Source organism: Pinus tabuliformis, chromosome 9 (genome assembly GCF_031772625.1).
Source record: "Pinus tabuliformis cultivar Carrire ecotype Pingquan chromosome 9, CPIR1, whole genome shotgun sequence".
Classification (NCBI taxonomy): domain Eukaryota; kingdom Viridiplantae; phylum Streptophyta; class Pinopsida; order Pinales; family Pinaceae; genus Pinus; species Pinus tabuliformis.
The window spans coordinates 1,562,180,004-1,562,252,092 of record NC_142307.1 but is presented as its reverse complement, the minus strand read 5'-3'; the positions used below and the strand labels follow the sequence as shown (position 1 = coordinate 1,562,252,092).

The 72,089-nt window shown below is 39.7% G+C and overlaps 1 non-coding gene and 1 pseudogene across 1 annotated transcript; one reads left to right on the top strand and one right to left on the bottom strand.

Moving 5' to 3' along the window:
* Window positions 1-11,264: 11,264 nt before the first annotated feature.
* LOC149154589 (U6 spliceosomal RNA) lies at window positions 11,265-11,365 on the top strand. Its single transcript, XR_016263856.1, has one exon. It is a non-coding gene; the product is annotated as a U6 spliceosomal RNA (small nuclear RNA).
* A 15,109-nt stretch (window positions 11,366-26,474) lies between these two features.
* On the bottom strand, window positions 26,475-63,999 carry LOC149154588 (galactinol synthase 1-like; annotated as a pseudogene).
* Between the last annotated feature and the right edge of the window lie 8,090 nt (window positions 64,000-72,089).

Genomic DNA, 72,089 nt, shown 5'->3' with positions numbered 1-72,089 from the left:
ATCATCTTGTGTACTTTCTTTTTCGAGAAGGTTCCCACACTCCGCCCCAGGGTAGCAGTTTCCATCAACACCCCACGCGATCCACGTATGGGCCGGTGGGCTGATTTGATGAAACGTCTGGGGGGTGGGGAGGTCCCAAGGACTTCCTTTGACGATGACTTCTTCACCTGGTGAGATCAGCAGATCATCGCCGTGGATGACTACCCCTATGATGGGCTGGATTTCCGAGGAGATCCTGATCTAGTGTTACCACCGAATGCAGCATGGGGCAAGATCGGTAAGATTTTTTGATTTTTTGGATTTTTCAAGTATAATGATGAATTTTGAAAAATATTTTTGATGAGATTCAAATGACTGATATGATGATCATGTTCCAGACATCGGGCCGGTACGACCAGATGGATTCTCGCAGCATGGACGGCGCGGCCGAGGAGCCGCAGAGGCGGCTGCTGATACAGAACGGACTCTAAACAACGTTCAGCGACACTTAGTGAGATTGAGCTGCCGAGTATCGATGGCCGTCATAGAGGACCTTGCTGAGGATATGCAGCGTCATGTGGTTGGCATGCCACGTGACTGGGTTCGCATTTTCCGGCGTGTGGCCAATGCTATAGTGACATACTTAGACGCTCATCTTGAGCCGAGGCATTAGATATGTCGGACATGATTATGGGCATTTGAGTCCCAATTTTTTATATTTTTTGGACACACATATGTACACTCGAGACGTTTTACGATATATATATATACAGTTTGACTCTTTGATGCTTGATTTTATTATGATGAATGATTGATGTGCCAGTCTAATGCTTGATTAGTGATAGAATCAGCTAACCAATTATGAGATCTTGGAATGTGCAAATAATTAATATAAATAAATGATCTTTGCAACAACCTCACCCTTAAATACTGGCGATATAAAGATGGATCCCGTACCCGATAAATGTTATTTAGCTGAGACACTATCAATTGAGAATCAAGATATACTACCAACGAGTCAATCCCATGAGAGATTGCCTCGGATAACAAATTAATAACAGCAGTATACTTGGCCATATTGTTTGAAGCAGGACCGATGCACACGCCTCTTGATGCCATCAATTGACCAGTTGGATAATAGAGTACCCAAGCTGCGGAAGCAAGATTCCGAGTGTGCCGACTAGCACCATCGGCGAACCCAAAATAGACTAAATCATCCATCAACACCTGCCACAGCAGACCAAAAAGTGCTGATATCAGAAAACTCTCGATGAAATATGTACAAATATACATAAAGTACAAAGAAGCCATTGCCTGACCAAAACTAAGCAAAGTATTTCTTTAGGTAGAGCCCGTTTCGGGGCTCCGCCAGCTTGTTTCCCTCAAAGTCGATTAACTCATATGACCCTTTTTCTAAAACGCGTTTAATAATGAAAGGACCGTACCACATAGGCTTAAATTTGCCTGCCCCCAAGGCGTCTTTATCTTGGTCATAGACCAAGACAAGGTCGCCTTCAGAAAAGACTCGAGGATGGACAGACTTATCATACTGGGTTTTAACCCTTTTCTTATGGGCCTCATTCATCGTGGCGGCATCTCGACGCTGCTCATCGAGATGTTCCAAGTGAACTAGGCGCTCTTCGAGACTCGAAGTCTCAGGAAGAAGCTCAACAACCAACTTAAGAGATGGAATTTCACATTCAACCGGAAAGATAGATTCCATCCCATAAACCAACTGAAAAGGAGTAAAACCAGTAGCCGTTTTGACGGAGGTTCGGTATGCCCAAAGAGCCGAATACAACATAATGTGCCAATTGGACCGATTTTTATCGATTGTCCATTGGAGTATCGTCTTAAGAGTTTTATTGATTGCCTCGACCTGTCCATTGGCCTGAGGATAATAAGGGGACGAATGCTCCCGGCGGAAACCTAATTTAAGAGTCAATTCGGACATTAGTTGATTCTGGAAATGACTTCCATGGTCAGTGACAATCTCTCTTGGGATACTGAATCTTGAGATAACCTGATTGAAAAGAAACAAAGCTGCCGTGTCACTATCGTTCTTATAAGTAGGCATGGCCTCAGCCCACTTCGTAAAGTAGTCTACAGCCACAATAATGTACTTGTGATTTGCCGCTGAAGGCGGATTACAAGTTGTAAAATCAATACCCCACTTAGTAAAGGGACCGACGGTGACAACGGGAAAAAGAGGAGCTGGATGCGCGCGCATCTTCCGAGTAAAAATTTGACACGGGTGACAGCGTTTGACCGCTTCCACACAGTCCTTAAAGAGTGAAGGCCAAAAATAGCCGGCACATAAGATGCGCTGGGCTGTAGCAAGCCCTGATAGATGGCCACCACAAGCTCCACTGTGGCAGTCATTGAGCACTGACTCTACTTCCTCTAAGGTTAAACAACGCCGAAGGATTGAATCAACCCCTCGACGGTATAATGTGTCACCAATGATAACATAGTTTTTAGCCAGGTGACGTAATTTTCGACGTTCATCCTTGGAGAAAGTAGAGGGAAACTTCGAAGTCTGGAGATAGACAATGATATCTCCATACCAAGGGTCGAGTGAAGAGATGAGGAATAAATGTTCATCGGGAAAACTTTCCTCATAAACAGTATCCTCTCCACAAGGAAGCTCAGAAATTAGCTCCGCGAAAACCATGGATTTCTTAGACTTGGCAGACAAGAACTCGAGATCGAATTCTTGCAAATTGACTATCCATCTATTATATTTGCCCCCAATCACTCACCTACTGAGGACAAATTGAAATGGATTGACCGCCGCTAAGACAAAAGTTTTGCGTAGCAAGATATAATAACGGAGCCTCTGGACAGTGTGAACAACTGCCAAGGACAACTTCTCAACCGGAGAATAGCGAAGTTCAGGACCTATTAAGCCTCGGCTCAAATAATAAATCACGTGCTCGGCAAGAGCATCGTCTTCCTGAACGAGAACCATACCAATGGTTGATTCTGCTACAGCGAGATATAAAAGGAAGTCACTACCATAATCCGGTGGACTCAAAAGCGGGGCAGAGACTAATGCCTTTTTCAAAGCATCAAACGACTGTTGCGCAAAGTCATCCCACACAAATGGAACTCCTTTTCGTAGCAAACGCATAAACCCTTTAGTGATCTCGGCATAGTTTGCTATAAACCGTCTTAAGAAATTAGCCTTCCCTTGAAGACTTTGAAGTTGTCGAATTGAGGACGGGGGAGGCAACTGAACTATTGCCTCAACCTTGAAGGGATCAACCCGAATCCCTTCATTGGACACGATGAACCCTAACAACCGACCGGACGTAACCGCGAAAATGCACTTTTTGGGATTCAACCGGATTTTATAAAAACGACATAGTTCAAAAACCAATCGAAGATGACTAGGATGATCAGTTCTCTTTTGAGAACGAGCAGTGAGATCATCCAAGTATGCCTCGATGACATGTTTGATGTCGTGGAAAGCATATGACATGGCCCGCTGAAAAGTGGCTCCAACATTTTTAAGACCAAAAGGCATCTTTCTATATGCAAAGGTACCCCAGGGACATATAAAAGCTGTCTTATGTTGATCTTCAGGACGGATAGAAATTTGATTATAACCCGAAAAACCATCCATGAAGGAAAAAATTTCATTACCCGCACACTAGTTGATAATCTGATCAATGAATGGCGTGGGGTAATTATCTTTCAAACAAGCCTTGTTTAGGTCCCTAAAATCGATGCATACGCGGATTGTTCCTTGATTTTTGTCCACAGGGACTGGATTAGAAACCCAATCAGTAAGAGGAATAGGGTATATAAAACCCGCCCTTAGCAGCTTCTCAACCTCAGCTTTGATAGCTGCTGCTTTCCTAGGGTTAATCGGTTGAAGCCTTTGACGAACTGGTTTCATGTTTTCATACGTCTTGATCTCATGTTGAACTATAGAAGGATCAATTCCAGGCATTTCTTCATAAGACCAAGCAAATACATCACGATATTCCTTGAAAAGGTCGGTGTAGATTTGAATTTCTTCAGGGGAACACTCAATTCCGATGAATATATTCTCGATGACGTTAGGGTCCCTAGAGATGTTTATAGGTATCGTTTTTGAAATTACCGACATATTACCTTCGGCACGAATGTGTGCTGGAGCCAAAGGGTTTGACACCGTACAAACATCACTAGTGAGGAGCTCGGAGAATCTAGATTCTACTTCCTGCAATGGAGGAAGAAAGTATGAACGATGGTGTAAGTCTTCCCAAGGTCGATCTATACCCATCATTACTTCGAGGATTGCTTCTTCAGAAGGTAAAACCGAATCTAAGCAGTCCAAGGCAGAGGTAGAATCAAGGCTCCAAGCCGGGGCCACATGACCATCTAACTCCTCTTCGGAAAAAGGAGTAGAATGGTTGTCTGCAGAGTCTACGATAGACTGATATCTAAGCTCAGCTGCAGATATAGGGAATGGAATTCCATTTACTTGTCCTTCAACTAATGTGGTCGTAGGTGAAGGCAAGGTCCAAGGGTCTGAAAAATAACGAGTTCGAAAGAACTCTTCTCGAAGAGACTCCTTAGATGATGAAATAGCGTGGATTTTAGCGAAAGGAGAGGGAAGATCAAATGTACCCATCAATGAGGAATACATCCCTACTCCTAAATTCTCAGTCGGCGGGCGAGGGTTATCCACTAAAGGGACAGTAGAGTCAGAGATTGCTTGAGGATCGACTGGACAATAGTCCAATTGATCAACCTTAACGATTTTCCCCTCATGAGGAAAGCAAATGACACGAAACAGAGTCAAAACAACGACATCCATCTCGTATACCCAGTTCCTTCCTAATAGGAGATTATAGTCTAGGTTAGCGTCTACGACCTCTACTTATGAGAATGACCATCAAATGCGGTCAAGATGGTGGGTGAAGGAACAGCCGAAGGTGATCCAATAGCCTTCCAGCATGACATCGACATGACGCATGTGGAAGCTCCTTCATCTATCACGGTGCGAAAAATATTGATTTTTCGGTATGTAGACTTTATTTGGAAAGCCATATGATGAGGGAGTCGTTTTTTGACATTTAACATGTCAAAAGTGAGCACTAAAGAGTTAGCTGGATCAACTGCTCCAATTGCGGAGAGTAAAGCAATTCTCTGAGCCGGACACGGCTGTAGAACCTCTAAAGCGGACATGGCGCACGGACTCTGAGCCAGATCCTCCACAATGGAGTAATTCTGGGCGGCCCTAGCATTAGGATTAATCGTCGCACGTTTAGTGGAACCTTTCGATATCCGTGGTATAGTCTCGATAGGGGGTCGCTCAATATGAAGGTCAGTACTTCCGGGAACAGTCTTGTCCTTGGAAGTTTCGGCTTCACCATAGTCACGTGACTGAGTAGCCACATGGACGTTAGAACCCATCATGAAAACATTTGACGATTTTTCTCCTTCCTGGTTGCCCCCAGCGAAGGTTCCAGGGTTTGTATTCGCGCCAGCAAGAAGTTGCTGCCCTTGGGGAAACGGGTTGGTTAACACAGCTTGAGAACTAGAAGTCCCTTACTGTCCTAACAAGCGCTGAGCGTCTTCAATCTTGGGGCAGAGATGCGTTAGATGGTCTCCACTGCACAATTTGCATGGAAACTTGACTTTCTTTCTTGACTCATTTCTACCACCACCAGCGTTGTTGCTGGATTTATTTGCATCAGGCTTCCCATCCTGGTTCTTTTTCTTACCTCGTCCTTTATTTTTCCCATTGGAATTTTGATTTCCTTTGGGGTTATCAGATTGGACGACATTTATTGAAGAAGTTCGGGAAGCGGGGGGATTAGACGATGTGACTTGGTTGTTAGAAGCAGCTTGCAAGGACAACTGCTGCAATTGATTCAACAAGTTCACTGTAGTTGTGTCTACTGACCCAACGATACCATCTGCGTGCAATCCTGGCTTCGACTTAGCTACGTCAACCGTAGATCCAATAGCATCTGGCAAGTATTTTTGTAGGATCCCAGACTGAGAGTAGATCAATTCTAATTGTTGGGCCCTAAAAATGGCTTGCTCCTCAGAATAGACCCCAGACATGGAGACATCCTTGGAGATCTCGGGTTGTAACAACTTCAAAAACCACTCGAGACAGTACTCCGGAGTGATTTTGGCTTTAATGAGCCTCTTTCTCCGTCTCCATTCCTGAATATGGTCAGAAATGTGGGTTGCCTTATCCTGACGAAAGGTGGCCAGAAGTTCAGTTCCGGCATCATAGCGGACAGGCAACTGGAAATGATTTAAGAAAATATTGGCTAAGTCAGCGAACGATGTAAAGCTGCCCCCTGGCAGCTCTATATACCATTTGGCCGCATTACCAGTCAAGGTGCGCTGAAAGAGTCTCAACCTAATCGAGTCATCGATAAGGGAGTTAGATGAGCACCACAAATGGAATGTGGTTACATGGTCACCTGGGTCCTCACCACTCTTCCCTTCGAATTTTGGAATGTCCGAAGGGAGTTTGGTTGGGACCGGAGGCCAAGCCGGATTGTACTTGATTGGGTCATTTGTTAACTTAGTGAGATCTGGCAAGTTTAACGTTACCAGAAACGGAAGCCTAGGAGGACCTTGGGGATTCCACCCAGACTGGGCAGAACTCCCAAAGTTCTGAAAAGATTGTCGTGGAATTTGGGAGGCACCAGGCTGCCCGAAGTAACAAGTAGAACCGACTGAACCAAAGGGCAAGCCTTGTGGTCCAGCAAAATTCGGAGTTTGACCAACTCCGGCCGTATAGCATCCATAACCAGCAAAGTTTCCTCCTAAAGGATTGTAAGGAGTTGATAACCCCTGATATGGATTCCAAGCCGAAGCTAGGGGAGGAATACTTTGGAACGAACTAACCGTGGAGTACGGCCTATTCCCTTGTTGGCCGATAAACGGATTCTCGGTTCCAACGCTACTAACCCCAGGGTTATTCCAACCTTGGAAAGGATTGCTGCTTTGTCCTACAGAAGAAAAAGGCATGGATCCTACTGTCGGGTTGGAATGTGGTATATGACCACTTCCGAAAGGAAAACCCTGGAATGAAGCCGATCTGCCCATCATGGACGTAGCGGCACTAAACGGAACCGATGGAATACCCTGTGAGTGGGTGCCAAATGGGAAGAATCCCGTACCAAAAGCATTGGTTTGGGTATTTCCACTCGTGGACAGAATGGAGGTAGACCCAACTAAAGATGTGCTAGAAAAAGATCCAAACAAGGAAGCAGAGGAGATGGAAATGGTTCCCCCCCCCTTGCACCGATGTTGGGGTTTGCATAGTCGTAGCACTTGTAGAAGCCATGCTTCCAGTAGTGGTCGTCGATGGTAAGCGCGTAGCGTAACCTGGACTTGACGATCTATGCGTCGGAGTCCCAACGTATTGCAGTACGTCTAGATGACTAGATGGTGGTGGAGAATTTGGAGCCGCTAACGACTCTGAAAGTTCTTCTACCTCTATGTTATTCTCCGCTTGAAAGAGAACTCGAGAAAGGACTGGAGTGTCCCTCTCTTGTTCAGAAGTTCCAGGCCTTGCTTGGCCGCTAATGCCCCCAAAAGGAGGATCAATCCCCGATGCGTTAACCGGCGTGGGACGGAACCCACCGGTAGTATTGCCTCTGCGCCTTCCAGGAGAAGGTTCTAAACTTGGTGGCGAAAGACCACGAAGTCTTCGAGACCATCTAGGAGATCGGTCAGCCACTTTGAATTTTTTGTTATGATCTAACTAAAGACTCAAAAAATGGAAAGCTAGACCAACTAGGAGCACAGAGCACACACTATAAAGTCCCTAAAGATACAGCCAGTCAAACAACTTCCAAGTATTTCCGCTCCGGGTGATTAAGACCGGACACCAAAATACGAGAAAGTGAAATAAGGGGCCTTCCGAAGATAGTCTGGGATGATGAGGGCCCAGTCCTATCAGCGAAGGTATCAGAGGAAGTTACGCTGACCTCCTAACAACAGCCTGCGTCGGTGCAAGCCCCCAAGCTTCGCAAGGGTGCCCTCCAGTAGTACTGTCGAGAGTGATGCAATGTCAACCTCAGGTGCCACGGGATTCCCCTCCGCAGCCACCTGTGTAGTTCCCTAGGAGCAGCAACTATGGATACCAACTCGTCGCAGAAGCCAGGCAGAACAGTCGTGAGGTGAGTTCGGACAAGTAGGAGAGGGGGTATCTCTCTTCCCTGTCTTCATAGACCCTCGTGCTTAACTCCCAGATCCGGAGCTTTCCTGGTCTTCCTAATGCTATTGGATTTTCTCTCGTTATTCAGACTCCTACGTTTGACGTTTATATGACCTTGGAGAGTTAAATCTCCACTCGCCTAAACCAAGGCCCTAAAATCCTAATCTTGTTGGTGTAACTGACTAAAACAAAAAGTTCTAGTGAATTTTAGTTAGCACTTGATTTTATTAGGCTGTTCTTTAAGTCACAAGGTAACGGAAGTGAAACTAGTGGTGTTTTTTTGACACAAAAGAAATTAATAAAAACTTAACTACATGCACATGCACTTTTTCGTTTTTCGATGAAGAGCAATTTCTATAGGGTTCAGAGGTACTTCTAATAAAACAAATTTTTCTTTTCTTTTCGTTAATAGACACTTCACACTCACAAAAGCTAACAAAGCTATGTATGCCTAAAAAGGGGATGCAAATCTATCCTAATGCAACAACTATATGTGGATGCAAGATTCAAAACTACTCTAAAAACAAAAAATGAAAGTTGCTTGCTTATCAATCTTTATCTTGCCACTTAAAATGCCTAGATGGAATATGAAATGTTACCATTCATTTCGTCTAAACACTAAAAACAAGTTCTAAGACAAACATAAAGCACTTTCACTTACTAAAAGGAAACCAAATGAAAAGCAAGTTCAAGAAAGCAAAACTAAGATTTTCAAAAGATTTTCTTCAAAGCAACAAACAAAAAAAAAGTCTTTTCAAAAAATGCTCTCAACAACACTGAAACTTGTGATTGAAGAATAGGCAATTAAACACTTTTGTGAATTGACACCACACAATGGATGAAGGCTCAACAAAAATAAATGTGTTTGAAATCGCTCTTAATAATCAAAAGTAGCAATGAAAGCTTTGGCAATGAAAACCAAAAGATCAAAAAGATAAATTCCAAGAAAGTGTCAATCAACAACTTTCATGAAACAAAGAAGTGGATGGTCACAAAGCGGTTTTGTCAAGCCAAAAAGTCACCCAAAAGCAAGATTAACACAAAGATTGAATTCAATCTTCCTACCTTGATGAAACAGAGCAGCCAAGATTCCTAGCAAGAAATCTTGCGTGCTTTAGCAAAAACCGATGACGCTTGCAATCAACAAAAAACAAGACCAATACTCCTTATAATCAGAGAGAATTTGGAACGAGATGCTTGCTTTAAAACAAATAACTGATACTGGAAAATGATTGTTTCAGACTGACTCAAACCACTAGACAAACCTTCAGAGACTAAAAATATTTATAGATCTTGAAAATTTCAATATATACGCGATTGTACGTATGTACAGATTGCGTGTATACGCGACTGTGTTTGAGGAAACCTGCGTATACGCGGGTTCACTCAAAGAAACAAGTGTATATACGCTTCTGTACCTAAGAAAAATAGCGTATATGAAAAGCTTCAAGAAAAATAAAAGAGACAAACTGAAAAAACTGGCAAAACTTAAAGTTCAAAAACAGACCAGACAATAACAGCAAGCAGACAAGGCAGCTGAGCCCTTATTGGCTTGAAAAACACCCAAACTAGGAACAACAAGAATGTTGTCCCCAGTGGAGTCGCCAATTCTGGTAGAGGGAAATGTTCCCTTAGGGCTTTTTGGGTTGAAACCCTAGCAGACTGAAAATTATCTATTCAAAGAAACAAACATTCATACAGCCATTATGCTATTATAAGAAAATTCTATGATAAGGGTACGTACCTTTGGTCCTACGTTTGAGAAGGCCTTTAGGGTCCAAACCCTTCTTGGAGTTCCCTTCTTCTCTTTTGTCCTGCAAAACAACCAATTCAAAGAATACAACAGTACATGGAAAAAAACTTATAAAGAAACCATCTTCATGTTATAAAGAAAGGTAGTTAGTTATGAAATCCAAACAACCATTTACATATGAATTCTAAACATGAATATCATTAACATAAAGAAGATTCATTTCGGGAACCAAGACATGTGTTTCTTTTATTATAGACAAATAAAGTACATAAAAAGGAATATTTTCACCTGAGTCACCTTCAGCAGGCTCCAAGCAAAGCTTCCTTCCGGATCCGTTCCAGCCTCAAGCCTCTAACAAAACTCCTTCCATGACTCTCTCCATGATGTCAATAATGGTGGATGAACATCAACACACAAGGAAACAAAGGTTTCCTATACAAAATGGGGGAAGTGCAGAAGGCACAAGGGACTTCAGACCTGGTCAAGGAAAAAATCTCAGCATAATAACCTTTCTCTCTCTTCTCTCCCCCTTTAGGCCTTCCCTTTGAGGTCTTTTTATACCATCTCCAAAGTAGTTTTTTAGTTAGGAGTTGGTTGGGAACAGTTGGGCCACGGGCACTAACAGGTGATCAACAGGTAAAACCCGCGATCTCCGCCTGAAAATAAGGAGTTTTATATTTTTCTAAGTGTTTTAATACATACACGTGGGTTGGCTATACACATACCCGTGTATACACGCGTTTAACTCAGGGCAATGTCACGTATAAGGGATAAAACACTGTTTTTTAAATTTTTAGGACCAGGTCTGGAAGGAGGGGTTGCCCTAGGCCATAAGTACAGCATCACAAACCATAAGAGTGAGATTTGGAGCTATAACACTTCTAAAAAAATTAAAGGAGATCCATTGATAAGAACAACAAAATTAGTTGAAGATATACACCCCATTATCTAGTCTCTTACCTCAAGGCCCAAACCAATTTGTAAAAGTACAAGTCTCAAGAATCTGCAATCCACTCTATCATAGGATTTGACTAGGTCCACTTCTAGAACTAAAGCTTCTAGGTTTTTAACTTTGACTGAATGTATACATTCTCGTACAACTTCCACAACATCCAAAATTTGACGATTCTCCAGAAAACCAAATTGTTCCTTTTTCATGCACTCAACTAGCTTACTTTTTATTCAATTAGCAATCACTTTGGCAATGCTTTTTTAGACCAGATTACAAAAATAAATTGGTCTAAACCATTGAAAGAGGAGGGATTAGAGCATTTAGTTATTAGTACAATAAAATTTGTATTAATGGCACCAGATAGTTTCCCAAGAATTCTAGTGTCCTCCACAACATCAAACAGTTATGAACCTGATAAAATGGGAATAATAAGCAGAAGATTACCATGGCTTGCGTAAGGATGACACACACAAATAAAGAAATGGTCCAAATATTTTGGCTCAATTATCCTCACTTTCCATTTAATCCCCTTGGTAAATGAAGCAAAGAATAATTTGATCGGGTTCAATAGGAAGTGAGTAATAGCCATGAAAACTCTACTAGGTTTTAGGGCTCCATCTGTGGGTTCATTATGGAGGAATATCGGTTTTGTGTTGCCAGTAACATTTCTATGTAATATTTTTCAAACTTTTCTTTTGGACGGGGTTCAATGGTGGATAGGGAAGCTCATACATGAGAATAAGAGGATGAGGTTTGGGCATGAGCATATTTGGTTTGTGGCTCTCGAGGTATTGGTATTGGAAGCATGTCCTTACTTTCCCTATGTAAATTTTTGGTTCATGAGCTGGCAAATACTCTTATTACATAATTAATGTGTTGATAAAGGTAGGTTCAGTTGTGACATCATCTTCAACATAAAAGCTAGTGGCTTCCTCCCCTGAAGAGAAGGTTCCTAGCTCATGAGCGCAAAGCACAAAAGACATATTCAGCGAAGGAAAATCAGCTCTCATTAATGTTGGGGAAGGATGTCAGTATGGATAGGGTCGAGAGCTTGTCCTCTAGAGCGCTTAAAGACTAGCTCGATTTCAAGTTTATGAATTAGGTAGAATGGTAGAATAGATATGTGTGCATTGGAAACCCATTATAGGTTATAGCCCTAGGATTAACCTGTTGGTCAACCATTGATTATGCTTCCAGTTCCTAGATATGGAATACTTGGAAAATATCATGTCTAGGCCTTGGATTTTTTATCATAGCTCTCTCATTCTATGCAAGTGGCACCCTAACTTTAATCCTCTAAAGGAAGAGAGATTTGTGTGTCACTTATGGCTCTCACTTCTGTGGTTCCCTTTAGAACTAAGGTCTCAATTTTTTTTTTGGATATCTCTAACAAGGTGACTAATTTTTTGTATTTCGATGAGAAAAGTATCTTGTCAGCAATCAAAAGAATGGTATGGGTGTTAGTAGAGTTTGACATGGCCTGATTTTCTTAGTGAACTATATATTTGTTGGGGTGATAGATTTTTTACTCAACATTCGGATTACTAGAGAATCCCCTTTCACTCCATGTGGTGTCAAACCACGGGTCATTTGAAGGATCATTTTTATAATGTTTCGAGGTGACCATTAAGGAATTCTCCTAAGATTCCTCGAAAACCCTCCCATGTTATTTTTGTGAAGCCTCCATACATTTTTTCTTTTTAAGATGAGGATTTTGATGTTTAGAAAGAGGGAAAGATTATCACTTCCTTGTATCAACATCAAGAGATGAAAAATCCTCCTATTAAGCAAAGACATGAAGATACTTTCATGGGTAAGTTAAAATTTCTATTCCCAAATTACGAAATTTTTATTTTACGAAGAAATAAAGTTCCTTGTAGATGTTGAAGAAAAATCTATTTTGGGTCTATCAGAGAAGGTTTTTTTTAGCAAGGGACGAATAATGAGTCTTGAGTTTTAGAAAAGGAAAACTTTGCATCTCTCAGTGATAATGTGGGGTCTAACGTTAGGGCTTCTAATTTTACCCCTATGTTGTCACCTACTCTTTTGGGTCTGTTTCCTCTCAACAAATTAGGGTTAAGCTTTGTCGATGATCAAACAAATTTTGCTCATTTAAAGGAGAATGTAAAGGTTGGTTCATGTCATGACAAATTCCTCTTGAAACCTATATTCCCTCCTCTAGATTTGGGTTCCCCATATTCCCAGTGAAGGTGTTGTGTTTTCAAACTCACTTTATGTAGTGGATTCTTTATTAATGATCTGAGATTATGAAGTGAAATAAATGACATACAAATTTATAACCAAAACGCAGTGATACAATGAAACTTGACTTCTATTAATAAATGGAAAATTTTGAAGCTGTATAATCAAAAAATAAAAATGAACTAGCTGGAATGGTGGTAGCTTATCTCTGAGAAGAGATGTAACAGCCCCATGCCTTCGCTAAATTATGTTACAATGAGGCTTGGAGGTACTTTTATCATAAACAAACAACAAGAAACCAAAAACATCCAAAAACATCCAAAAACCTAACCCTATGGGATGAAGCGCCAAAGGCTTTTGGGCCCCAATGGGATAAGTTGGAATGTCAACTTCCCAAGGTCGTAATTTTGGTATACAATCTTTGTTTGGCATGAATAATTTCATGTTGGAAATTTCTACTTGAAAAGTACATTTTTTTACTGTTGATGGAAGACATAAACTGTCATTGCGCTGTTACTCCAAAAAACTTTGTTTAGGGCCTCAAAACGGCTCTGGAAGTTCAAGACCTAGAAAATATAGAAATAACTACCAAAATAGAAAATTGTGTTATGAGACAATGGAATAGGTAGGTGGCCACTGATATCTAGAAATGTTCTCCATTATGTTTAGTGCATCCATGAGATGGCGAAACTTTTGTTGAACTTGGCCCCTAGTGAGCCACTTGCCTTGTTGCAGGATTTGGCTTGCTTTGACAACCCAATATAGTTGGATCTTTTGTTGGCGAGTGTTCTTAATATGTGTGTCCATGATCTGATCAATTATGGCATGTTCAATGCAATCTAGGTTGAGCTCTATCAAATTCAACTACTTTGTAATTTCTTATGTGTCCAACAATGGTTGAAAGTATGGAGAGTTTTTGCACACATATAATTGGATGGTGTCAATTAGTGGTATTGGAACATAAAGCATTGTAAGCACAAAAGGGATAATCCTTAAAGTAAAGAAGCATAATCCATTAATTTGTGCTTGCTTAGTAGTAAACAACAACAAAAAAACCAACTCAAAGTCCTAATTATTCTTGATATTTTTTAAGTGGTTTCTTCTTAGAAGGTTACACCCAAGAATATGCCATATAATTAAACCTAAGCAAAGATTGCAATGAACAAATACATTTTCACAAAGGATTTGGGTTGGTGAAATTAGTTGGTTGTAAGTCCCTTGTTTATAAATCAGTTTCAAATCCATCTTGATTGATTTAATAGTAGTTGAATGTTTATTTTATGTGTGAAGGTTAACTATCTTCTTCTTCTTCTTTTTTGTAAGTTTGGCAATGGTGAGGCTACATCATGGTCATGTCCAAGAATAACACCCGAATAGGGCAGGTGATTGAACCAATGACTTAACATCTAGAAATGTGTTGAAAGCACACCCGATCATTGTCTGTCCAATACCCCGTGGATGGGTGAAGGTTAACTATCACTCCTAATGAAATAATATAATCATTTACAAATACCTCACTAAAATAGTTTCATTTGAATATGATAAAATGGTTCCTATGATTATTCGTTAGGATTTAGTTTAGTGATAATTTGGAGATATTGTTGCTTATGGCTATTAACATTATGGATATAATTGTCAAGCATATTATTGTAGTGATGTTAACCTAATATGAATTTTTTTTTCCTAAGTTTACCATTTATAAAGAGTGAATTCCCCATTTGAAAAACAAAGATTAAACTTTTGTTAATATTTCCAAATTAGAAGAAAAGAAAAAAAATGATAAGATTTTTTAAAATTTGGGAAAAAAATAATAATCAACTACTTTGCTGTAAGGATAAACCCTCCTCAACAAGAGGTTAATCTACTACTAAGTGTGATATTTCATCTTAGATATGAGATTATGGTTAGATACTATTTCGGAGCACGTGATTTTATTAGAGGTAGCTTTAGTGATGACCACAAGAAATATTGGCTTTTTTGCAAGTACTATTAAGTTGAAATTGCCTTTTGGTTTTATAGGACCTAAAACTTTATCCAATTTGCTAGATACTTATCTTCCTTGAATGTAAAGAAAGAGACCAACAAACTAAAACCTAAATAACATGTAACAAAAGTAGAAGTCCACCACTTATCAACCACCAATATATTATTTTAAATAACATAATTTCTTTAAATATAAATAATATTCAATAATCATTAACTTAGAAGATTAGCTCAAATTGTCAAGTCCTCGTTGTTAAAACACTTTTGCTATTGAAAAGTTACAAGTTCAATTCTCTTGACACCCTCAATATTAAGCTTCATAGTTGAGCTATTAAAATTAATCTCTTAATATATATATATATATATATATAATATAAATATAAACAAAAACAAATATATTTTTCATTGAAAAAATAATATAAACAAAAACAAATATATTTAAAAAACACCAAATTGCAACAAAAATGTAACCCCATATCGTGTGAAGTGGTAAGCGAAGTTGAGCTGATGGGAGAAGAGGGAACTCGCAGCTAGTAATGTGAGCCCACATACATGTGAATTTCAAAGTGAATTCAATAATGCTATGTGGTTTTGGTCACCCACGAAGAAATATCGGAGGTAGCCTTAATGATGATCACAAGAAATATTGGCTTTTTTGCAAGTGCTATTAAGTTGAAATTGCTTTTTGGTTTTATAGGACCTAAAACTTTGTCCAATTTACTAAATACTTATCTTCCTTGAATGTAAAGAAAAAGACAAACAAACTAAAACCTAAATAACATCTAACAAAAGTAAAAGTCTACCACTTATCAACCACCAATAATTATTCTAAATAACATAATTTTTTAAAATAATAATAATAATAATAATAAATAATAAATCAATTATGCATTTATAAATAATATTCAATAATCATTAACTCAAAAAATTAGCTCAAATAAAAGACTCCTCGTTATTAAAACATCTTTGCTATTGAAAAATCACAAATTTAATTCAGTGAACACCCTCAATTTTAAACTTTATACTTGAGCTAGCAGCAACAAATAATCTCTCGAATCTATAAACGATATAATTAAATTAAATTAGATTAAAAAACACGAATCTAAAAAAACAATATATTTAAAAAACACCAAATTAACCACATATCGTGTGAAGTGGTAAGCGAAGTCGAGACTATGGGAGAAGAGGGCAGTGGCAGCTAGTAGTGTGAGCCCACATACATGTGAATTGCAAAGGAAATTCAATAATTTTTTGGTCACCCACGAAGAAGAAGAACATTACAACACTCGCCTTGAAGCGACTCGTGGCGGGTTTCAGTTGGGTGAAGCCACCGACCGTAACTTATGTCGATGGATTTCAACGCTATTTTTTTCTCTGTGATACGTAAAGCATTATATAAAATCATATAATTAAAAATAACTATTATTTTATGTATTTTGGAAAAAGAGCCATCTCTTCAATGGTTGCGTGAAGTTTGAGGTTGTAAATCATTTAAAAATTGTTAGGAGAGAAAAGTGTCTTCTCCATGTATAGTTTAAAGGTTAGCTTCTATCTCGATGTTATGTTTTTATGGATATAGAAACATGAAGCGGTGGATAAACGAAGTATTGGAATCCTTATTTATATAAATTTATCCTGTTTCAATGGTGTTATGTTAATATTTTTATAAGGTTAACATAATTAATATTTTATTTAAAAGTATAGAGTTGATTTTTTATAATAATAATAATAATAATTGAGTTGTTTTTAGTGTAATTTTTTGGAATTTTTTTGGTGGTTTTTTTGAGTTTAATTTTTCTAAAATTTCACAAGAATTTATTGAAATCACAAGTTTGATTGGTAACGCCTACACAATCGAAGTGTTCTAGGGATTTTTGAGGGTGTTGAATCCATATATATGGTCAAAAACCCAGTTTAAATAACACAAATCAAGATTTCACCTCAATTTTTTCCACTGGATTTTGGCACCGGAAAGTCCAAAAAGTCGCACTAAAGACAACTCCAATAATAATAATCTAATTTTTAGATAATTGTTTTTTTTTTATAATAATGGTCTAATGGCTAAGTAAGAGTCAAGACACCTTGTATTCACCACAAACAGAGTGGAAACTCCTTGGAGCCGCCTACTCCTTGAGCCTAATCAATACAAGCTAAGCATATCATTTCAGGGAATCGAACACGTGTGGTGAGGGGGTTAACAATCCACCTCAACCACTCAATCTACCCTTACTTGACAATTTTTAGGTAACAATTAAGGTATACACTAAATTGGTGTATGAGACTCCCTTGTCTCTGAGACAATAGTTCCACCCTTGTGCAATGCTTTGACTACTAAAATCTAATAGAGGTGTATACATTTTATACGTGTTGGGTGTGTGTTTATTATAAACTTCATTTTATACACTAAGTTATTTATAATTTTGACTCCTATCAAGACCCATCTCATGGTATGAGGTGGGAGAATTTATGTCCTTGGTAGATGAAATTCCTTCATCATTCTAAGTTTTTTTTCCTAAGACATGCTTTGGATAATAACCTCATGTTGGCTTGAGGGGGCCTGACCTAGGTTCAACATTAGTAGCCAAACAAATCCCTACACTATTGGCCCTTTCGGCATCAGCTCGCGGAGTGCGGACTGAATTCTCACCCGAACCAGTATGGGGGGATGCTGGAATCAAGTTTCCGCACCCTTGAGATGGATGTGATGTCGGTTTATTTCAACTAGACCTGCCTTCGCGCAGGTCGCTTAACCCTTTGCTCCACCCTTCAATACCTTCGCGAGAGGATACAATCGGCTTCTGTGCAGCCTTAACCAGGGGCTGAAGTCCTTTTGCGCTGCTAGGGCAACGAACTAAGATATCTCCCAACTAGGCTAAGTGTCTTTCTTATCTTATGAACAGATCTTAGTTAGCTTCATGTAAACAGATGTTCTTACTTGCATTCACTTAACCAATACATTTACATACATTCGCACATCATATAAGCATTATTAGTGAAATTCATACCCAATATAACAAATGCATAAACAGGAAATAAGATGTAGAAATTATGGAATACTTCTCTTTATTGATAATTCCAGATGATTACAAACTCGACCCACTCTGCTCACTCAGCTGTAGGGGTCCACGCACTCAGCTTCAAACTTCTAGGCCTTTGCACACTCAGCTGTAGAGCCTCTACCTATGCTACGACCCAAACTTAGACTTCTGCTCTACCGCTATGACTCAATCTTTCATGATTTTTTATTTTTACTTTTAAATTACTTAGAGCTTAGCTCTATTTATACAATCCCATGGTCCGTGGACCATGGGTATATCCTTTACAACTGACATTACATTTCCAAAATAAGGGCGGACAACCCTATGACTCTTTAACATCTACGCACTCCGCGACCACAAAATGTGAAGTCTTTACACTTGGATTACAAAATTGGACCAAAATATGGGCTTTTAGCCCCAAAACTTCCCTTGGGGGATCCCGCGCCCAACAGGCCCCCAACAAAAACATTGTGACTCACCCTCGAGTCACTCTGCAGGTGCAGAAATCTTAGCGTGAAGACCTCCCAACTCCGTTTGGATCACCGCAACTTTGACAGTGCATTGAGCAACCACCTGCTGGACTTCTTCCACTTGCTACTCGGTGACTACCGCTGAACTGTTGCCCTGAATCTTCTATTGAGCTTCCTACAATTGTGCTAGCTTTCCTTCAATGGAGGTTGTGATCGCATAAGCCACGTCTATCCATGGCTGTATGCATGCTTTTAAGACCACTTATTTATGTCGAGCGGCATCCACCTGTTCCTTGAGAGACTTTCCCTCCTGCATTCGTGCGAGCCTCTGTGTGAGGGTGACTATCTCCGCAGTCACTTTGACCTCGTCATACTTTTTTTGTAGCTCGCGTTCCTCTGTCTCCAAGCGCTCTACATTCGGGTCCTTCTACAGGGTGGTTAGGATCTCGCTACATGCTGTCTACCACTACAGTGTTGACCTACATGCAGTCTACCCCTACACTGTTGATCACCACTATTGCTGTTGTAACAGCAGTGGCACGTTGTTCCTTGAATTTCGGCAGAGTTGAAGGCTGAGCCCTCAACTGCAATTCTATGATCTGTAGTTTTAGCTCTAGCAGAACCCTAACCATCTCTGCTCGAGTGTCGCGCACCTGTATGGCCAACTCGCAGATGCATGCCTCAACTGGTTCTTCTGCTTGAATGTCCAACTCTAGGACCATTCGGCAGGCTTCCTCCACTACCTGCATTATTTTCTTATTCTGCTCCACTGCCTCATTGTGTTGCAGGCCCAACTGCTCGATGTTGATGCACTGCTCGCTCATCACTTGTAGAGCACGACCCTCCCAGGCTCAAAGTTCTGCGGTGACTCCATCCTGTAAGAGGTAGAGCGTCTCCCAAGGAAGCACAACCATGTTCAATCCTACCCCTTTGAGACTGCTGACCGTGGGCCTGTCGGCCTCATTCTCTGTAGTAAGTGCCCCATCTGGTAGCATTATCATGTTGGTCACCCTTGTGCGCATCGACAACTGAAGTGTTGATCGTGAGGCTGGTGGACATTGTGCTCGTCTATGGAGTGTGAACCTGCAACTCCTGCAGCTCTGTTGGGAGAGCCCCCAATACCAACTGTTGCTGCTCTTCGAACTGTTGGAGGGCCTCGGTGGTGACATCCCTCACTGTTTCTCTGATGTCATGCAAATCCCCCTCAGTGAGGGTGATTGGATCGAAGGATGTCTTTGATGCTTGGTTTTATTTCGTGGCATTGCCTTCTCTCGCAGTCGCGGACGCTTGAGTTGTGTGGACGTCATTTGTGGGTCTGCACCACCTTGTTATGTCTATGTTTCTGCCTCAGTCCCGGGCGAAGGTGACTTATGTCCTTCACGCTCTTCTCCCCCTATATTTTGTTGTTCGGTCAATTTTGCAGCATTGTGCGCTGCCTGGGCCTTAGCCTCTCCTTCCTCCTTTCGGCGTTTCTCAGCCAGCTGCACCATTCAAAGCTTTGTTTCTTCTTTCTTGCGTTATGCGACGGACTTATCCGTTTCCACTACGGAGCTAGATGGAGCACGCCACTCCGATGGCCAAGACTCGAGGGCTACACAAATTACATTGTTAATCACCAGATATGGTTGGTTATGCCATGTCTTCGTAGGGTCCTTCCATGCCCTGATAAAGACATAGTGGAAATCCGCTTTGAACTCTACAAAGCTCTGCAAACTACTGTATACTATGGGCGACAACCGCGGAATGCGATGGATCCCCATCCTGATACTCATCTCCATTAAGACCCAAAAGATCTTGCTTTCTTTTATACGTTGCGCGTCCTTGGTCGCCCATAATGAAGCATACTTCACTGCCTTTGGAAGGTCTGGCGCGACCAAGGGAATTGGTTGTCTTCAGGAAAATCCCATGCCGCTAGTATGATCGACAGCAGGAGACACGCGTAATGAAATGTCTTGCCCTGCTTCTGTGCCTCATGACAATTCACAAGGAACTCGTCACATAGATGCTTCACCCAGTTGAACTAGACTCCTTCAGCGCATTGGGCTGCCAGTGCAATCATAGGTGCGGGCACCTCATCTGTGCGGCACTTCCGCATCACTTTCCCTGCTAGAATTTGTGTTGCGACCTTGACTGCAGGGTTGTTAATGTTGGAGATGACATATCCTCGCTTCTTCTTCTCCAACTTGAACTTCTTCTTCATAGCTTCCGTGAGGGCCAACTCGCCACATTTTCCCTCTGATATATTGGCTGAATCCTCCCCTGAGTAAGGCAACCGTGTAATCTGATGGATCAAGTGGTTTGTGATGGGAATGGGCTCCTCTAGCCACAAACACCCATCATGCACCAAGCAAAGCAGCCGCCTGATGACGAAGATGGTCACTAGGGCGCGGTGGTAATGCAGAACCCAGAGCAAGTTAACCAACCTAGCTTTTTCTACACCCTTGAGCCATGTCCGCAGTTCCAATTCAATTGTTCCAGCAATCGCGTCCATCCATTGGTGAATTCGCTACTCAATCGCTAAATGCGAGAATTTCTCATGATTTGCGAGGTCCCAATCTTCGAATTTCATTATAGGAACCCGCCCTAAGTGCGGCCCCTTAAAAACAAGGTCATCTGGGAGCAACGGAGTTTGCAAGGAGCTCTTGCTCTCATTTATGTCCTTCAGCACCTGGGCTTTACCCTTACGTGGAGGAACATATTCAGGTAATCGGGTAATAGGGTTTGCACCTTGGATTTCAACTTCCATTTCTACGTCCTCCTCATCCACCAGGATTTCTTCAGATTCCTCCTCGTCGGCCTCTAGATTAATGGCCTTCCCCTTTTCCTGCAAGGTGAGCTTGGTCCTCTGTGGGTTTTTGGGTTTCTTGGTGAGACGCTCAATGGGATCATAGCCTGCTTATCCTTCATAGGTCTCGGTGTTCCGGGTGATTTAGGGACCTCAACTATTACTCTGGCACTCTCTATGGCTTCTACTAGTGTAATTTCCTACGCGGCTTCCTCTGGTGTCGACATCATTCTAGTTAGGAGGTCCTGTGTCTCCTTCGGCAATCTCTCAAACACTAAAATTGCTCTCAAAGCCTCAAAATTTGAAAGGTCCATACACAGTTGATAGCGCAACAACTGAATTTTTAAAATGCCAAGTTTTTTTTGTTGGACAACCACTTGTAATTTATAGGGCTTTTTGAATTCAAATATGATCGTTCCCCCCACATTCAACCCATTAATGCTATATTGGCAGTAGATTTTCAAGAATCTAACCCATAAATTTTCCTTAAATGCCTATCGCCCGCTCCATTTGGCCTCAAACCAACCATCAAATGGTGAATAGTGACTTTAACGGTAACTTTCCGGTAGACCTACACGCTAGCGTAGCTGTCTTTGCGCTGTTGCAGACCCTGTGACACTTCGCTGCTTCGTGCAGTCCTAACATCGCGCAGCTCCCCAACCTGAGAAATGTAGTTTATAGTCTTGCACCTCCTTTCAGCTGCCTGGAGTGCTAAGACTGTGCTTTTGTCGCATAGTCAGATGGTCGGGCTACCTGTGTATGACTTCAATCGACTGCCATTCACCTTTCCTGGGAAGGGATCTCCATTCAACTTAACCAACTGGACCGCACCACTATCAGTAATATCCTTAATAACATATGGCCCTAACCAGTGCATCCTAAATTTTATGGGGAATTTATCAAACTTACTATCATACAAAAAAACCAGATCGTTTACCTTGAAGGTGTGCAACTTAATATGTCAGTCATGCCATGATTTTTCACGCTGCTTTTGGACCTGCTGGTGAAATCCAACCAAAAATCTCTCTTCTTCGAGATCGTCCAACTGCGCGAGCCTCTCTTCCAGGGCTCTGCAATCTGTCATACCCATGAGCGCTGCTATGTGTAGACTAGGCATGATGTATTCCATAGGCATCACCGCTTCAACCTCGTATACCAGCCTCAAGGGTGTCTGTCTCGTTAGCTGTCTAATAAGCCCATAAAACTGCAAGTATGTGTACGTCCCAATCACTTCATTGAGCATTGTATACCTTGGTCAACATGTTTTCAAGCACTTTGTTGAATGCCTCCACTGTCCCCTTAGCCTATGGGTGATAAGGTGTGCTCTTTTGGTGATACAACTGAAATTTCTCTATTAGTGCGTTGATCATCTCATTTAGGAAGTGCGTGCCCCGATCGCTCATCAAAATATTTGGACATCCAAATCATGTCAATACATGCTCAAATAGAAACTTCGCGGTAGTCGCGCCCGTGCAATCCTTCATGGCTGCGCTTTTGCCCAACGAGTCAAGTACTTCATCATAGTGATAATGTACCTCGTGCCTGTCTTTCCTTGAGGCTGAATGGGTCCTACAAAATCTATTGCCCACTTTTTGAAGGGTTACAACATCATTTGTGGATTCAAAGGCATTTCATCCCTCCACAATGGCCTTCCTATTCTTTTACATACATCACACGCCTTGCAATATGCTTTTAAATTCTAATGAAGGGTTGGCCACCACAACCCTACGTGTAGAATCTTCTGTGCAGTTGCTCTCCCTGCATAATTTCCTCTCGCAAAACCCCCATGAGCGTCTGTGAGGATGCTGCTTCATTCAAACTCAGGTACATACCTTCGCAGTATTTCATCATTCCCCATCTTGTATAGATGCCCAGCAATGACAGAGAAGTTTGTTGCGTGCACCATTAATTCCTTCTTTTGCTGGACAGAGTATCCTTTCGGCGTAGTTCCAGTTGTTAGAAAGTGTATTATATCCTCGAAATGTCCATCCGCGATGCGCACAGCAAAGAGTTGTACGTCAGGTAATCCTTCCTCCAAATTAGTAGGTTCCTCCCCTGTTTCGATGCGCAATAGATGGTATGGTCCCGCATTCAATCGCCTAGGCTTCACAACAACTTCAAAATCGTACTCTTGGAACAATAAGAGCCATCTGCAAATTCGCCCCCCCCTAACATAGGCTTATTGACTAGGTACTTTAACATGGAGTGATCCGTATACATCCTAAAGTGACCTCCTAGCAAGTAGTGTTGATACTTCTGGAGCGCATACACCATAGCTAGCCCCTTGCATTCAATGGTAGAATAGTTCTTCTTTGCTTTGGATAATTTGTGGCTTGCAAACGCGATAGGGTGGTCCAAGCCTTCTCTTCCATCCTGTGTTAGTACTGCCCCCAATGCTATACACGACGCGTTGACATGTACATGAAACTCTTTCTTCTAGTTTGGGAAGACTAGAATCGGCGTGGTAACCATCTTTTCTTTCAATATATCCAAGATTTTCTTACAGTGATTGTTCTAGTAGAACATGACATCCTTCTTCAACAATTTTTCCATTAGTGCGGTGATTTGGGCATAGCCTTTGATAAACTCCCTGTAATATCTTGTATGTCCCAGAATAGCGCGCAACTATTTCACACTCCTTGGTGCTTCCAAGTTCATAATCACTGCGATCTTCGCAGGGTCTACCATCAGCCCTTGTCTACAAACCACATGCCCTAATAGGTTCCCAAAAAGAATGCAAAACAGACACTTCTTGAGGTTGAGTGCGATTTGGTATCTTCAACAGTTATCCAGCATCAAGTGCAATCTTGCTACATGGCGCTTAACCATCCTAAATATAGTCCTGTCATCAAAATATACCTCCAGGAAATTATGAATGAATTCCTTGAATTCCACGATGACCACGAGCGAAAAGATAGTAGGCACATTCTTCAATCCAAATGGAATTATTATAAAAGTAACTTAAAATGGAACCGTATAAAGGTAATTCACAAAATAACAATGTTTCCAAGAATCAAGAAAAAGATACAAAGTTAATATAATCCATAATTATTATAAAGGTAATTTATAACGGAAAAGTATACAGTTCACAAAAGAATATTGATGATGATGATGATGGTGATTAACGTCCACTGAAACCAAATTGGTCTATCAGACCTATAATTTTCTTAGTTTTTAATTATCTGGCTCCTCGTCTTTCTTGGCGAGATTGGTGTTGTAGCTTTCTTTTTTTTCTCTACGGTCTTCCAACTTCCTTTATCTTGCATCTCCTTCATCTCTTTTGGTTCTTGGGACATTGGTGTCTTAGCTTCACGATCTATTGTGTTCGTCCTTTTGAAGATAGTCAGAGAAGAAGTTTGGTCTAGGAGATCTGCTTTGCTGTTAAATGAAGATTTATTTTGTGCGGTATTCAAATCCTCATAACTGTTGATTTGTTGGGCAGGGCTTTCTCCCTGCTTGTCTTGAGAGTTGTTTCTTTCTTGCTCGATTTCTTGTGATTCAGAGTTTTCTCTAGAATATTCTTCTTTGATGACAGTGTAGTGTTATTTTTGTGCTCCTTGTCACCATGTAGATCTGTGGTGGTTTTTTCTAGCAAAATTTTTCTGGGAGGCTTTTGGCCAATTTTTGGCTAGATGGCCTATCTCAAAGCAGGATCAACATCTGAAGAGGACACTTTCATAATCAAGTTTCTGGTTCCACACATAGTCTTTACTTGTTTGGTTTATTTCAGCTAGGAATCCGGTGCTGAAGTCCATTTCCACACAAATGCATGCATAGGTGGTTCTGGCATATTCCTTTGTTTCTGGGCACTTGCAGTAAAATTTCCCATTTGTATTTCCAATGGCTTTTAGCGAGGAGAGATTCCAGAGATGCAAGGGTAGGCTTGGCAATCTCACACAAACTGGTGGTGAGGTTATGACTGCTGTAGAGGGATCGAATGATGGGTTCCATGGATTCATGAATAGGCTTGATTTTTCCCAAAACCAAGGGGCTGGAATCTAGAATACATTGTCTGCTTTCAGGATTTTCAAAATATACTATAAAGAAACCCCTAGCATGGGTAGATATTAATTTCATCAGAAATGACAAGCTTCCACACCTCTAAGATCCAATTGTGGAGAGCTGTCAGCCACAGCCAAAAACCATTGAACCAGCAGATTAGGGCACTTTTGGAAAACTTCAAAGCCTCATTTGAGTGAGGCATGGACCACTTGGATAGTGGGAGGTGGGGCTTCACTGACGATATGGGAAGGAGCTTGCCCTCCAGAAGCGGATGAGCCAACAGTTATTTTCACGAAGCTAGGAGCCATATTTTACTAAACAATGAGTGCGGATCAAAATTATTAAATCTGCAAGAGAAGAACCTGCAGGAAGATGCGATTTGGGTTGACGTGGTGCAGTAGAACACACAGGCGGTATCTTTTGCTCCTTAGTCTGCCATTCTTCTTGTGATAAGTAGGGTATCTTATAGATAACATCAGACAACTCACATAAACTGCACAAACAACTCGCATATCTGGCATGATTATCCCATATCCAGCGGAGACTGCTTGCATAAACGGTAGAGACAACCCAATAATCCGGATACTAACAACCTATAATCGTGGAGATATTACAATGAAACATTATAAAGATAATTCTAAAAAAACATCATGTCAATGAAACATAAACGTGAGTGGAAAAGTTATTATTAAACTCGCCAAAACATCCAAGTTACATTCCTTTTCATCTTTTTACCATGAAGATTTTTTGCAATTGGTGAATAAAAAAATTCAGTGCCATGCCAGGTTTTTTAAGTTTTATAATAAGTCATAATCAAATCAGATTTCGTGATTTTAATATTTTTTGTTGATGTACGATTAAATTAAAATAATATAGATTATTTGTCTCAAATCGGAGAACATAAAAGAGTAACCATGGACTTCGAATCATACAAATCGCAATTTGTATATTTACAAATATTAATTGAATTAATTTACAATGAATAATACTCAGCACAGTTGCGCGACAGCAAAATCGTCGATCTCTGACTATATACACTAGGATCTTCTGTATACTATTCAAATTGTCCCCACCTCTTTCGGTATAACAGATGTGTGGGGACAGCTTCTGGCAATTTGAAATCTCTTAAGCTGTAGGCGGTGCAGGCATTAAGTTGGGGTTTCTTGGCATCGCAGAAGCAAAGAATGAACTAGCAGCCACTCGTTGCAGATCATTTGATTTTCCATCGGCCTCTGAAATTGGATCTAGAATTGTAATATCTCCTGATCCCGAGTGGTCGAGGGAGGGGTCATTGTATATGTCCCACCATTTCTACACCAACATCTTTATATCTTCCCTCTCCATATTTTCCTCCTTCCCACTATACCTCCATGGCTTCAATCCCTGCACATCCACCCATAATCATAACCCTGTAAGCTCAGAACATCTATCTCGTCTTTCATATATAAATCATATTGTTTCTATCGATAATGAAATTGCAGAAATTTGGAGTGAAAAGAAAGCTTACAACAGCGCAATAGTGAACAACTTTGACAGTGTCCAAGTCCACATTCTAGGGATGTTTCCATAGCATGGCCAGAACTAGATTGTACGTGAGAGCGATAGGCTTGTATATCTTCTCAAAAAACATGTTCAAGAAATCCTATAAAACATACATATACCACAATTTAATCAAAACAAGATCTGGTAAATCAAAGAAAAATTTAGATGATCGTGACTGAAATCGAGAACAGATCCAGACCTGTTCCGCGAAGGACGTTGGCATAGTGGCCATTAGAGTTTTCAGAAGGCAGTTGAAGGTCAGCTGACTCAGCTCAAAAACGAACATGCCATCGTTGAAGTATGGAGAGGGTCGTTGCCCTAATTCCACGGGCCATGATACCTTGTCCGGGCACTGCTGGTAGTATCTGATTTTGTACTGCTGAGTGTGACTCCATGTCTTCTCGCAGAAGCAATCCATGACAGCATAGAAATATCCATGGGGCATGTCAAAAAGATGGTTAATGCTCTCAAAAACTTGGATGTCTGCATCTAGATATACCATCTTGTTGTACCCCTCAAACTGCCCACCACCCAAAACAAAAGAAGATTGTTAATAACTATAGCTATATTCAGGTATTTAGGAAAGATATTGTTGTTAAAATCCACTCATGTATCCAGATTTGCAAGAAATGAAAATACCTCCCAAATACGGAGTTTGGTGTAGTTGAGCACATAGTAAGGCATTGAAAACTGCACTTGATTCTCCGGGGGATGGATGGGTTGAATCTGGCAAACAATACAACCTTATCTTTGCAATTGCAGGCGATGATCCTATGGAACATTAGGCAACACAACAACGATGAGAGGATATGCGCTCTTCACCTTACAGAGACCCTTTTCAAGACCGGTGACACCTTTCACATAGTCGCCACATCCCGCCAAGAAAGTCACGTATGCTCTGCACTTCTCTTCTTCGCAGTGATAATGTACCTCGCGCCTATCTTTCCTTGAGGCTGAATGGCTCCTACAAAATCGATTGCTCACTTTTCAAAGGGTTACAACATCATTTGTGGATTCAAAGGCATTTCATCCCTCTGTGATGGCCTACCTATTCTTTGACATACATCACACGCCTTGCAATATGCTTTTGAATTCTGATGAAGGGTTGGCCACCACAACCCTGTGCGTAGAATCTTTTGTGCAGTTTCTCTCCCTGCATAATGTCCTCCCGCAGAACCCCCATGAGTGTCCGCGAGGATGCTGCTTCGTTCAAACTCAGGTACATACCTTCGCAGTATTTCATCATTCCCCATCTTGTATAGATGCCCAGCAATGATAGAGAAGTTTGTTGCGCGCACCACTAATTCCTTCTTTTGCTAGACAGAGTATCCTTTTGGCGTAGTTCTAGTTGTTAGAAAGTGTATTATATCCTCGAAATGTCCATCTGCGATGCGCACAGCAAAGAGTTGTACGTCAGGTAATCCTTCCTCCAAATTAGTAGGTTCCTCCCCTGTTTTGATGCGCAATAGATGGTATGGTCCCACGTTCAATCATCCAGGCTTCGCAACAACTTCAAAATCGTACTCTTGGAACAATAAGAGCCATCTGCGAATTCGTCCCCCCAACACAGGCTTATTGACGAGGTACTTTAATGCGGAGTGATCCGTATACATCTTAAAGTGACCTCCTAGCAAGTAGTGTCGATACTTCTGGAGCACATACACCATAGCTAGTCTCTCGTGTTCAGTGGTATAATAGTTCTTCTCTTCTTTGGATAATTTGCGGCTTGCAAACGTGATAGGGTGGTCCAAGCCTTCTCTTCCATCCTGTGTTAGTACTGCCCCCAACGCTATACACAATGCGTCGACATGTACATGAAACTCTTTCTTCTAGTTTGGGAAGACTAGAATCGGTGTGGTAACCATATTTTCTTTCAATATATCCAAGATTTTCTTACAGTCACTGTTCCAGCAAAACGTGACATCCTTCTTCAACAATTTTCCATCAGTGTGGTGATTTGGGCATAGCCTTTGATAACTTTCCTGTAATATCTCGTATGTCCCAGAGTAGCGTGCAACTATTTCACACTCCTTAGTGCTTCCAAGTTCAGAATCACCGCGATCTTCGCGGGATCTACCATCAGCCCTTGTCTGCAAACCACATGCCCCAATAGGTTCCCAAAAGGAATGCAAAACAAACACTTCTTGATGTTGAGTGCGACTTGGTATCTTTGACAGGTATCCAGAATCAAGCACAAGCTCACTACATGGAGCTTAACCATCCTAAATATAGTCCAGTCATAAAAATATACCTCCAGGAAATATGAATGAATTCCTTGAATTCCGTGATGACCACGCGCGAGAAGATAGTAGGCGCATTCTTCAACCCAAATGACATTACAGTATATTGAAAACAACCCCACTTAGTTGCGAAGGTTGTCTTGCTCCTATCCTTCGACGCGATTTTGATTTGGTGGTACCTAGAGAATCCATCAGTGAAGGAGTATGCTTCCTGGCCACCTACATTGTCCAACACTTCATCCGTGAATGGAGTTGGGAAAGGATCATGCACACAAGCGTCATTCAGTTTTCTGAGATCCACGCATATCCTTATCTCATCCTTCTACTTCTTCTCTTGCACCACCATTGGGCTTACCCAATCGGATTCCTCCACAGGCTCAATGATGCCTACTACTAACATTTTGTCTAGCTCTAAGTGGACCTTTTCCTTGTATTTCAGATTCAAGCGGTAAGGCCTCTGCTTAACTAGCTTCGCGTCGGGTTTTAACGTGATCTTCATCACTCCTAGATCTCCGATTATTCCTTTCAAATCCGTAAACTTAGTAGGGAATAAGTCCTGATATTCGCGGAGTAATTCAACGACCTTATCCACTATCACGTCATCCCAGTAGTCTCCGTTCTTCGTGAATTTGGGTTCTGCCTCCGTACCTATGTTCACCTATTTAGTTCTCATCGGCGCGGTTATATCAGGGTTCTCAATCTACAATCCTTGAACCTCGCGGCGGCCCTCTATTTCTGGAATGTTAATATTTCATGGATCCTCGTCCTCCTCTTCAGCAGTTACATTATAACATTCCAATGCACAACTTAGCTGAGTAGCCCATTTAGGTTGTGTCAGGTCTAAAGGATCCTATGGTATCCTAAAGATGGATTCTTTCACCTCTTGTAGCGCTTCATCAATACTATCAAATCCGTCCTCAAAACTAAATGTCATCATGAATCCTTTGCGCAGGATATCCCATTCACCTGTCCCATGGCAGAGCTCTATTTCTATATACCAATTCATTGGTATAACATCCAGGGTATGACAGAATAGGTGTAACCACTTAGGTTGTGGCTTTTCTCCATAGGCTTGCATCCATTTGGCCATATGCGTGCACGAATCATTCTGCCCATCGTACTTGTCTGTTAGTTGCATCTTAGGCTTCCCAAATCACGCTCTCATCATCCTCTTATATTCATGCCAATCATCAAAGCTTCCCTTGTGGGTACCCCACCATCTTGATTTTTTGGCACCTCCCTTTCAAATGCATCCAAAAAGGTATCTACCTCAGTTAGAACATCATAAGTAAGCATATTTCTTACCTCTGACGACACACAACGCAGTGATCAGGTCATCATGTTACAATTCAGCATAGTTACTTCGTGTAACTGATTTTGCTAGTGTTCTATTTCTTCGTCGAAGTCCGAAGTGCAAGAACTCTCGCGATCCCACGTAATCCATCCATCCGCGGTGGGATTCACCTAGTCTTGGTCTCACGCTGTTATATCATAAATGCAATCCATATCATCATCACTCTCATAGTCGTGGACTAGTTCTGTATAGCGCGATCCTTTAGCAAGATTGAGGGGTATTATTACATGCTATGACTTCTTCTCAAAGATCATCTTTAACTTCTTCAAATTGATTACCCCATTCATATCAGTAGCCCAGTCGATTCCTAGGAGCGCAGGGTAGGGATTGCTGTCATCAACAATCTCTATTTCTTTAAAGTCTGCCAGCGCGCTTGCTCCCTCAATATCCATGGTCACTCCCTACAGCCGCCCCATGGGTATGATTTTCTGCTAATTCACCATCCTCAGCTAAATTGGAGACCATTGCAGCGCACGTCTCCCCATTCACTCCCATGTCTATTTCGGTAGAACATTTGCATATGATCCCAAATCAAGAATGACTTGATCCATTTTGTATTCTCCGATCTGCGCAACGAGTTTCATTTCATGCCCCGTCCTTGTCTTATGCTTTTCAATCTTTTAGAATACGCGCGGTTCACCTGGCACGGTCCCAACACATCTATTGATGAGTTCTTGTAACCCTTTTATAGCCTTACTGTCACGCAGTAAATTCATATAGGTTTCTAGGAAGGTGAGCATAGAGGGGTCCATCTCTGGCTCTTCTTTATCCTTGCTTCCTGAAGTGGAGGCCTCAGCGAAGCTCTTCTTAGCTTCCATGAATGCTTCATGAGCGTGCTCCAAATCAAACTCAGCCTCTTTTGTCGGGGCTTTACAAACCCATGTACTGTCTTCCAGCTATTTCCCCTTGTCATCTCCTATCGCGATTCCACTCCGGAGCACTATATTTACGTTCGGATCTTCCTCATGCGGCTCAGACCTCATCATCTGGAACTCTTGAGTCAGTGGAGGTGGTAGCACCCCTTTGTCATGTATCCTAGCTATCAGTGCAGGACAATCTTTTGTTTCATGATCAAACAACGTGCAATACTTGCACGACGGGTGTGTTGGATTAGTACAATTGCGGGCATAGTGTCTTGGCCCTCTGCAATTGTAGCAAATCAATTGTCTTCAACCTCTACCAGGTCCTCCTCCGCCTTGGCCTCGTCCACGCCCCTGAAATCTTTTCTGCACCATCCCTGCATTCTGGTCAAGGGGCCTCGTTTCGGCCTGAACCCTGTAGGTGCGAGTTCTATCCATCATCAATTCATTGCTCCTACAAATTCGCTCGTCATGTCCTACCAACCTGCAAAAGTTGCAGAACAACTTTTGCAGTGTTTTCACATACTTCTGAAGCAAGTGAAAGTTATCTATGGCATGTTTTTTAGCTACTTGACAGATAGTGCACCAAAAAGCTGGTGCTGCATTAGGTCCTGCTTGAGCTTCTAGCCTTAAAGGCATCGGTCCTCCTCCTACAAGGTAATTTGTAAAGATTAGTCAGTGGTCTTTGTCATGACCCTGACTCTTGCATTTCAAGCACCATACCTCCTCGCATACCTCTGGTCAAACTGTCCTATCCTGCTTCAGACTTTGCATCTCAAGACATAGATTTTGTAGCTACACGTGGATCTGCTAAACTCTTAGATTAGGGTCTTGCATTGGAGTCTCATGTAGTCTCATGGAAATCTCCAAGGCCTCTGCCTGAGTTTTTATCTTTTGCTGCGGCAACACGCTCCTTAAGTGGGGTAGTAGCGAAGCCACAAACCACTCACGATGTTGTCCATCAGGAAATTCACATTGGCTTCGCGGATTTGACACTTCAATCTTTGATCCAATTCCCACGGTGTCTCGCCTGGTCGCATCGCCATCTCTTTGAAGCCCACAATTGACTGTGCTTCAGATTTAGGCCTAGTAAATTCCCTATTTAGTGCTGCTTGGATGTTTGTTACTCTCACATTCGGGTTATCATTGGAGTACTTAATATACCAGGTCAGCGCGCGATCCTGTAGAGTGCTAGCTAGTGTCACTTTCTTTATATGCTCATCTATAACACCTTGAGCTTCCCATACAACCCTCACAACGAACCATAATTGGTCTAGGTCCTCATTTCCCAAGCCTTTGAACAAAGGCAACTTCACTGTGTTTGCCATACTGAATCACGGTGGAGGTGAAGGTGGTACGGGTGAAGTTGGAAGTGATGGCGGTGAAGCTGGTGGTGGTGTGGTTAGAGGTGGTATTCACAGGAATCCTTGTTTTATCAACTGAATAGCACTTCAAGGAGAGACCTTCGCGATCCCTTCTTCATCCCCTTGTGGAGGTGAATTCAAGCGGCAATGCTCTGGACCCTTATTTCCTTCGTTTATGTAAAATCTTCCACTTCGCATAGTCCCGAACATCATGGTAGTTGCATAACCCGTTTTTCACACAACAACATCTTAATCCAAGTATTCAAATATTTTACGTACTTACCTTGCGGTCCTTTGAAAAAACGTATCTTTGCCTCGCTATAAATTACTGAGGTGTCGACTTTGAATTCAGTCACAAATCCTCCTATGATGTGATTGAGCCAATGATCGATAGCGCGGGCAATCTTATCCTTTGATGCTTCCAACCTTCGCACTAGCTCTAGGGCCCACACAATAGGATTGTCAAGTTTCCACTTTCCTTGGTTATCTGCTAGCTTCGCGATCCACTCGTATAGCTCAATAGGAAAGGATATGAAAAGGATTCCGTGGATCTTCGTATATAGGTATCGGTCCAACCATTGTTCTTTTGACAGTCGCGGGTTTCTGTTTTCTTGTGCCGCTGACTCGTGAATCGTTCTGTCCAACCAACCTTCGATTTCTTTCTTAGTTGGATTTCAGTGATACGACATCACACATCTCTTATGCAGATTCCGGTCCCGACAACAGAGCCATTTGTTGGCTTGAGGGGGCCTAACCCAGGTTCAACGTTAGTAGCCAAAAAAATCCCTACACTACTGGCCCTTTCGGAATCAGCCCACGGAGTGCGACTGAAATCTCACCTGAAGCAGTATGGGGGGATGCTGGAACCAAGTTTCCGCACCCTTGAGATGGATGTGATGTCGGTTTATTTCAGTTAGACCTGCCTTCGTGCAGCTCGCTTAACCCTCTGCTCCATCCTTCAGTACCTTTGCGAGAGGATACAATCGGCTTCCGTGAAGCCCTAACCAGGGGCCGAAGTCCTTTCGCCTTGCTAGGGCAGCGAACTGCGATATCTCCCAACTAGGCTAAGTGTCTTTCTTATCTTATTAACAGATCTTAGTTAGCTTCACATAAACAGATGTTCTTACTTGTGTTCACTTAACCAATACATTTACATATATTTTTGCATCATATAAGCATTATAAGTGAAATTCATACCCAATATAATAGATGCATAAACAGGAAATAAGATGTAGAAATTATGGAATACTTCTCTTTATTGATAATTCTAGATGGTTACAGACTCAACCTGCTTGTGCACTTATTTGCAGGGGTCCACCCACTCAACTTTGTACTTCTAGGCCTCTATGCACTCAGCTGCAGATCCTCTACCTACACTACGACCCAAACTTAGACTTCTACTCTACTGCTATGACTCAATCCTTCATGATTTTTTTTTTTTTTAACTACTTAGAGCTTAGCTCTATTTATACAATCCCATGGTCTGCGGACCATGGGTAGATCCTTTACAACCGACATTACATTTCCAAAATAAGGGCGGACAACCCTATGACTCTTTAACATCTATGCGCTTCGCGACCACATAATGCGGAGTCTTTACACTTGGATTACAAAATTGGACAAAAATATGGGCTCTTAGCCCCAAAACTTCCCTTGGGGGATCCCGCGCCCAATGCCTCATTTAGGGACTATTTCTTCTAAGGTGGGAATTTTATAGAAACATACACCTCTTAACTTTTTCAACTAGTGAAACAATAAAGGTGTACATCATTTGAAGAAATGAATGTCTATGCAATGGCCTTCAAACAATTATAACAATGGCAATAGTCACATCTAAATGGTACCTTAACATAGTCCATGATATGTGTACAAGACCACATCCTTTGCTACAATCTCAACCTTTTTTAGAAGACCTAAGCTTAAATCATGTAGAAATTATGGTGTAGATTTGTAACTACTCATGAAGTTTTAATCAAAATCACAAGACACAAACCTACTCTACTGCTCTGTGGAAGTTAATTCATAATTTAGAACAAAAATTTTGACACATGAAATAAGAAATAACACAAATGTACACGATATTTTTCTTGGGGAAAGAAATCTGCTAAAAACCCCAATTAGTGATTGCATTAATTTGATGAATAGAGATGTATTATAATTGCTTTGTTCAACTGAGCACAACCTGCAAGTGCATAACCTATCTCTCTACTCACTGAGAAGCTCTAACCCATAATTATTCAATTTTTATCTCTGTTTGAGCCCCTATTTACTTGCGTTGTTCCTTGAGAAATTAGGCCCCTATTATTTAGGAATTTATCCAAAATGGATTGCACAATTCCTTAGGCTAATCATCTGAATGCATGCAAGACCTATACACTCAAGACTAGTCTACAACTAATGTTACACTACCTTGGAATCTCCACCACAACCAGGGAACTCAAATTCTCTGCATGCACTAGCTATTTTGGGTTGATTGATCAGTTAATTGGATGATCATTGAGTTTGACTGAAGTCCCACTACACAACTGACCTTCCACTAATTCCTCCAATAGTTGGAAATAGTTTAATCGAAAACAACTTGAGACAATTGACTTCAATTGCTACAAATTGTCAATCACACATGCTTAACTGAACTCTAACTCCTCCAACTCAAATTTATTGAGTAAACTAGGTGACACAAGCTATGCTACATAAGTTAATTGCATCCAAGTTGTCTGTTGATGCGGAAATTCGAATTTTATCAATTAATCAAGGCAAAATCAAATTGAGAATTTCTTGCTGCATTTTTCAACACTCCCTCTCAGCAAGAAAGGGATAATCAACCACCCCTATCTTGCACCTGTGGAACATGAACTTCCCTCTTGATAAGGCCTTTGTCAAAATGTCAGCATTTTGTTCCTACGTCGGAATGTACTGAAGCAACAATATTCGCCTTTGCACACAATCTCGTAAATGGTGATACTAGATATCTATATCCTTGGATCGATTATGAAAAACAAGATTCTCAGAGAGCTTGAAGCAACTCTGATTATCACAGTAGATCACAGTGGATCCATCATCTGACCAAGCAATCCAACAAGTATATTTATCATCGAGATCTCCTCACATGCTGCTTGACTTGCAGCCATGTATTCTGCTTCTATAGAGCTGAGCACCACTAATATTTTCTTCATGTTGTACCAAGAAACAATTGTGGACCCAACACTGAAAATTACACATGATTTACTCTTTTATTCTAATGGACTCCCTACCCAATATTCATCTATGAAGCCACACCACTTCACTCCCATTGTCTGTCTGTACCATAGTCCAAACTGGGTAGTGCCTCTGAGGTATCGAAAAACATGCTTAGCTGCCTTCCAAAATAATTTGGTTGGCCTAACCATAACTTGGCTCAGCTAGTTGACTACATAGCACATATATGGTCATGTGTTCAAAACATACATCAATGAACCCACTAGTTTCCTGTAAGTAGTAGCATCCACTTCCTCACATGAAGTGGCGTCCTCCTTCCTCGAGTTGGTTGTTAGAGGTGTCTCCATGGGTTTGCAAATTTCCATGCAAAATCTCTAAAATATCTCATTTTCATACTTTCCTTGAGAGACAAACAATTCCCCATCGCCTTTCCATACTTCCAACCTAAGGAAGTACTACATGAGACCCATGTCCTTCATTTCAAATTCTCTTGCAAGATCTGATCAGTTGTTCATCACTAGTTAAAATCAAATCATCGATATATAAAACAACAATGAGAAATTTACCTTCTACCAAGATATGATAGAGGTTTTCATCTACTTCACTTTTGGTGAAGCCCAAACCGGTGAGATATCTATCGATCCTAGTGTACCAAGAACAGGGTTCTTGTTTGTGACTGTACAACGTTTGCTTGAGTATGCACACATGAGACTCTCGATCAAATGTCTCAAATCCTTCATTGCTCAATTTACACCTCCTCCTTAATAACTCCATTGAGAAATGTTGTTTTACATCCATGTGGTGGATCTTCCACCCCATATGTGCAACCAAAACAAAAAGTTATCTAATGGATGAGTACCTTGCTATAGGAGAAAAGGTATCCTCATAGTCAATTCCCTGAAATTGAGAATACCCCTTGGCAACAAATATATCCTTATAATTCTCTATGCTTCCATATGCTGCCTACTTTACCTTGAAGATCCATATCGAACCCACAACTGATTTATCTGTTGGCCTTGGGACCACTTCCCAAACACTCTTCTTTACAATGAATTCATATTCATCCACCATTACATCAACCCATACAGGTTTCTATATTGCTTCCTCGAAAGAGGATGGCTTAGTCTCTACAAGCTCAGTCATTAGAGTCATGTAGCCATTGTACTAATTAGGTGACCTTCTCTATGTGTGAAAATTTGAAGGAGCTCCCATATTCTCCCTCGCATCTTGCACAAGTCTCTCAACTTCCCTGGTTCTTTTCCTACCTTCTCTAAATGGTTCTATTTGAGTGGTTATCTTCAATCTCTGCTCCTCAATTTGTGGCTACTCCACAACTTCCTGAGGTTCCTCCTTTGGAGCTAAAATGTCCTCTTCTGGTGGGATATGAAAGCTCCCTCTCAAGAGAGCACCGCATCGCTTTCTCCTCATCAAATTTTGCATCCCTTTGTACCACTGTCATTCTGAGGGATGGAAAGCATACACGGTAATTGTGGGGGGTTTTTGTGTAACCCACAAATACCCCCAATTCTATTGTTGGCTCTAGATTCTTCCTTCATTCTTTGGAGACATGGCAGTAAATAGAGGCTCCAAAAATATTGAAGTGCAATACATCCAACCTTCTCTCCCTAGAAAGCCTCCTTTGGTGTAATCATGCCCAGAATCTAATGAGGACTCTATTTCTATAAATATATTATCGTGTTGCATGCTTCAGCCCACAAATGCAGAGGTAGGCCTTGGTCATGCAACATTGCCCTCACTACTCCCACAATGCTATCGTTCTTTCTCTCAGCTACCCCATTCTGTTGTGGGTTGTGGGGTGTTGTCATCTCTCATCAAATGCCTTCTTTTGCACATAAATTTTTAAATTTAATCGACATGTACTCACCTCCATTATCACTCCTTAGATCCTTAACCTTCTTGTTAGTTTCTTTCTCAACCAGTGCCTTGAATTCTACGAACTTAGATAAGTCTCATCTTTCTTCCACATGAAGAAGATCTAACAATTCCGTGAGAAGTCATCAATAAAAATGACAAAATATTTGTCTGGCAATGGAGGTTGTGGAGAAGGGTCCACAGACATTAGAGTGGATCATTTCAAGGATGGCATGATCTTTTTTGTCCCAGTCATGCAATGTGGATTTTGTGTACTTCCTGAAAGTACACCCTTTACATACATCTTGTTGCTCAAGTTCTCCTTTGGGGAGGCTCGTGGTTATCTATTGCATAATATTCAGGGTGCCATGATGTAAATGGCCATGTCTTCTGTGCTAGATCTCACCAACATCATGACTCTGCACCTTCTCTGCCTTGTGCTTAATGCAATGCAGTCTTCCACATCTAGCTTATACAGGTTCTTCACACGAACCCCAATCTACTTCACATGTCCCGTGGCTATGTGTTTTAGGAATTCCTTTCCTTTGTTTAAGATCACATCATAACCACTGTCTTCCAAAACTGCAACAGATATGATATTTTTCTTTAGGCCCAAAATGAACATGACATCCTTGAGCTTGAGAGGGGAGTCTAACTCCCTCTGAAAGGTGATTGTACTAATCCCGGTTGAGTTGTACCTTCTTTCATCCCCCATATCGATGTGCATCTGCGAGTCTTTTTCCTCTAGTTCACTGAAAAAATATCTACACCCTTTCATGTGGAATGATGCACTTGAGACCAAGTACCACACAATCCCCATTATTGTGCTGACCATGCATGCAATGAGGGTAAAATCAAGCTCGAATTGTGAAGCCAAGTCTTCACCTGCTACTGCTCCTGAGGTCTTCTTGCTTGCCTTTTTGTGTGTACACTTTATGGCACAGTTCTCGAATTCGTGACAATGGAATCATTTAATTTTGGATAAATATTTCTTCTTACCCCCTTGGCTAGACCTTGGTTTGGATTGATCTTTCTTCCCTTTTCCCTTCTTTTCCTTTCCAGCAAATGCAAAGCTTTCTTCATCCTCACCCTTGGATGAAGTCCCATCTTTGGTTTTCTGCCTTATTTCCTCCTATACCAAATCATAACATAAGTGCTCCCAATTTGGTAGCCTCTCCCTCACATTCACTGAATCTTGATAGCTATGCCAACTCTTGGGAAGGCCCAGAAGGGTTGGGCTTACCAAGTCTTCTTCAAATACATGAAAATCAAACCCGCCATGTTCATCATGACATTGTGTGAACTTGCTCAGATACTACGGAATAGTGTCATTCTTATGCATGTTAATACTTAGAAGTTTATCATTGAGTGCCAAATTCCTGTGATCACTATTATTCTCGAACAATTCTATCAATTCTTTCCACATTATGAATGAAGTTTCTTTTCCATGGAGATTTGAGATTGTGATCCGTCCTCCCTCCAAGATTATTCTCCTTGCCTTAGCTACACATTTCTTCCACTGAGCAAGGTTATGGGCATCAAAATAGGGTATTTTGCAACTTCTGTCTTGATGTATTCTAGCAATCCATTGTCATCCAATACTGCTTCCATGCAACAAAATTAGAGGTGCCTTCCTAGGCATACTCTAACCTTAGTCCAGTGAGGGATATATTCTCATATTTGCAGAGATCCTATTGCACTGAACTCCAAATTCAAACCTCCTGAGAAACAACTGTAGAATTCTTGTTCTAATGTGAATCTGGATCTAATACCATGTAGAAATAATGGTGTAGATTTGCAACTGCTCATGAATTTTTAATCAAAATCACAAGACACAAACTTACTCTATTGCTCTACAGAAGTTAATTCACAATTTAGAACAAAAAATTTAGACATGCAATAAGCAATAACACACATGCACACAATATGTTTCCTGGGGAAAGAAATCTTCTAAAAATCCCAATGCTTGCTTACATTAACCTGATGAATAGATATTCTTTACAATTGCTTTTCTCAACTAAGAACAACCTTTAAGTGCATAACCTATCTCTTTTCTCACTGATAAGCTTTGAACTATACTTATTCAATTTCTACCTCTGCTTGAGCCCCTATTTCCTTGCGTTGTTCCTTGAGAAATTAGGCCCCTATCATTTAGGAATTTCTCCAAAATGGAATGCGCAATTCCTTAGGTTGATCATCTGACTGTATGCAATACATGTACACTCAAGACTAGTCAACAAATGATGTTACACTGCCTTGGAATCTACACCACAACTGGGGAGCTCGAATTCTCTGCATGCACTAGCTATTTTGGGTTGATTGGTCGGTTAACTAGATGATCACTGAGTTTGACTAAAGTCCCACTACACAACTGACCTTCCACTAGTTCCTCCAACAGTTGGAACTAGTTTAACTTAAAACAACTTGAGATAATTGACTTTGATTGCTACAAATTAGCAATCATGCATGCTTAACTGAACTCTAACTCCTCCAATGCAAATTTACTGAGTAAATTGGGTGACACAAGCCATGTCACACAAGTTAACTGCATGCAAGTTGTTTGCTAATGTGGAAATTTGAATTTTATCAATTAAATAAAGGAAAAATCAAATTGAGAATTTCTTGCTACATTTTTCAACAACTCTATCGAGACAAATATTAGTGCCACTATCCTCACCATCAAAATACTTCATTACTCATTGAACTCTAAAAGGACACATATGTAATTGCTAATTTCTTTTAACATTGTCTTTTAGTGGAAGTGACAAAAGTTTAACCTAGAAAGGGACAATCTTGATATGTTATGACCTTGAATAAATTTGTGTGTACAATGTTTGAATAACAAATGTGAGGATTCATCAAATACATTAATTTTTGTCACTTCCTCCTCGCTCCTGAAAATAAAAGCCATCCAACCTCTATGAGGGAATATGGAAAAATTGTAAGTAACCAAGGGGACTTGACTGTACTTCCCAACCTATTGTCTTAGAGTTCTCCTCCACCATTATCCTTCCCCAAAATCTACCAACTAAATAATTTTCTTCTATTATGGTTTCCAACTAAACATGATATCCTCTCCCACCACCAATTGCATTATTTTCATGCTTAGCTTTATATTATTCTTCTTTCCCTAGCGTCATGATTTATAGAATTTGAACACCTATCTTCATACATTTGAACACCTATCTTCATACATTAGCTTTCCAACATATTATTCAAAGGTGAGGCGCTCTCTTCTAAGATGTGGAGGTAGGTTTAACTTCTTGCAAATATTTCTCAAGTGAATGCTTCCTTTTCCACAAAGATTCTTTTTTTACTAGGTGAATATTCAGGGAAGTCTAAGGTAGGTTTACCAATGATGGAAACTTCAAGATCAAATTGAAGGCAAGATTTATACCTTGCGCGTGACAATGATGCAAAGTCTCCTTCATGTGGATCATGTCATACGTTCATCGCGTTGACATAACTATGTGCTTGTATGGCTTAACTAGCCCATCCATCTACTAGAGTTCATTATTAAGGAAGGCAGTTCCCCTGAGATATGATTCCTTGCATGGGGGCAAAGAAGTAACATGGAATTACATAACTATAAGACCTTGGTTCTAGAAATGATACCCTTATCACGTCTTCAATTATCAATAGGCAGGTACAAGGTCCTTTGAGGAGACAAGAATGTAGGAGAAGGTTTGTTTGTAATCTAATACACCATATTATATCTAAAAATAGATATTTCACATAGGTCCTCCGTGTAGCCTAAAGTTTCCTCCTTGTCCATCTTTCTTCACCATTTATGTGTAGACCAGTGCACCTCACCATTTATGTGTAGACTAGTGCACCGCACCGTTGTGAAAAATTACATAAAAGAACTAGCAACATTGGCCAATAGGAATGTAGACTTATATTCTTGAAGAGTAGCATTATAATAGGATAACATAGAAATGGCAGGTATATTACAATATAAAGGGATTTTAAAATTTTAACTTGAATACTTCAAGTAACTTAATAGAATAATGTCACATACCTAGTCCCTTAATGCCCAATTAAGTATATAGGGTATCTAGAGCTGACCTCCAATGTTAATTTATGGAGACGGGGCAGTCTAATTCATACTTCCTTAACCATATTAAATTTTTTTTAGATGACCACCATTAAGATCCTTCCAACAATATAAATTTCATCCAAATCTGAACTTTGGACACAAAGTTATGCTTATTTGCAAGTATATTTCCAAGTGCCACGTTAACATCCATAACATTACATCATGATATACATGTGGGGGTCCTTTTTCCCACATTTCACCATCATACAGCACCATGCCATGTCATCTCACCACATTGACTTGCCATGCTAGCATGCCATGTCAAGGTTGTAGAAGTTCCTTGTAGATTCAAACCACAGATTATAATATGCTAAAAAAATTGACTTGAATCTACTCTACTCATCAACGGAAAAAATAATTGATCGATGAAATCACGAAGCAGAAAAAGGAATAATTCAATGACACATAACAAAATAATTTCTAGAGAAAGCCACAACTAAAAACCTCTGTTATTTGTATATTGCATAAATCAGAAAATTTGAGAAGATTACAATGCTTTTCTCAAGCCTGAGCAAACTCTGCATTATCACAATCTATCTCATTACTTCCCGGACAAGATCCAACCAATACTTAGCCAAATATTTTGTCTACCAAGCTCCTATTTACTTGCGCAGTTTCCTAGGGAATTAGCCCATATTTAATTGGGAAAATTCCTCATCCATAACTGCACAATCCATCAATATGCCTTCCTCTGATTGCATGCACCATATGTACAATTCGGATGATTATACAATTGATAGTACACTGTCCCTAAAATTTAATCTCAACTGGGTCTTTCTCTGATCTGACATGCATGAGTTGATTATGATTAAATTTTCAGTTTATTGGTTGAGCAGTGTTGGTTACACCCCACTACTACAGGTTACATCTCACTATTGGATCTCCCACTAATTCCTCCATCAGTTGGAACTAGTTTAATTGAATTAACTCACATAAACTAAATGAAATAATTACAACTCAAAAGAACTCAAGCTGGGCCCCTAAAATTTAGGAACCACTCTACATGACTCTAGATAGACTCCTAACTTGAATTTACTAAGCCAACTAAGTTAAATTAACTTAGTTAACTATTACAATTTGCTATGAGAATTAGAATTAGAATTTAATACCTAATTTAATTCAAGGACAAAATTAAATTAGGATTTACTTTCTTGATGCTATTTTTAACATTTCTCATTGTTATTTTCAACACTCCATCTCAACAAGAAATGAATTTAACTCTATCCCTATCCGGTACTTTTGGAATGTTCTGCATGTAACACCTGTCATTGTTTTTGTTGCTAATGCAACATCTGCAACCAAAAAGAATCCAAACAAAATAAGATGAATCAACTGTGTCTGCAACTGTCTACTAAGAAAATTGTGTTGTTGTTGACTCTGCTATTGAGCCTCCTGCTTTGCTGTCAACATTGCTATGCACTCCTCAGTATGTGACTGACATTGATCCTGCTGAGACTAAATACTGTGGGCCCCCATATCAAGGTAATGATCCATGAGACAAACACACCTCAATGAACCCTACCCAAATTTCTGCAACTCTTGGGACTAATTATTCACATCACACAACCTCACACCTAGAGGTATGGCTACATGTGCTCCCTCTGACCACTTGGCTCAAAACTCCCCCTACTGGAGGTCCCTTCTTGAGTGGATGTCTCCACTCGGTATCCTCTCTGCTTCTCCAATTGTGGTTGCTCCACAACTTGTTGAGGTCACTTCTGAGGTTGCTTCTGAGGCATCATCATATGGAATGTGATCGACATAGTAACAATATCGATGTCGGTCACGCTATACCTCCCATCATCCTTGTCATATGGAACGAGGTACCATTGTCGAGATATCACATGATTCCCATTACAGAGCTTTCCATGAATGCAATGAGCATGGAATCAAGTTCGAATTGTGAAGTTAGAGATTCACCTGTTGCTGCTACTGGAGGCTCCTTCTTGCCTACTTTATTCTGTGGGCATTTCGTGGCATAGTGCCCAAACTCGTGACAGTGAAAACACTTGATGTTCGACAAGTCCTTCTTCTTGCCACCCTCCTCGCCTTGAGATTTCTTTCCCTTGGCTTTCTTTTCTTTGCTGACTAATGCAAAGTCCTCTTCCACTTCTTTAGGTGAGGTCCCATCTCTGGTGTTCTGTCTAATCTCTTCTTGCACCAAGTTGGACCACAACCGCTCCCACTTTGGTAGCTTCTCCCTCCCATTAACTGAGTCCTGGTATCTATTCCAACTCTTGGGAAGGCAGAGAAGTGCTAGGCTCACCAGATCGTCTTCAACAACTATAATAATGACAGTTCCAAGCTCATCTTGACATTGGGTGAACTTGCTCAAGTACTTCGGTATTGTATCACCCTTCTCCATCTTAATCCTTCTGATATTGTCCTTCAGTGCCATCTTCATGTGGTCTCTATGTTTTTGAAACAGGTCCATCGAGGCCTTCCACATTGCAAATGGAGTTTCGTCACTGTGGAAATTCGAGACAATATGATCTTGAACTCCTTCTAGGATAATTCTTCTCGCCTTTTCCACACGCTTTCTCCATTCTTCCAGATCTTGGGCATTAGTTGTTGGAGGCTTAGGTTCAATATTTTTGTCTATGAATTCCTTAAGATCATTGACTTCCAATGTTGCCTCCATATTGTCCTTCCAAGAAATGTAATTTGAGCCACCCTCAAGGGCATACTTGAGTCTCAATCCATAGAATGACATCCTGCTGGGTCTGAAGTATGAAACTGCAAATTCAATTTCTCCTGCAAAATAAAAACTTATATCCTCTTATTTTATAGTGATTTCAACTCCGATACAATGTAGAAATTTCTACAAATCTAACTCTAATACCATGTAGAAATTTCTTGTAGATTCAAACTGCAGATTGTAATATTCTAAAACAATTGACTTGAATCTACTCTATTCATCAGCGAAAACAATAATTGATCGATGAAATCACAAAGCAGAAAAGGGAATAATTCAATCACACATAACACAATAATTTCTGGGGAAAACCACAACTAAAAACCCCTGCACTCTATATATTGCATTGATCAGAAAATTTGAGAAGATTACAATGCTTTTCTCAAGCCCGAGAAAACTCTGCACTATCACAATCTATACCACTGCTTCTCAGACGAGATCTAGCCAATACTTAGTCAAATATTCTACCTTCCAAACTCGTATTTGCTTGCGCAGTTTCCTAGGAATTATCCCATATTTAATTGGGAAATTCCCCATCCATAACTGCACAATCCATCAATAGGCCTTCCTCTAATTGCATGATCTTTTTGTATAATTAAGATGATTATACAATTGATAGTACACTATCCCTAAACTCTAATCTCAACTGGGTCTTTCTCTGATATGACATGCATGAGTTAATTATGAGTGAATCTTCAGTTTACTAGTTGAGTAGTGTTGCTTACACCCCACTACTACAAGTTACACCTCACTACTAGATCTCCCACTAATTCTTCCATCGGTTGGAACTAGTTTAACCGAATTTAACTCAGCTAAACTGAATTAAATAATTACAACTCAAAAGAACTCAACCTGGGCCCCTAAAATTTAGGAACCACTCTACTGACTCTAGATAGACTCCCAACTCAAATTTACTGAGCCAACTAAGTCAAATTAACTTAGTTAACTATTACAATTTGCCATGAGAATTAAAATTATAAGTTAATTCCTAATTTAATTCAAGGACAAAATTAAATTAGGATTTACTTTGTTAATGCTATTTTTAATATTTATTTTTTCTATTTTCAACAAAGGAAATATCAAGTTCCATCAATATTAAGAGGAAAAACCAACAATCAGTGTCTCAATATCTGGATATCTTGAAAGTTGAGATCTCGATAAACTGATACCCTACATCCCAATATTCTAACACCCAATACCCAATCATTAAAAAAATTGATAAACCTATAGTTACTTGATGGGAATTTCTCTATCAGTTAATTTTTTTCCTATTAATCAAGTCACTGGGGAAATACTAAAAGAGTCTTCAACAACTCTCACTCAATTTGACAATGGATTTTCAACTACCACAACTCCAATTTTTTTTCTCAATTGAAATTCTATCCATTGGGCCATTGGGCCTTCAAGCCTTCGACCACTGAGAAAAAACAAAAATTTAACTTCATGACACTTGCCTGATTTGATTAATGAACACCAACCAACAATAATTGTGTCCATTAATCAATATAAGTTTGGGATCTATTAGTATTGATGGTTTTTAATATAGTTGTTCAATGTATTATTGACACCCAATTAACAACCTTACATACCATCCATTGGAACTTAGTTTTGTTTATCTAAGATCTTAGTCATGAACTGTAACAACCTCGAGTTAAAAGTTCATGTAATAAAGTTAATAGAGGAAAAAATAAGACCAAGGTCATGGGACACGTATTCCAAGATGAATATTGGGCAAATTATCCTAGTCGGCATCACTTGTTGTCTATTATGGCTAAAATGTGGCTAAAGGGAAATTTGCACAGGCTTTGAAAAGGAAAAAAGGTGTTATCGATATTTTATTTATGAAAATAAAGGAAATTAGGAGAAAAGGAAGGTAATAGGTCACATGTTGCATGTGAGGAGGAAATTAAAGGAAGATAGAGGGAAAATTAAGAAATTAGAGGCATTAATAATAAAAAGGCATCAAAGAATCAGTTTGGGGCCTTTCATCAGTTGAGTTTTGGAATTGGTTTCAAAGAGGAAAAATAGCACTAAGAAGAGAAGGAAAGAAAGCAAGCAAAGGAAGGACAAGGAAAGCAAAGGAAGGACAAGAAAGCAAAGGAGAGCAAGGATCAAGTAAGGAAAAGTTGGATCAAGCTACTTCAGTGGGAAAACTTGTAGGTAATAGGTTGCATGTATTATTTCCTATCTAGTTTTGGTATGCATGGTACATGCATGTGTGCATTTGGTTCATTTTTTTTTCATTGGCATGGGTTTTTCCAGGTTGACAGTGGTTTTGACTTTTCCTTTCCATTTCCGGATAGTCATGGTGTGATGGGATTCATTCTTGGTTGAGCTATAGATTTCCATAAGGTTTTGGATTTGGGTGAGGTGGTCTTAGGAAAATCCCAAGGTTTGGGGCTAGAGATGGTTTTCTCTGGGAAGTCCTCAACATGTGCGTGGAGACAGGAAAATTACTCAAGGGATGGTGAAGGAATTATGGGGCATCCAATCTTGGTTTGGTTTTGCGATCTCGAGACCGGTTTACGTGAGATCACGTTAGGGTGAGGGTGGATGTGGTTTAACCTATGGATTCCCTTGGTATTTTATGGATTGGTTTATCCCATGAGCTCCCACATTCATGATTTGAATATGGCACGTGGGTGATTGGTTGAAAGAAATATTTGGTTAAGCCCAATCTATGGTTGGGTGGTATGTGGAAGCTGCTGACTTGGTTGGATTTTGCATATGTTAATAAGAGCTAATATACTCTTGTATTTTATGATTAAATGTACTTATTATGATGTGGATTTGATGGTTATGTTATATCATTGTTATTATTTTGGTTATATGCTAGTTATAAGCATGGTTTTATGACAAATTCTAGTCATGACTTTTATCATGTTTGTTTGGAAAATGAATGGTTATTGAATGCATGACCTAATACATGTTATGGCAGCTATTGTGAGAGGGAATTAGACCTTCTTAGTGATTCTCAAATAAATTTTAGATCACTTTGTTTAGATATGCATTCATGACCTATAGATTTCATGTTCATTATGTGTTTGATGGAATGACTATCATGGTTGGACCTGGTTAGGTCAATTCCTTATCTAGGTTTTTGTGTTAAATTTTTTTCCTGGTTTCATTTATCATTTTTGAAAGTTTAATCAAGTTATGGGAAGAAGTCTATATCTTAGCCTTGAAAAAATGGCTTAGAGCTTGAGGTCACATGCACAAAGCTTGGTCATTTAGACTACAGTTGTTGGGAAGCAGAGTTATCCATATGACTGGAGTCTTATGGTCATTGAATTTCCCTGTTTTTCAAGCAACCGAGGCTCCAGATCACTAAAAAGGAAAGTTATCTCAGGGTCTGGGCACCTGGAGTGGTTTTTTAGCTTTTGGGTGTCCTGTAGCACCTGAGGGAAGTTAGTAAAGTTTCAAGTTGTCGATTCCACTTCCTTAAGTTTACTTAGGAGGTTGAGTCATTTCATATTAGCCCTCCACTCATGTTTACCCCGACAGGACGATGAAAGTGGGTAAATGTGGGAGGTGGCGTTACATGAACCCCTTTAGACCATATAACCAAGGGCTACAACCACATCCTTTAATCCCCAAATTTCCAAAATTCATGATAGTAACCTTGAAATTATTAAACATCTGCTAAGATCCCAAGTTGGCTTCAGAAGACTAAAATAAACCCTAATATAGCATAAACCTTGCCTAAAGACTTTTTAATGGCTCAGAAATAGTTTCCAACTTATGGAAGCATCCTAAACATTGCCTTCAACATGACATCTCCACAATGGAAAGACATAAAGTGGCTAATGACCATATTGTTAAGAATTGGAGCAAATGAGGCAAGACAAAAAAATAGTGTTATCGGGAAAAATAGTGTCTATTCAGAGCTGCTAGTCCCACTAAGACTGGTAGCTATCGTAGAAAAAAACAAACTAAAGTCACTTGTGTTTTCCTTTACGAGAGATAGATGAGAAAGAAGCAGAGAGTACCAACCTCAGTCTTTCGTTTGGCTCCTTTCTTGTTTCCTTTCCCCTTTGAAAGAATCTCACCACTCCTTCCTTACTTGTCCCACTTCAAAGAGCACCTGTAGAGTCAAAGTAGCATAATACCATTAAAGAATAGAGATCTATCACTGTAAACAATATAGGATCAGATATATATTAACCATACAAATGCATATATCAACACAATATTCAGAGATACACAAGAATATGCAGGAAAACTCAAATAGCTTTATTGATAGAAGTAGTAGAAGAGAGAATTACAACCACTTGGTCTGACCTAGTGCCATCCTCCCAGCATGAAAGCCCTCTTCAACTCATACAAAGCAAGATCACCCAACAATGTATTCAAAGAGAAACCAGCAACACTTCCTTGCAAATTACAAAATTCCAGCCTTTGGATATCTGGGATGAGGGATCCATATATAGATGTTTTCATAGGGGTGAGTCAGCTTCTGGGATTTTGATTAGTGTCATCTCTCTGATAGTTCTTGGTTCCACTTGGAGATTTCATGATCTCTTACTCATCCTTGGGTGAATTTAGAGAGGCAAGTGTCAAATGAGCAGCTTCTAGAAGATTCTCAGGGTCTCCACCTAGCAAACTGCTTGTGCCATTTGTCTGCTCTCGCTCATCATACCCTACAGAAGGGATTTTTAGTATGCATCACACTTTTTTCATGTGGTAGGTGAGATGCACTGCACCCTTAGCACTGGGCAGTATGTATGGTCCTGCTTTGACCAGTTCTTAGTAGTTTTTCATGGAGAACTTCTGGGAGATGATGTAATCAATTGACCTTGCTCCTTTAGGGTATGAAAAAACACTTTTAGGGGCTTAGAATCCCTTGAATTATGGACATATATGATTGGGGTTGTAGTGCCCAAATATGTCTATAACAGTTGCCCCCTAAAGCATGAGGTTGTAAATTTTTTTGATGTCGGGTGAAATGCTTTATAATGAGGATCCGAGGTTTTTCGAACTGGAAGGTGACCTGTAATAAGATACAATACAATACATTATCTTCATAATATTTTCATGATCTAGCTGAGGGGGGCATTCCCATGCTCAGCTTGATAAATTCATTTTCATGTACATAGGACAGACAACTGTCTATGTGTAGAATGATGATTCTGGTAGAGCCATCATCCCTTAATTTGGATTATTATTTGTGCAGCAATGATGTACGTTTGATGTATTTATTTTCCTGAATATATCACAGCCCGAATGGATGAAACTAGATCCGGGGTCTTCAAAACTTGTTCAATCTTCGCCAGAAAGTACAAGTCAGTCTATGTGAAAAGATGTTCTGATGTCGAACATGGAAAGACATCGCCTGATTACCAGCCAATGATTAAGATGTTAACAGGCATGAGAGGAATCACCGATGATGATGATGACCCTCAAGGTACTGGAGTACAATTCACGTGGTGTGAATATATGAGTCAATGTCAAATGCCACACAAAATATTTCTGTCGAAGGCCATTAATGTAAACCTGTCGTCGGAAGTGAGAAACTTGCCATTGAGGCATGTAAGCTTCAAAGTACTGAAAGGGTTGTTCCTAGGTCGACTTCTTAGATAATGAGCTGATGTCGACAAGAAGTGACCCATCGTAGGAGGGCCTTAATGAATCCCACATCTACAACACGAAACGGAGCAAATGATTTTTTGGAGGTGAAAACGATTTGATGATACAAGGTTCAGGGTGGTGGTCATGAAAGAATGAAGCGTAAAGGTATTGCAGTGGATGAGACACAAGCTAGGTAGGTGAATTCTCTGAGTGAATTCTCTTAAACATATCGGCGACACTGAAATGGATTGGTAGCGTTAACCCCAAAAGCGGATGGTACGGTGGACCAATGGTGATATGACTGGTGAACGGAATAACCCAACCCGACTCAATCATGGTGATGGAGTGAAAGTGTCATGTTCAAGAGCAACCTGCTACCAATAAAGTTTCTTCAAGTTTTCTTCCCAATTTTCCCCAGTCATTTCTGACCAGTACCTCTTTATTTTTTGTCAAGCTTGAGGAGGATAACATATGCTTGTTCTATAATTTGCCCTTCGGGCAAACCCGTCACTATGTTTTAACGAGCCTAGCGACAGTGAAACTCGCTCTTGTCTGAATGGACAAGTTTGTCGCTATTGTTTTAACGAGTTTAATGACAAGGATAACTCGGTTCTTTTCAATTTTAGAGAGTCTGAAAAGAGACGGAAAGGAAACTACAATATTCCTTTTTCGTAATATAATCCCTTAAGTCTGAAAAAATATAAAACAATGCAAAAGGGATGACTTTTCGATAGTTTTAACAAGCCGAACAAGACAAACGCTCGATCTTTTTATGTAATAATCCCTCAGGTCCAAAAAGATTAAAATATAGAGGAGGGATGGCACTTCCAATCACTTTAACGAGCTGGAGAGGCCAATTTCTCGGTAATCTTTTCATATTTTACGAGTTAGATGAAAAGAGCTTAAAGGAGACTCGTTTTTTGAGGAACGAGTGATGTTTTCAGATAGCAGCTAGTTCCAGGTAATGTTTGGAACTTTTCAATCACGACAGTGTAAAGAAGATGGCTAATAGGATCACTCATCGTAGCTGTTCCTCAAAAGGGGTAAACAATCAAACAGAGGCATATGATCGGCTAAAAAAAGAGTGGAGGTGATGGTAAGAACACGACCAAGGCTCAAAAGCTGATAATAATGCAATCACACTAGTTATTTACCGAAGGTGGGTTCATTTTTTAACGAGCTTAAACTCTGGTGGAACATATGCTCATTGCTAGGTTTATTTTTTAACAAGCTTGAACTTCGTGTAAAACTTCTCGTGCCAGTCATATAATAAGGATGTCTCATCGATAGGTTCATTTTTTAGGGAGCTTGCACCATTCGAAATTTTGCTTCGACTCCCTTTATTATGTAAGCTAGGAATGAACAATCCGATGAGTTTAAAGGGTTAAGAATCTACAAACTAAGAAAATAAATGGTCGCTTTTCACTTTCATGTAAAAGGGTTTGCATGCCCCCAGGTATAGCGAAGTAGAGTTTCCAGGTTACCTTTCAATTTACAGACAAAACATTTGTTATGTCGGGAAAGGCATACCTTCTAATGGAGGTATCTTATTCCGGTCTAATGCCATTTTCCTAAATGGACGGGTGTGTCAGACCAGTCATATATCCTCCGTGGAAATCTACCCTATACCTGAAGTTTTCCTACCGAAGCAGACCAGGGTGCATGCCCCCTGGGTTTCAGTCACAACCACCGAATCACTCGCGCTCATCAAGTGGACGGACTGGAGATTGATGAGACATTCATTGTGCAAAAATACCTGTTATGGATGGTATTTGACTATTAGCTATGTGTGAACTGGGGAATGAAAGCTGGCCTACGAGCTAGACCATCCTGCCTTCATGCGGAAAACACATCACTCGAAAGAGTGAGGAAACAATAGCTCCCATGCTATAAATGTAGTCGCGCCCAAGGAGTAGATTGTAATCTAAAGGTCCCTAGACTGCCATTATGTTCAGATGAACGGTTTTCCTTCTCAAAGTTATAGGCAAATTTGGAAGGATCCCTAACGGTCGACTGGTTCTTTTCTTGAAGCTTGTTAGATTTCACATCTCAAGAAAAAGCGATGGCGAACCAAGCGCTTTCCAAGCAATTGAGGAAAGGATACTCACAGAAGCCCCTTCATCTATGATGGTACCAATCATGACCATTCTGTAAGTTTGCACTATGATTCAGAATGGTACATTAGATGGTAGACGGGGTCTTCCTAGTAGATTCCAATCGAAGGAGACGACTAGGTTGCTTGGAGGTGGGACCGAATAAACGGTCGAATACACCTCTGACAAACTTCCTTCCTGCGGTAAAGGAACAGGCAGATTTCCCCCATGTTCATCGGAGTCTTTGTTTACGAAAAGAATTTGAACGGTGTCGTTCTCATCCTCTTTGGTGACTGTATCATCTAAAGGTAAATCCTCTGAAGACAAGATGGGATCGACTGTCGTCTCGACCTATTGATTTTGGTCCGATGTGGACTCAGAGGGTTTACCTTCAATGATAGGTGCTTCGACTGACAACAAAGGTGTGTCAGTCGGATTTTCAACCACCAATAACTCGGCAAGAGCTTCTTGTATCTAGGAGGAAGTCATTGCGGTGATGTAGGACGGTTATCCAAGACTCTTTTAGTTTCATCCAGGAAGGGACAACGGTGGAGGGCATGATCGCCTTCACACAGTCTGCAAGGAAATTTAGATCTTCCTTTTTGTCCGGTGACTTTGTTTTCACTAGTTGATGGTGTACTCTCAACATGATCGTCAAAGGTTGACGACACCAGATTGTGCAAGCGGGGAGACTAGTCCCTTAAGATCCATGGGATGCAAGGACAATCTCGATGATAGTGGTCCCCTTTACAGATGACACATGGAGATTTAGGTTTGGATGGGGTAGTGTGTGGATTTTCACTAGACGATGTACGGTTGCCCCTTTTTTCCATCGACTCCTTCTTCTTCTTCTCCTTCCCTTTCTTCTTCTTCTCAGTTACTTGGTTTTTAGTTTTACTAGCTTCACCAAGTGAAGAGGAAGAAGGAGAGCGAGAAAAAAACGAAGTAGAAGGTTGGGGGGTAACTCTAGTATCATCTAGTTGCTGATTTGATTGCTCAGGAAACACAGTGCTTTGAACGACAGAGGTCGAGAAAAGCCATACTAGCAGGCCAATTGTCAATCCTGGAAGGGACAATGTGGCCATATGAGGTGCACCAACATCTCCCCAAGGGGAGAAAGGGCTAGGATTTCCTTCGAGGGGAAATCCTTGATTGGTGGACTCCATTTTCTCAACCTAAGATCAACGAGGGAACAATGAAGTTATTCCGTTTAAAATAAATTTTAGACGCTTTAACACAACTTGCTTTTTCATATTTTAAGAGTCGAGAAAAAGCCACAGATGACTCTAGTCGCCTTCAATTTTTAATGAGATTGAAGTGACAAGTGCTTAGATGGACCTTTTCCTTTAAGGAGTCTGAAAAGGAACGAAAGAGAATACTTTGGAAATCTAGACAGAGGGATTACCAAACCAATCGCAAAACTGCATAATACTTTTCACGGTATGGAAGTCAATCTTCCTGAATGCTGTGTTCAGTGCATTGCAATCGATAGGGCAGCAGACACGGCTTCCTAAGGATAAAGGATATAGCCTATTATGGTCTGCCAATATATACTCAAAGGTACGTGGGAGCACAAGTCCGTACTAGCACTTGTCATCTCAGAGAGGAGGAATCACCCAACCTACGATGAAAGCGACAGTTACCAGGCTTTACGACGCCGGAATACGTCTTTAGCCTAGACTTCTAGATGTTATGCATTAGGTTCCAAAGCATTTTTATGTTCATTGAATTTATTTTACAGTTGATCTTTCTTAAGAAGTTTGCCTCTAAGGCTCACCGCGTGATGTAGATATACAACTCCTAAATATGCAATCTAAGATGATAAACGGTCATTTACTCTTCTTTTTGCAATGAAAATCCTAGCTACTAAGGAAAGAGAAGCGAGATCCTTTCAACATAGAGCAGAGAGCACACACTAGATGCACTGTCCTAAATCAAAATCAACAAGCAGTCTAAATGCAAATGCACATGCATGTATTTGTTTTCCGCTTTCTTAATGTGTGAATGACAAAAAGAATGCTAAATACAAATTTGAATTATCTCTTCTTTCAAAGCAACAATACTAACGATTTTCTTTTCAAAAGATGAAAGGAAGACAAGACGACACTTTGCGATTTTGAATTGAAAATTGCTTTTGACACTTGAAATACTATTAATTCAAATCAAATACAAGAGTAACAGTGTAATCGACTATCAAAAAGAGAAGGATTCTTTTCTTTGACTGAAAACGACACTTGCGACACTTTCAAATCAAAAGACGACAGTTCGATTAAGTTACTATTTTGTAAAGGAGAACTGTAAATGGCGAAAAATACATAAAAACATTCACAATTCTTTGTACAATGGAGGCTAAATAATGCAAAGGAATGGGTTTTCCACAGTGGTTTACTGATCACAGACAACAAAACTCCTGAATAAAGCTGAAGACAGTGAAGAAAAAACCAAAATCTGGAGGTAAAAACAGTCTTACCTGATCATCGCACCTGTAACACAGGGAAAAAGGGATGCATCCCACCTACTGCACACGGGAGGTGCGATGCATCCAATCTACCAAAAGGAGACAGTGCGATGGTCTAGGAACGAGATTTTAACTTGGTTTTTGGTCACAGTTAGTAGCTTAGTTCAGGGATTTAGGCCAAGCTAATGATAGTCAGTAAATACAAAGTATAGGGGTTGATCTAATGAGGTTACTTGAGCTACCTCTAGGGCACTTAGGATGTTTGCAAGTCAGTTGTTCAGTTCATAAACAAACCCGGAGATTGACTAAAGCAGCATTGATCTACTTTGCACTTGCATAGCAAATGCAGTTTGAAGGTTAGCTAGCTTAACTTCAGGCTCTGTCTGTAGTTTATGAAGCAAACAAATAGAGACCAGCAATCAAACTATTTGCTCCCCAGTAGAGTCGCCATTTTGTTATCGGGAAAACTAGTGTCTATTCAGAGCTGCTAGTCCCACTAAGACGAGTAGCTATCTTAGAAACAAACTAACCAAAGTCACTTGTGTTTTCCTTTACGAGAGATAGATGAGAAAGAAGCAGAAAGTACCAACCTCAGTCTTTTGTTTCGCTCCTTGCTTGTTTCCTTTCCCCTTTGACAGAATCTCGCCACTCCTTCCTTACTTGTCCCGCTTCAAAAAGCACCTGTAGAGTCAAAGCAGCATAATACCATAAAAGCATAGAGATCTATCACTGTAAAAAATATAGGATCAGATATATATTGACCATACAAATGCATATATCAACACAATATTCAGAGATACACAAGGATATGGAGGAAAACTCAAATAGCTTTATTGATAGAAGTAATAGAAGAGAGAATTACAACCACTTGGTCTGACCCAGTTCCATCCTCCTAGCATGAAAGACCTCTTCACCTCATACAAAGAAATATCACCCAACAATGTCTTCAAAGAGAAACCGACAACACTTCCTTGCAAATTACAAAATTCCAGCCTTTGGATCTCTGGGATGAGGGATCCATATATAAATGTTTGCAGAGGGGTGAGTCAACTTCTGGGATTTTGATTAGTGTCATCTCTCTGATAGTTCTTGGTTCCACTTGGATATTTCATGATCTCTTACTCATCCTTGGGCGAATTCAGAGAGGCAAGTGTCAAATGAGCAGCTTCTAGAAGATTCTCAAGGTCTCCACCTAGCAAACTGCTTGTGCAATTTGTCTGCTCTCGCTCATCGCACCCTACAGAAGGGCTTTCCAGTATGCATCGCAACTTTTTGCATGTGGTAGGTGAGATGCATCGCACCCTCAGCACTGGGCAGTCTGTATGGTCCTGCGTTGACCAGTTCTGAGTAGTTTTTCATGGAGAACTTCTAGGAGATGATGCAATCAGCTGACCTTGCACCTTTAGGGTATGAAACAACATTTTTAGGGGTTTAGAAGCCCTTGGTTTATTGACATATATGATTGGGGTTGCAGTGCCCAAATATGTTTATAAAAAATAGTAGAAATGACCTTAAGCCGATCTCGTAACTCATTATAATGATCCCATGATATGAATTTATAGTACATCAATTGAAGCATTCTAGATATAGATCCACTAACAACCCATCAATGGACCATGACAACACCTCGTTAAGATAAGGTTTGCAACTCATACCACAATGATCTTGAGCTTTATGATTTCCTAGAGACTCATAATATAACATGCCCTCCTTAATCACAAGTTTGAATAATTACACAAATGAATTTTATCGTCTTCAATCTAAGATTATTAAACTGACCTTTGAGGGAGATATGCATGAAAAACTGCCAATTCATCTGGAAGTGGACAACTGCCATGTTTGCACATTCCCATTCTTTATTATCATCATTTATTTTGAGGAGACTAGTTACTGTGCTAGAATTCCCAAATGTTGATGGAATTTTTTATTAACTAACAAAAATTTGAACTTGAAGCTTGAATATCATCCTTGACATTTTATATTCCTCCCTATCAAGTGCAAGGTGAGAATTTTGTTGAAAGGATCCAAGCTAGAGCTTTAGATTCTTTATGTGAAGACTTTGTTGATTAACTACTAACCATCTTCACTTCATTTGGTGGTTTTTCTAGTTGACCACTAACCATATTCCATTGATACTAGTGGTTTATGGTTGACCACTAACCATATTCCGTTGATAATAGTGGTTTATGGTTTACCACTAACCATTTTGACTTGAGAAATGTGGTGGTTTTGGATGACCACTAACCAATTTGAATTGAATAATATGGTGATTTCTAGTTTACCAATAATCATCTTCACTTGAAAAATGTGGTGGTTTTGGTTGACCACTAACCAATTTGATTTCAAAAATGTGTTGGATTCTACTTTACCACTAACCATGTTCACTTCATCAAGTTACTACTCACCTTAAACTTGTAGGAGAGTTTCTTTTTATTATTTTTCTCGCCCCTTTGAAGTGTGGAGAGTACCATATTTGACTTTCGAAAACATAAAGAATTGGATCTAGGTCATGACCAAAATCACTTGAAATAATTGTTTGATAGTTTTTTTTCTTTTTCCATTTCTTTAATTTTTTGTGTCTTGACTAGGTGGTAAGACATGCAACTTCTTACTTGTAGATTCCATCTACAAGAATTTATCCATCCACTTTGAACTATATTTTTAACTTGCTACTTTTCTAATAGGTTATTTCTCTTCCCACAATGAAGACAAGGATGGAGATCAAAACACTAACTCTCTATGTGACCAACTCTTTGACAATTTTGGTTCTTATTACAAATATTTGGACATCTTTAAGAAATCTTGCGCTCACAAATTGAACTAGTTTTGAGTAATCTAGAATATGCAAGTTGTTTCCTTTGTCCTATCCCAATCCTTGTCAATTTCTATTGAATGATAACTCTTCCAAAGATTTGAAAAACATCCTAGAAATAACATTTGGTTTTTCTTTTGCTTCTTGTCTTTTTATTTTACTACTATTATTTCTATCATTCTATGCTTATGACTCATCTTCAATCATTGTTTCCTTCCTTAATTGACTGCATGATTCCATATTCATTATGTATTTTATATTGTAATGAGAATATATTTCTTTTATTATGTCTTGTGTGTCACAAGTTGCATCATCCTTTTGCAATATTTCATTTGTTTTACATGCTACATCAAATTTTTGGATAAGATCTTATGTATAATATGTTGCTTCAATATTCTCTAGCAACTTCTTTGTGTAACAACTTACATCAACCTTTTGTATGAGTCCATTTGTATCACAAATTGCATTATATTTTTGGATGAGATCTTATATGTCCCAAACTGCATCAAACGTAGTTGTAGATGTTGCATCAAGCATGTCATCAATTTGATCTTTTCTCTTCTCTTAATTTTATTTGAAGTACACCAATCAATTTATCCTTAATATCTATTTGACTTTGAATATCATTAATTGAATGTACTTTATCATCCATGTGATCAATTATGTTTTTTCTTATATGTAAATTCCACTCAAGTGCTTTAATTTAATTTTGTAATTCATGTTGCACTCTTGCAAATTCTTCATTCCCTGAAAGGCATTTTGTAAATAATTTCTTGTGTTACCTAAATTTTCTCATGGTCACTTGTCACACTCACTTTTATTTGCTTGTTTGATTATATTCTTATGTGTCATGCTTTCTTTATTTTATGTCACTTTAGGGTAGCGGGTAGTGTCGGTAATGCACCTTAAAGTGTGGTTTTGACAATGATTGAATTATGTAACCTCCTTATTCAATTTCAGGTAGGTTATAGTTGATTTCTGACTTTGAAAGATATCTCATTTCCTTGAAATATTTGACATAACTTCACATAAGAAAAATTATCCTTGGACCCCCTTATTGCATTTGGGGTTGATATAGGATATATCTACCACAAAATAATCTTATGATTTAAAAATTAAGTACATGAAGTCTCCAACTAGACTTCCTTTTTGAAAATGAATATAAACATGTATAAACTTTTTTTGAACATATGACAATTCTATCAACCACTAAATTGAGTACATTTATCAAGGCATTGAAAAAAAAATCATGTTTAGTTGCCAAGTCCCCTTAAAAAAACATGTTTTCCTTACAAATTTCCACAATGTAATACTTATACTAATTGACAACCATTCAAACCAACTTTCAATACCTTGTTTTATGGCATCCTTTGCTTTTTCTTCTCACTTGTTTTATTGTAAATATATTATATATCTAGAAAATTTTGAATCATATATTAACCAACCCAACATAAAAATGTGTGTGCCTTCTTATTTTCATGGTTTGTTCAATATTTGTTGGATATCTTCTTGAAAATTTTGTGATTTACTTCTCATGTTTTTAACTCCATCTAAGATTTTGCTCGCTTAGTTATGATCACCATAATCATGATTTTGAACTTCACCACTCGAGGATTTAGGGATCAACAAATCTAAAATAAATAAATAAATCATAAAACAAGAGTATCTCTACCAAGATACCTAAGTTTTGTATATGATGGCCCTTGTTTCTAGTTGAAGGCACACAAAGGTTTCTGGACGAATGGATAAGATTGTTGGAGCTTGAGCATTGGATTTCTTAACATAGGACATTGAGGTCAGATTTTGATTGTGAAAGCACATTCAAATTCGTACAGATTAGAGATAAAACGTTTTGCATGGGGCCTGTATGCGTTTTGTTGGTGTAGAAAAAATAATTCCAAATCTAAAATCTCCTACTCATCATTTGTCCTCTCAAGAAATATGGGAATCATTGTTTCTTTATCAAGTGGATGCCAATGCATTTGATCAATCAACGAGCATAATATTTGAATGGATGTGTGGCTTTCTCTTTGTGGACATGTATTTTGTAACTTCCAAAATTCTAGGCCACAATTATCTTAATTGTTGCTTGCGTCTCATCAAATAGAGAGTAGGTTGCATTCGCTCACACTTTTGGCATAGGTTGAAACTAGGGATAAGGTTCAAATCATACTCTAAAATATGATTACAAGGATATCTATGGAAGTATTGATTATATTGAGTGGTCTACCAATGTGGATACCGTGAAAGAAAATTAACTATTCAGGTTTTCATGTGGAACTCTAGCGCTAGGATCACTATTGCAAAGTCACTACAATGATTTTAGACATGGGATGAAGGTAACACGTTCAATCCACATAGTCCTAAAATACTTAAATGTGGTATCTCTTGGGAAAATCTCATGCTCATAGAGGAATAGGCTAGTCATTACTTCTCCAAAAATTAAAAAATGTCAGGTATGTTGGCCAGACTGTAAGTCTGCATAAAGGATTTAGGAAGTTTGTACAGGAAAACCATTCAAATTTTCCCATATATTAAAACACTAATTTCATATCTCGTAGTTTTGTTTGTATTCTAGATGTGTGCAAGATTATTTTATATTCAGAGAGAATGTGCCCGATATGATTCTCATTTGTTTGTCCATAGGAACAATGATCAAAGTGATTTCAAAAAATGTTAAGATACGTCTAAAAGTGATGGTATATCACCCAAGTTTATTTTATTTTATTTTTAAAGAGTAAAATGGATGGAAACGAAAAAAGAAAAAGTTGGATTTCTATAAGCCAGACAATTTTACTCTTTTCCAAACTCTTTAATGAAAATACCAAACTTGTAGTAAAACAATCCCAATACACTCAAAATGTCTTCACATTTTTTAATCAGATCAATGCCCAAAATCATTCAATGAAAAAATAATAACGTATTCAATGTCTTTTCCATATGGGATTTATGGATCCTTACAAAATGTAATCAAAACTATAGGTTTCGTCTAGTATATTGTTGAATCAATGCCAATGCAATTCAAAAACCTGCACTTGCCACCTTTGGCTTTTATAATTTTGATCCATTATAATTTTCCAAGCCTTGTAGAGAGATGTATTTGAATAAGACACTTGAATTGGATAAATTTATTACACTTGAGGTTTGAAGAAGTGTGGATTTGATAATTAATTTGAAATAGAAGATTGAATTATCAACCAAATCTCACTCATATTAACTAGATCTCATCTACAATAGACAAATTAAATTTAGGGTATCCTATGCCTTCTTGAAGATTATTTGATCCTCTCGTAATGTAAGTTTCATTCACCATATCAAAGTAATGGTTCTTTAAACCATAGCTACAATTCGATGTTAAGAATTGGAGCAAGCAAGACAAGACAAGAAAATGGTGGAAAAATCCTTAAGCTATTCTCTTAACTCATTGTATTGATCTTATGATTTGAATTTGTAGTACATCAATTGGATCATTCTAGATCTATATCTTATAGACAACTAATCAATGGATCATGACAAAACCTCTCAAATATAATATTTACAATTCATACCAAGGTTTGTTATAGGTCTATTTGGGCACATCACTCCCGACATTCAGATCAGTACAATTAGGGCTTATCAAACCCTAATTCAGTTGTTACATGCCCTAGACAAGTCATCACATTGAATGCTTCCATCCATGAAAGTTTCCTAGCCTGAAGCCTTGCTGAAATGCCTCCTTGGGACACTAGCGCAAACTTGATCAGGACTAATTGTGTTGCATTGTAGGTAGGCCCATTCAAGCCTACACTTCAGTGCACTTAGGCCCACTTACACCTGCGTTGGGTGAGAATGAGCGAAATTTTCATAGGGTTTTGGGAATATTCCTTGATTCTAGATCATTCTAGAAGGATCCCATATATTATCTCATCCTATGAGCTCGAATTTGGATAGGCTATGGATCAATTATCCTCCTATCCTCTCACCCCTTTCTCCATGGAAACTAACTCCAATTTTGGAAGGCCTTTCAATACCCTCATTTATGACAAAACAACCTCCATTTCCCTATAAATTGAGGACTCATCATAGTGATCAAGGGGCTAGAATCTGAAGATTGTAAGGAAATGCTGTTGGTTTGAGATTTGAGTTCATGTCAAGTAATGTTATGCTGCTGGATTTGTGTGCTTTTGGTGTGATGAGGGTTGGACTGAAGCTGGATGAGTGAGACGGGATCAAACCGCATTGGGTGAAACTCTTCCTTCTACATTAATAAAGTTGTTTATTCCTTTTCTCATATTCTTGTTAATATCTATGGTGATCATTTGTTTCAATGTCTTCGATTCCATTGGTTTATAGTAGATAGATCATGTATGCGTTGATCGTTGTTGTTTCTGTTTCTGTTGACACAGGTACCTATTCAGCGGATTTAGTTCAAGTGGGAGCAACAGGAGTAATTCAAAGGAGATCAAGGAAGCAAAAGACTACAAGTAAGTTCCTTCATCTCATCTATCTACTATAGGAAAAGGTTAAACTACTTTCTTTCTGTTGTTTTAAGTGTAGCTACCCACTTAGGGAAAATGTGTTTATCCGTAGATATAAATTCCATATAACAAATTGGCGACCATATTGGGGAATGACTGTCATTCCTGGTAGTTTACCATCATCATTTTACATCCTAGTAGACTTCACTTGACTTCATTGATCTTATTTCAGTAATTTTGAAGTGTTTTTGGTCAATTTTTTTTATTATATATCTCATGATTGGGCTCTCTAGCACCAGCGTAGTCTTGGTCTTGACATAGTGCACTGCAGAGCACGCTTGGCTTAGATATAGTGCACTGATGCACACTGTCTCCCACTTTGGGCTGCGATGATCCCTCTTAGGCTAAAAAACCCACCTTTGGTTTGATTTTTCCAAAGTTGCTTCTGATTTTGTTTGTTGAAACATCAATGTTTCTTATGGTTATGAAATCAAGTTGTATTTCTTCTCCTAGCCCTACTTTGGCCTTGATTGTTTAGTGTTTCTTAAGTGATTTATTTATCATTATCAATTCATTTTCAAAGTTAGCTTAATCGATTAGTATTTTCTGAAAAGGAAGTGTCGTAAAGTCTTCATTTCTTTGAAAAAGAAATTGTCATAAAGTATTCGTTTCTTGCGAAAAGCATTGATTGATTGTTTGTGCATTTAGTTTCCTTTTGCTCATATAAGCATTAAGGGAAATGAAAAGAAAAACTTGCATTATTCATTTAGAGGTTTGTGTGTGTTTGTAGGAATAGTATAGGTAAAGTTGCATTACATGTGCTTTATGCTCTTTGATTAAAGATTCTGATTGCTCTATCCATTTTAGTTAAAGTTTTCATTGTTCAAATCAAATGAAAAGAATGTTTCTCATCATAGTTGCATTCTAGGAATTTCAAAGACATCACGTAGTGAATCTGAAAGATAGACTCCTAAATAAGATCAACTTAAAAGTTATCTCAATTCACCTAATGGAGCATTGTAGCTTAACACATAACATTTAGAGGTTCTAGTCTAGAGACGTGTTCCGACGTCATTAAACATAGAAGCTGTCATTAATTGTATGTGATACATTCCCAATGTGATACCTCATTCCACGTATGTAAGTATATCGTAGCTCATCCACGTACCTTCGGGTATATAGGGTGGTTTTATAGTACGAAAAGCATAAATGAATGCTCTCACTATGCGGTTTTGCATTAGACAACGCTAACACGGATTTGGCCTCCACGTACTTTCGGGTATATAAGGGAGGACTACATTAGGTTTTTATCCATCCTTAGCTAACTGAATCGGCCGCTTTGTACACTGTGATACACCAAACACAACATTCGGGGAGATTGCCTGCACGTATGTTAAGTCCTTGGTTTATTGAGGTAGTATATTGCAGTTCACAGTTGCTTGGTAATCCTTTTTCCTAGATTACCCTCTTTTTGTTTATTTCTTTTTGTAATAAAATCAAGCAGCAATCATGGAGGAACATCAACCTTTACCCCGTCGTTAGCGAAGGACAGTGAGTAAATCACCTTTACCCCGTGAAGCTACACCTAGTAGGAAAAAGCGGTCTTGTTTAACTGAGTCCAGTACATCACAAACTTCTGGTTCTTCATCTGAATTACCAGAGTCACCTATACTAGTAAGTATTGTGACCCCAGTTACTCCTACAATTACTGCTACATCTGCTATTGAAGTGGAACCCTTACAATTAGCTGAGGACACTAAAAGTGAACTTAGTGAAACGGTAACTGAAGTTGTCCAATAGGAAGTTGATCCTCAACTCAAAGTTGTTCAACAAGAAATTACTTTTGAACCTGAATTTGTTCAACCAGAAGTTGAACCTGAACCTATAACAGTTCAACCAGAAGTTACTTCTGAACCAGAAGTTGTTCAAGAAGCTCAACCTGAACCCATTGTTCTTTTACCAGAACACTTGGATCTTGAAGTTGAATAATCAGAAGTTGTTCCTGTACTGGAAGACGATCAACCGGTTTACCCTTAGACATCTATAACTGTTGAGACTTCCCCTTTTCTGTAGAGTCAAACACAGGAAATCTATTATGGACCTGACGGTGAAATCCTTCCACCTAGTTTAATTGCTATTGAAGAGGAATATGAAGAAGAAACACCCAGAACTTCGACTCGTCTTGGACCAAGGCCTTATCTTTATCCTCATACTCCTCATTTTACTGCTCCTTTTGATCTTGTTTACTTTCAAACTCCCGTTGATTCATTAGTACATTTATTGGGTCATTTTACCATGGCTGAATCAACATCCTAGATTGTACCATCTATTACAACTACGGAAGAATCTATTGTCGCTACTTCTTCGATGTTTACCACAACACTTGAATCACATCTGTATGGTGTTCCGCCCGTCCCACCGCATTACCAATCATTATCTGGAACTCACTCAGGTGTTGCTTCTAGTCCATGGTCTTCACCCATGTCGTCCAAGGGAATTTTACCTGGTTGTTCACTTACAAATGCTGAACAGTCTGATCCATCAAGTCAATATCAAGCTGGTCCATCTGGTTATTGTCCAATGTATCCACTTTACCTCCATATGGAGAACAATATGCCCAATCTGCTTATCCTCCATTCTCTGGGGGTCAATCATATGGCAGTATATCGTCGTCTTTAGGTCAGCCTGGAATGATTGTTTGTCAGTGGCACCCTACAATGCCCGTTCAACCAAGGCTTGTGTATCCATCACAACCAATGCAATCTGTTTCATCCATACCTACTACGCCCGTCATTACGACTTTACCACAGTCGCAAGCTCAATTAATTATATCTCAACCTTTGCAAGTTGGTCCTTCAACCTTTAACCCTCAAGTTTCAGGTCTACAGAATCAGTCTTCTCATGCCATTTTACAACAATTGTTTGTGCCTGGAATCCAACAAGCTCAGTCCAGTTTACCATTTACTGGAATGACTCAAACTTATACTAGTTTAATTTATTCACAACCTGGTCAAACTTACATTGCTGGGAAAAAACCATTACATCAACAACCATGGTAGCCACAATATTAAAAACAAAAATTCCAACAATACCAAACTTTTCCTGGACTTGGTAAACAAGCTTATGTTGGGTTTGGTGAACAACAAGTTTACCCAGGTCCTTGTCAACAAGCCTATGTTGGGTTTGCATAACAACAAATTTATCTTGGTGCCCAACAACCACCTTATACTGGATTTGCTCAAAAAACTTATCCCTATCAAGGTTACCAGCAGCAGATTCCTTAATGTGGTATGCAAAGGCCTATTGCCCAAGCAATTCCATCTTACATTGGTTACGCTCAACCCGACTTGAACTGATAGTTTCCTTTTGTCGCAACACTTGAATTATTAGATTTAAATTGGCTTATCAATGATCCAATTCTTTATGCACCTTGGTGGCCAGTTTTTAGAGCCTAGATCGACCTCAGGCTAAAGGGAGGCAATCCTAGGATAACCACAAACCATGCTTAACCTGGTAGCTAGCCCTACTAGGTCAAGAGAGGGCTCTCTCCTTGTCAATCTTAGTTGAGATGACTGATTCTAATTTGGATTTTAGGCTAGGTATAGTAGCTCTATGGTATTTGATTGATTTTGATGGTTTTGTTGTTGGACCAAATGGAGTAGGCAGTTTTGGATCCGGGAAATCAAGTCAGAATTGCAGGATGTTCTGTGGGGCGAGGTAGGTAGGTGTTTTGGCACTTAGAATTGAGTGAGATGGTAGGTCTAAGACTGGTGAGGGGTTGAGGAGAGCAGGAAAAGTTCATGAATCCTCTTCAAACAACTGAAAGCATTAAAAACTAAATGTGTTCCCAAGGCAGAACACTGATATCAATGGATTCCACCTATCTCTCTTGATTTATTTAGTTAAGAAGAAAGAAATAGATGCTGGCACATATAACACATAAGAGAAACTAAATAAAAAAGGAAGAAACAATTCCAAGACACATTACCACAAGAATCCCACAAAAATAACTGTAAAACCCTGGTTTATTTCCTTGCCAAACTGCAGAAGTGATGTACAATGGAGCTCAAAGCATCCACAAGAGTCCAACCTTTACAAATGACTAAGAAAGTACATAATATAGGCATCAAAACCATTTGAGCTATCCATCAAGGGTTGAATCCAAGAGTTAAGGAGCTGTTTCAACTACATCTAAACTAGGAACAAGAAAATAGGCAGTGGAACAACTTGCCTCTAAAACCAAGGAAACTGATACATTCAGTTTTAAACCACTTTTCATTGATGTATCTACCCCCTCAAGTCATTTTTCATCAAATTTACATCACATTACATCATTTACCATCAAAAATTTACCAAGGAGAAGAGAAAAAGTCAACTGGTAGTCAAACTGGGAGAAATTTTGAGTTTTAAGCAAAATTGACAAAAATTGCCCAATGCACAGTGCCATCAGCCCAATGCGCAGCGCCGCTTCAAGCATGCTTTTGGAGGCCTTCCACTCCACCAAATCAGGCCCAAGATAGCTTGTTGGAAAGATCTGTCTGTCTAGTTTCTGAAACATCTTGAATTTCCTAATTTGGAGGTCATTTTCCCCTTCAAAAATGAATTCTCCCAAGACTGCTTCCTATGGGTGCAAAAAGTGGCAGAGAGGGCACTTTTTGAGTGTTTTTTGCCCTTTAGGAGACCTAGTTTTGCTCCAAATGAGATGCAAATTTTAGGGATTGATGTACTTTTGATGCTGAATCCAGAACTACAAGCCATGGAGGGGGTGTAGACCAAGAAGGATGAGCAGGGGGTCCCCAAGAAGGTATAGTAGTGGTTTGGTTGGGTCTATAATATGCGTGGGATGATCCTTGCAGACCCTGCTAGTATGGTCTAGGCCCAGGAGGTCTCCTTTGGTTGATGTAGCAAAGCTGCTCAGTGACCCCTTCAGCTCCTTGATGTATAGCTTTGAGCCTAGGTAAAGAATGGAACTTGTCTATGGAGTGGTTTTCTTCACAGACTGAGCAAATCTTCATTTTAGTGTCCCCATTGGTTTCCCTAATGGGGAAGACACCCTCAATTCTCTCTCTATCTCCTCTGTCACATTGGTTTTCAGCCATTGGTTTAGTAGGAATGGGTTCTTCCTCTTCTTCTTCCCCTATAGGTTCTTCAAATATGTCAGGTTGCTCACCTAAAGGTTCTTCCAATTCATAGTCACCGAAGAAGAGAGAAGGTTGATTGTTGGATGTAGTGGGGGTATTTGGAAAGAATTTTCCTGAATTATCCCTATTCCTATGAGGCATGAAAGGAAATGTTTTTGGGTTGGTTTTTGTAAGATTTTCTTTAAAGCTGGAAAGTACTCTGCAAAAAGGAAATTGTTGATTAAATGAAAAACTACTAACAGAATGGAAACTACTTGCAGAATGAAATTGTTGATTGAATGGAAAGACTTCTGACAGAAAGAAAACTACTTGCAGAATGAAATTGCTTAATTGAATGAAAAACTACTAACAAAAAGGAAACTACTTGCTGAATTGAAATTGTTGATTGCAGAATGGAAAGGAAAGCAGATAAATGACAAATGAAAGAAAGAAACTAGATTACTTTTGCAGAAATAAACTAATGGAAGAAAATTGAAGACTAGAAGTAGAAGAAAAGAAAGTTAGAGACTAGAAATAGAAGAAGGAGCAGTAATTCACATCCTACTTTGACACCTCCCTGGCAATGATGCCAAAAAGTGATGAGCCTAGGTATTGCAGCAAGAATGCTACAACTCCCAGGGCTACCATCTTTACTTATCAACCTGGAGTTCGTACAAACTTGGAGGTGACAATGCTATATGCACAAGTAGAAGTGAAGGTATTGCCTGTTGTCACTGCTCATCTGGCAAGAGACCCCAGGGGTTCCAAGCTAGACTTCTATAGGGTCAAAAGAAGCTTGATTTTGATGGAAGAAGAGAAAATATATTCTAAGGGAGAGCTACTCTACTGCAGTAATGAAGAAAACAACTTGTAATGCTAACTCACACCAGACCCTAACTAACCAATTAAACAACTATGCTGAGAAGAATTACTAGATCAATCATTAATCTAATGCTAATTATCTAAGTTACATAGGTAAAAGCATCAAAACTAGACTAAGGGGTAAGCAAAGGAAATTAAGCTAAGTCTATGTTTAAGAAAAAGAGCAATCATAGATCAAAATTGGTCAAAAGAGGACGTAAGGGAGCAACAATGCATAAGGACCGTTGGATCAGGCGAGTGAAAGGCAAACGAATGGCTGAGATCGGATCGCAAGAGGGTACATAGGTAGATGGGTGAACAGGGTTAACTAACAGGATGGACGACTGAGATTATATCGCGGAGGCTAAGTCAAGAGATGGACGGATAGGATTAATCGGTAGATGGATGGCGAAGATTAGATCGCGGGTAAAAGAAATGTGCAGAAATGGTAGTGGGTTGGCGGAGGTGGTAAGATGTATTATGCGTGCCCTCAAAACCATAACCTGTATTTTGAAATTTCACGCAATTAACCACCCTAGGCGACACGTAGCATGAGGAAACCACTCTTATCGCGTGCCCTCGGGCAGATAACGACTAGATAGAAATTCGCGCAATATGGCGCGACAACTGTTGCATCAGGTGGTGCTGATTAATGGTGGAGATTGGCCAAGCTAGTTGGCGATTGGGTGAAGTAACAGCCATCGGATCAAGGGACAGATCGACAGTGGAGGTTAAAGCAGGAGAAGAAAACATGCGGAAATGACAGAGCAGGTTTAGAGGGCAGTAAGTTGTTTATCATGCGCCCTCAAAGCTGTAAGTGGTTCTTTAGAATTTCACGCGATTAGCCTCCCCGGGTGACACGTAGCACGAGGAAACCACTCTTATTGTGTGCCCTTGGGCGGATAATGATTAGACAGAAATCCACGCGATATGTTGTGATAGTCGTCGGATCTCGCTAGGCAAATCAACAGGGGACTTGACCGAGCTAGTTGGTGAGCGGGTGCGCGATAGTCGTCGGATCTAACGATGTAGATCGACGGTGGGGATTTAAAGTGAAAAAGGTCAGCGTTAAAAGTGAATCAAGTGGTGACTAGTCGGGTTTTGCTGTGAAAAGCAATCTACGAGTAAAAACCGTTTAAACCGTGAATTAACAGCTTCTGCCTAAGTGTTTCATGCTGAGGAGGAATGAAACGGATATGAGGGAGATCAAATGACAGGAAGAGAGTGAAGGAGCAGATGATCAAGAAATGAATGAAGGACCATGAAATGAACCATGTAACTGCATCAAACGACAAACTCCATGCAAAACTAAAACTCTGTGTTTTTGGGGTTGCTGCAAGGTTTCTTCCTCACGTCATGGTCCTAGAGGGAGGAGGTGAGGCCGAGACACCTGTGGGAAACCTTGTTTATCTTTCTTTACTAACTTGCTAATTGAATGAAAGTATAAATGAAGAAAAATGAAACACTACTAATCGACTCTACACTACTGTAATGAGACTGCAACTACTTAAACAAATAAACAGTTAAATAATAAACCTCTATAATGGAAATGAACTACTTAAGAAGATGAACAGAAAACAGGAAGCTATGCTACTTAACAATACAATAAAGAGGAGCTTTGGCTGCTAGGGTCAAGCCCTAACCCAAGAGCTTTAGCCCTCTGAGTTAACTCAGTGTTGGCTCAAAACAAAACTCATCTTCATTATAAATCAAAAACTGTTACAAGACTTGCAGCTTGAAAACAAAGTAGAGTTCTACAGTGAGAAGTCTAAATTCTTGATAACTCTTGGTGACTATTGGTAACTAAGAAAAATGAGGTCCTAAGCCTCTCTACTTATATATCTGAATTCTCCAATGACTTACTTCAAAATTAAGGAGGTACAACTCCCAATTCAATGATAAACTCATGTTATCCCTTTCACTAGCTCAGTTGCCTTCTAGTAGGGAGGCTTGGCTCCCAACTCAATATAAACTCGTACTTTCACTTGCTTGGATTCCTTCTAGTACAAATGATTTGGCTTGTTTTGTACTCTCACTTGCTTGGTTGCCTTCTAGAAGGGGGGTTGTTTGTAGTTTCAGGTGATGGAGGGATACTCGAATGGAGGGGCAGTAAATGAGGAGGATTTACCTCATGTAATTCCTTTCCCTTATCCCATTCGAGTTTTTACCAAGGTCTTTACCATAGTTTTGTTGGATTGTGTTATATTCTTTCCACGACTAGCTCACGTAGTTAACCAAGGGGTTAGAGGGGGTGCAGAGCCCCCCTTTCATTGCACCAATCACACAGTGGGGGAGTCACAGGGGTTTGAGGGGTGCAGGTAACCCCCCTCTATGGGGTCTGGGGCAGTGCCCTGGAATTTATTTATTTTTGGACCCTATATTAGGTTGGGCAAACCTACCTATGGTTTTGTGCATGATTTTTGCACATGGTTTTGGACGTGATGGTTTTCGGTCCATGGTATTGGATGCTTCAGCATGTATAAATATGTATTGTAACATTGAAAGGAATATAATGAAAAATCAAGTTGGTAGTCCTGGTTTTGGGATCCAGGGGAAAATCTCTGTGTATATGTGTTTTATGTGTTATGCTTTCGCATTGTTTATTTTTTGTGTTTTAGAATTCGTATGCAGTTAATTTCTGTACGGGGTTAAAACCTACATTTGGTATCAAAGTTGTTTTGGCTTCAAAGAGATGCCTTTGTTGTTGAGGGGTTTCGCTCGGTCCTGTGGTAGACCATGTTTAGTGGGAGATCTACGAGATCGATTCTAGTGGTGAAAGAAGATGGCAAGCAGTGGAAAGATAGAGATCGAGAAATTTAATGGTCAGAGTTTTGAGTTGTGGAAACTCAAGATGGAAGATCTGTTGGTGGATAAAGATCAATGGATCGTGGTAGATCCGGGTGCTAAACCAACGGGAGTGTCCGATGAAGAATGGAAGAAGTTGGATCAAAAGGCAAAGAGCACAATACAATTGTGTGTCGTAGATTTAGTATTGTTGAATGTATCAGGTGAAACTATGGCAAAGGCTTTGTGGGACAAGTTAGGGACTTTGTACCAATCTAAGTCTCTGGTGAATAAACTGTTCCTACGGAAAAAGTTGTATAACCTGAGGATGAAAGATGGAGACTCGATGACAGAGCATCTGAACGTATTTAATACTGTGGTAAGTCAGTTATTATCTGTTGATATTAAAATTTCAGATGAAGATAAGTGCATCAGTTTGTTGTGTTCTCTACCAGATTCGTGGGATAGTATGGTTATTGCAATAGGTAGCAATACAACTGCCTTGCAGTTTGATGAAATAATCTCATCCTTGCTTACAGAAGAGAAGAGAAGGAAAAATTGGAGAGCCAGAATGGTGATGCCTTGTCTGTACGATAACGGTTTCAGAACAGAAACAAAAATAAGTCATCGAGTGGGAGATCAAAATCTAGAGGGAGACCTAAATCTCTAGGAAAACCTGTAAAGGTGGTGTTATGGAAATGTGGAAAGGAAGGGCACTACAAAAGGGACTGTAAATCTAAATCTCTTGATAAAGGAAAGGGATCTGATGATGCTTCTTCTGTACAGGCAAAAACCACCTCAGATGAAGGTGGGGATGTGTACTTGGCTTATTCAAGTACACATGTAGATCATGAGGCATGGTTGATTGACTCAAGTGCATCCTTTCACTTCACTCCCCCTCCCCTAGAGAGTGGTTCTGCGAGTAAGAGAAATATGATGGTGGTGATGTCTTCTTGGGGGATGATAGGAAGGCTAGAATCATTGGTCACAGAAAATTAAAGTTGAAGTTGCAAGGTAGAAGGGTTAGAAAATTTCTGGGTGTTCTACATATTCCTGCATTAGCCAGAAATATGATTTCTATAAGCAAGCTCGATGATGCAGGTATAAAAACAGTGTTCGAGAAGGATACCTGCAAGATGGTTCAAGGGGCACTAGTATTGATGCAGGGAGTTTGAATTGGAACTCTGTACAAGTTGCAAGGTAGCACTCTTGTTGATGGGTGCAATAGTTCTGTGGTTCCTGAAAGTGGAGCAGAAAATCTAGTGGTCTCTAGAGAGAAGACCATGGTGTGGCATAAAAGGCTTGGACATATTGGAGAGAAGGGCATTCGAATGCTTCATGGTAAAGGTATGGTAGAAGGTATGAG